Raw genomic sequence first — 72089 nt, 5'->3', positions numbered from 1 at the left:
CATCAGTGGGGATAGGGAGAAGGAAGCTATATACACAGCTTGCTATCAGTATCTGTCACTGTTTACTCATAGGCCTATGCCTATATACAATAATGTATAGCAGTGACCTATCATTTCAAGAAAAGGACTTTGAATTTATTTCTTCAAGTATTAAAATAAAAGATTAAAGCATCTCATATCATCTATTAGTTCAATATTTTAGTTTACAGTGTAACTTTCTTGAGCCAGCATATCTATTACTAACCTCTTCCAACCTGACTCTTGATGTCCACATTATGCAACTAACGTTAAAGGTCTATAGCACTGGTAGTAACACCGATTTACTTTATAAATATTATCATAAAAATATATTATATAATAAAATTTAACGGTGATGATTTTTTTTTTTTTAGTTTCGTGAGACAGACCTTGAATTTGACATTTCTAGATCCTTTTGCTAGGCCTTTGCGGATCGATGCATCTATTATTAGGCTATAATGGTATCTCGTATTATGTGCACGCCTTGCAGACTGGTAGTCTAAAACCAACACGGAGGAATGATTTTTATTTCCCATGACAACGAACTTTCAAATGTGTGTCAAATGTGTTCGTCTAAAACTAGGCCTAGAAACCACTTTAAATTACTTCTGGAATCGTAGACTGTCAATTCTTGAATTTTTTTGAAGTTTAAAAGGGATTCTCAAGAAAATTCCTTTGAAATTATTCAATAGTGAAAAGGTGGTGGAAAGAAATATGTCTGGTATGGTTGGGCCTGTCGGACCGGTAACTACGTCCATGTGCAGTAGGCCTTTACATAGCTTAAACTGAATATTGCTGTTAGTGCGTGAAAAGAGCAGTGGACATTGAGAAGTTACACTCAAGATATAATGTTATGGCGGATCTTACAAATCAGATGACATTGTAAAAACATATCTTATTTAGTAGCGCATACTGAAACTCATTCTATTCTTTAAATTCCAATATACTTGGTCTTATATTTCCGTGGTTCTATATCTCATATTATAATCAATTTTCATATGTTATAGCGTATTAGTATTGTCCTTTATCGTAATATTACGCTTTACAATGAGATTGGAACAGACAAGTTTTCTAGACACCCATAGGAATATTCAGTAATCATTTTATGACGTACCTTAACAGCAAGAATGAATTACGTTGGTTGGACTTTGTTGTTATTATTTGAATTTTATGAAAGCTACACACCTGGCTAGCCATCCATAATGCATGAGTGATTGATTAGAACGAAGGCAGCTAGTTAATAGCACCCATTGCCAATTATTGAACTATTGTATTACCAACGAATAATATAATTAACCATCATATTATAACGTCCATGGCTAAAAAATGAAGATTTGAAAACGCTACCCTCAGAATGCGAACCGTAACCACCACATCAACCGTAACCACCACATCAGTTAAAGAGTGGACAACTTTCGTACTTATTATTACGTTGGTAGATACTTTGTCAATGTTTTAGCGAATGGACTGTTTTTAAGCAATGTTTCTACATGCATTTAAGACCAATCTATTTTTAATACATTGAAAGATAAATGTGTCGTTGTTCTGAGCGCATAGCTACACAGTGTGACTATCTGCAGTCTGCCCACCGCGTGGAATCAAACCCAAAATTTTGATGCGTAAATATATATACTTATCGCTGACTCACCGAAAGACAAAAGACAAGAAAAAAAAACGGGACTACCTGTTCTCGAATTTCTGCACGTACGGTTTAATTATCACACATGATTACATTTACTTCAATAAATAAAAACAGATTCAATTCTACTAGTCTTGAATTTGTGGCCCTCGGGTGGGTGAGCGGTTTAGAGACTTACAACGCTATCATCTAGGGTTCAATTCCCCGTGCTGAAAAGAATGCAAACAGCCCATTGTGTTGTTTTGCACTAGAAAACAAAAACTTGATTTTGTGTGATGTTTGTGGTTTAAAATACATTAATAGTTTGTTGTTGTTTTTTAATTTGGGATCTATGATATTATTTTATCATTTTAGATCATTTTTGTCTTTATCATTTCCAGCAACATTCGGTAAAAGTAAAGAAAAAAATCCATATCTTGGACCGTTCAGAAACTCGTTACATGAAGTAAAAGTACTGCAGGTAATTAATTAAAAACAAGGCCTTCAACGGTTGGAAGCTGAAGACACCTCCAAACGATAAAGAAGTGGTTAAGCTCTATCATACTTTAATCAGGATGTAACAACATCTACTAGACTTTATGAAAATTGAAAATTTAATGAATTCTGAATATAATATTTTCTTAATGACGCATAGCTCGTTGTTTTGTAAATCAACCAGTCACAAAATAATTTATGGACTTTGATAGTGAATTTACAGTTCAAGGGATTTCTGATATCAAATACTACTTTGGAAGTAGGTGTTGCGGAATCATGGAAGGTGTGACATCCTCTTCTCTTGGATACACACTTTTTGTACTGAACTTGTAGCAAAAGTTAAACAATGAAGTATGCAGCTCAAGTTCTGATTTGCTCTTCATACGAAAAGTTAAATTAATTTCAAATACTTTCCATAATTCGTGTTTTCCTACTAACAAACTGATCACAAGATTTACAGATACCGCCTCGAACTTCACGAACTGCTTCAAACATTTATGTGAGATTTATTCTGGTCACACATGAATTCTTACAGTATCCGGTTGCGAATGTAGACAACAAAAATTAATCAAAATGTGATAGTGAACTTTAACATTTTCTGTTTATCTTCAATAGATGTGTGATCTGAAACGAACATCAGAAAAATATATATTTCGTGACTGATAGGTGTTATATCTTAGCTGCTGCACTCATAATACTGAAATAAATATAACCAATTTTTGTCAGCGGAAGTTGTGAAACACGCAAATTGAGATAAAGACACGTGAGACAGGTGAGTGCAGTGACGTGAAACAATAAGGTTCTTGTTAATAGCCTGGGAATATATACAGGTGAAGTTTTATGTAAACCAGTAGGTCAGTATGAGAAGGTAAAGGTAACAAAAACTACTAGTGCACACAATATTACCCTCGCACATTATGAACATAGTGTACTATTTTGCTCTATTAGGTTGTCACATAAGTACGGTTAAGTTAGATTAATAAGCACCTCGCTCTTCCGTTCTTTATTAAGGTAAAACATCTTGATGAAGATGAACTGTTTCAGAATTTTTTAAAAGACAATTTTCAACATTCTGTTATGATCATCAGTGAAAGGTCTCAGTTGAAAGCCGTGACTGACAAACAGAATGATGTATAGATAGTTTTAACAGATGTACATCTCGCGCATAGCTCTGTTAATCCATTAGCTTTTCGGACGAGGTTTTAAAATCGTTCTACGAATATCAGAAAATTCCACGCAATACAAATATAATTGATTTATTTAATTTTAAAAGTCATTGTTAAATAACTGCCCAAACTAATTGTCACTCGTTCAGTGTTCTGACGTGCGCAACGGTGGAGACACTCAAAACAAGGTAGATGTGATAATTTTGTTTACCTGTGTATCGAACATTGGCTCACATTCAAAAAAGGACTCCTGACTACGGCGTTGAAACAGAGATTCGTCACTTGTCGACCACAGATTCCACTCAATGTCTGCTTGTCATTCTTTCCAGTCGTAATTGATATGAGAACGTGCAAAAGGTCCTGTTCAGCCCTCAAGCCATAGGGTTTCACGGTGGCGACCGTCTGCACGGGAGTGATTGTTTAGCATTGTGGTGCGCCACGCTGGTTCCTTCAAATGTAGTCTCCAAGTGCTTGACATAGGAAGATTGGACCTTGTGTATGCAAACCGGACGACAAAACACATTCGACCTTTAGGGAGTATTAACAATGGTAATGAAACCAAGTGAAGCATTGGGAATATTTGTTGTTCCTCTAACGGTACAGAATACGGTCGGGATTTCAGTCTCTGTGTCTGAGTTGTAGGAATCCCAAATATACTTACTTCTTCCTTAAATCATATACATCTTAAAACTGAACAAAATAGAATATTCAACTAAAAAGTAAATGTATATTTTAGTAGATATAACGTGACTCTAACAAAACGTATGTTTGTTTAAGAATTGATACATGAAATGATTCCTAGACAACTAAACTTATTTCTTTTGTTGTTATTTTTACTCATACTATTTGTTCACCATACAAATATTACATTCATGATTCATGGTTCAAAGTGTTTGTTTTTTATTTGTCTTTTTCAATTTCGCGCAAATCTACACAAGGGCTATCTGCGCTATCCGTCCCTAATTTATCAGTGTAAGACTAGAGGGAAGGCAGCTAGTCACCATCACCCACTGCCAACTCTTGGGCTACTCTTTTACTAGCACATAGTGGGATTGATTGTAACATTATAACGCTCCCACGGCTGAAAGGGCGACCATGTTTGGTGTAAAAGGAATTCGAACCCGCGACCATCGGATTAGGAGTCGAGTGCCTTATCCACCTGGCCATGTCGGGCCTAGATCCGAAATGTAATCGAATATTTGCTTATTCTGTAACTAATAAACAAACCACACCTACATTAAATACATATTACTTCTGGTTGTCGTAGGGGTACGTAAAGGATAAGGTACTAAATAAATCACCATTCGTCATTTGTACCTTTGTATTAGCAAATCTGGTAAAAATACCACAACCAGTGCAAAATGTTTCAAAACAATTAGTTTCTAACTTACCATTACGGACTTTCAGTATAAAAAAAATGTATGTTAACATTGTAACTAAGGTTAATTTGTTGCAGTCCGCTACAAATCTTATGAATCTAAAATCCGAGTTTCGATACCCCTGATGGGCACAGTATAAGTAGTTCATTGTTTAGTTTTGTGAATAACAACAGATAAAGCTACCAAAGAGACTTTTTTTACTTAATAAAATCTGGCTATGAAACTTAAAATGTTGCTTAAAACATTATTCGCATCAGCCACTGATGAAAATCTCATGTTAAACAGAGTGTAAATGCAACTGATAATTGTATAAGATATTTCTATTCTTAACTACTATTATGAGCTATCTATATGCTTACCCAATTGCTATAAAACCTCAATAACTTTGAATTAATGAGATCTGGTACTACAGAAGTATTAATTGATACCACATGATGCAAGGAAGGTATTATACATGAAAATGACTAATTTTCACAGTTTGCACACTGTACTGTGGGAAAAAGTGAAGACTTTAAAAATAGAGCATATCCTGAACATAAAACACTCAAGGTTCAATTTAGACTTGTATCAGTATGTACTGTCACTAATTTAAAATACAGTTCGGAATGTTTGAAATTATCACACTACGTTCGTGGGTTTACTGTTCTGAACAGAATTTCATATTTATAAGCATGATATCACAGTTCACAGAATAAAACAAAAATGTAACCACGTGAGGAACAGCATAGGAAATAATTATAGAATTAATGAACAAAATATTGATATTATGCGACTGCTTCACCTTTACTGTATGCAAATAAACTGTTTCATAAAACAGTCACGTGCTAACTGCTTATCCTGTAGTTGACCTTATTCCATCTAGCTAGATAATGTCACAACAGCACAAGCGGTCATACTATTCTTGGCACTCAATCCACCCTTCCCCTCAGGTTTCATAAAAAATTAGTTCAAGCAATATACCGGTACGGAGTGAACAAGGTTAAACAGCGAATAGTGTTGTCGGTTCTTCTAGTACTAATCACAAGCAAATAAAAAAAAAATCAATCAGTAGTAACGTTCGCTGTTAATCCAAAGCAGGATAAAAATAAAATGATTAACGTTTGTTTTGAATTTCGCGCAAAGATACACTAGGGCTATTTGTGCTAGTCGACCCTACGTTAGCAGTGTAAGACTAGAAGGGAGGTGGCTAGTTATCACCACCAACCGCCAACTCTTGGTATACTCTTTTTTACTAAGGAACGTGGAAATTGACCGTCGAATCATAATGTCCCCACAACTGAAAGGGCGAACATGTTTTATGTGATAGGAGGATTCAAACTCGCGATCCTCAAACTGTAAGTCGAGTGCTCCTAACCATCTGGTCGTGTTGGGCCTGAAATTATTAATAATGTTATTCTATTATTAACATAATGTAGGGTTAAAATACCACTATGAAAAGTAATGCTTTACTACTACTGCAAGAAAGCAAAATCTCCCATTAACTGACGTGTTCTAAACTTAATCCAGTGCACGTTCAGTAATGGTGATAAAATGGTAGTAAATTGAAACAGGATAGAAATACATAGATAAGTGGTAATGCTTTATCGCTAAAACATTGTAGTGAAAAAACATCAATGTTTATGTTCTAACACTTATCAGATTCGGAATGATGTATTTGATCTCTTCCAATTAACGCTAAAAATGTTCAATAACTGTGATAACATAATTCTAATATAAACTATACTAAAAAAATCCATGGATGAAGATGTTCTGATACTCATTCAATAAAAGGAAAACATAGAACCAGAAGTGATGTCATTTTTCTGTTTATCTTAAACCAACGCAGCTAAAAATATTCATCAATGTTTTAAGTTTCGGTACACAATCAAAGAAAGATGTAATATATATTCACGAGTAGTAATTAAATAGTATTTTGTGCAGTAATATTCTATAAGAGTTCAGTTAACGTTGAATGACATTCATCAATGATGGCACTGTACTAGTAATGCAGAAAATACATTGAGCACAAGTAATGTTTACGTAATTAATGTAGAGTAAAAATAGACTCATCATTTATCTATTTCTACTTTTGATGTATAACAATAAAAACAAAACAATTAACGTTGTTTACAATAACATTCCAGTAAAATATATTCGTGAATTGTGGCAATATAGTACAAAACTAATGTAGAAAAAGAAATATTCTGCACTTGTAATGCTTAGCACCAATTAATTGAAGTGAAAAAAACACATTAATGACGACATAATAATAATAATTTATTAAAAGTATGCATCAGTAGTGATGCACTAGTTGTACTCTAAAGACAGTAGAAATATATTTTTCATTATGTTCTAGTTGTACTCTAAAGACAGTAGAAATATATCCTTCATTATGTTCTAGTTGTACTCTAAAGACAGAAGAAATATATCCTTCATTATGTTCTAGTTGTACTCTAAAGACAGAAGAAATATATCCTTCATTATGTTCTAGTTGTACTCTAAAGACAGTAGAAATATATCCTTCATTATGTTCTAGTTGTACTCTAAAGACAGAAGAAATTTATCCTTCATTATGTTCTAGTTGTACTCTAAAGACAGAAGAAATATATCCTTCATTATGTTCTAGTTGTACTCTAAAGACAGAAGAAATATATTTTTCATTATGTTCTAGTTGTACTCAAAAGACAGTAGAAATATATCCTTCATTATGTTCTAGTTGTACTCTAAAGACAGAAGAAATATATCCTTCATTATGTTCTAGTTGTACTCTAAAGACAGAAGAAATATATCCTTCATTATGTTCTAGTTGTACTCTAAAGACAGAAGAAATATATTTTTCATTATGTTCTAGTTGTACTCTAAAGACAGTAGAAATATATCCTTCATTATGTTCTAGTTGTACTCTAAAGACAGAAGAAATATATCCTTCATTATGTTCTAGTTGTACTCTAAAGACAGAAGAAATATATCCTTCATTATGTTCTAGTTGTACTCTAAAGACAGTAGAAATATATCCTTCATTATGTTCTAGTTGTACTCTAAAGACAGAAGAAATTTATCCTTCATTATGTTCTAGTTGTACTCTAAAGACAGAAGAAATATATCCTTCATTATGTTCTAGTTGTACTCTAAAGACAGTAGAAATATATCCTTCATTATGTTCTAGTTGTACTCTAAAGACAGAAGAAATATATTTTTCATTATGTTCTAGTTGTACTCAAAAGAGAGTAGAAATATATCTTTCAGTAACAATGAAACATTAAAAATTTTCGTCACTGGTGAGATTTTCATCGTAGCCCACTACAGGGAAGGACTACATTCTTTAATGCTGATAAAACGGTTCTAATCAAGTAAACACTAACTTTTAATAATACGTTGTAATTTTCTTGGTCACAATATATGAAGGATAATAACAAGATTTCTACACTATGAGCAATGTGAAATACGAATGCACCATACATTTCTATCTTCTTGTAATACTATCTTATTATATTCTGAGACGTGTCTATGTTATGTATATACGTTCAGGTTTTATATAACACGTGATCGATCATTAAGTTGATTTCATACTAAGGTTCCTTTGTTTTTATCAAAATGTATGATGCCTGTTCCGCTCAAGAAGGATTTTGAACTTTGCTACATGTTATGTAAGGATTTAGACAGTAGTGTCCTTTAGGGAGTTTGTTCATATGATATATGAAGGTTACAGCCCCGGCAAGAAACCAAGGTTGATATTTTTGTGCTTCATAACAACCAAACAAATAGCGCCACCTGTATTGTAGTAAGAATGGCCAGTCACCCGAGTAGACATTATCACACTGGATAAATATTCTTGCACGCTAAAAAACGTTTCTTCTATTTACTACAATCTGGAATGTTATTTGAAGCGATATACTCAGGATGAGAGAAAGCACGCTAAGACACATTAATTTTAGTCAATATAGTTTGGAATGTTATTAAAGTTGTTATAATCAGGATGAGAGAAAGCACTCTAAGAAACATTAACTTTAGTCAATATACTCTGGAATGTTATTAGAGATGTTATAATCAGGATGAGAGAAAGGGTTATTTACTTAAGTTATCCAGTCAAAGTGACAATTCTGTGTTTTTTCAAGCAAGTACACACATTGTCTTTGTGTTGAGTGTCTAGCTCAATATTACAAAATATGTGTTGTGTTTTGTGACTCACTCCGGTAGTGCGATAACAGTAATTCTATGGATTTACTACACTAAAAATCAGGGGTTCAATTCCTATCGATGGATATAGCAGATATTTCCATATCGCTTTACTATAAAACATACGCGCGCACACATACTGAACCAGTTATTAATACATTTAGTACTGTTCTCATATCAATATCCTGAGTGAATCTCCTCTTGTTTAGTGATTCTATTTGATATAATTCTAAAGTTAATTCAGGTTCATTTGTACATACCACAATAATAAAATGGCGTTGATATTTTGGTAGTAATACAATGCAGACGAAAATATATTCATAAATGGTTTTATCCTAGTGCAATGAAGAGTGAAATCCATGAATGTTTTCTAGTAATCCAAAACAGTGTTGTACGGGGATGCACAATATGTTATGTCATCCCATTTTGGTAAAGGAACTTTTTTTTTAATTTTTGCTGCAAGGTTATGAATTCGGTCTACAAATAGGAATATTTTGTTGTTTTTCAGAAACCAAGAATTTTCTATTATTATTTGAGGAGTAAAGTGTTGTTGTTTTTTCTTCTAATTATTACAAAATGTCGTAACGTCTATAATATGCGTAACAAATTTTGAAAACAACAATTAACTGCTCCATCATATTACTTCAGCAACGTACCTAGAAGGCTGAAATAGTTTTTTATTGTTATGTGGACACTAATGGTAAGTTTTGTATAGTTTTATTTATAAAATATTTTGTTTATACGCTATTGCTTTTAGATAAAGTGAAGTGTTCCAGTGAGTTCATAACTTTCTCTTTCTTTAAGTAGCCAAATGAAGATTGTGCGTCAATAGCAGGATGCTTAATCTACTTACGTGTATTGTGGAGCTAAGCTGTTCTTGTCTGAAAATTAGAAGATAGCCATTAGCAGTTATGTCGTTTGTTTTTGATGACGAGAAACCCACTTGAAGTAAAACTGGGTTTTAGCACTTTAATTAAAATAAAGTACAGAACAGCGTTTCGACCTTCTTAAATCATCTTCAGGTTAACAAAGAGAGAGTTTGCAAGTGACCATTGCATTTTCTACATCATAAATGGCCTACAATTAGGAAGATGATGAGTTACTGGATGAGACAACATAGATGGTCATTGAATAAAGTAATCGGTTTAGAGAATTATCTCCTGGATCTGAAACTCTTAAGAATGTTGTCACGAACTCAGGGGACTACAGAGCTTGGAGATCTGGAGTACCTAAAAGACAACAAGAAATTCGTCCCCTTAAACTAAGCTTCAGATTTTTGCGAGGAAAGCATCTGGTGGGACAGCGAATCTGAGACCCAGACAACTGATACCCAAAAAAAGTTCTTAAAACAACTTCTAACCAGATAAATAAGAGTTCTACGCTTGGTCAATACCTCCCTTTGGAATGACACAGAATACATTAGTTATGATTACTCCACAAGCACGAGCTGTTTCACCTGAGACAAGACAGTAATCCTTTGCTACCAATAAGTTCATTGTTCAGGCTGGAGAACAATTTCACAGGAAAAGGTGACAATCGAGCTAAAGTACAACATACGACATTTGTGTTGGATAATGTTCCACTAACAAATAAATACTTTTATTCAATTGGTGGGATGACGACCTCTCATGTGGTAAATTATCAGTTAAAGGATATACAGAAGTTTCCCGACAAATGGAAGTATCCAGCCCTGAAAGGGTTGACTGCCAAGTGTTGTTGATGGATAATGAACAACCAACTTGAACCACCTTACAAATTCATAAGATCAAGTATGAGTGGGTAAGAGGAGTGGGTTATCTTCAACAAGAAAGAAGACTGGCAACTGAATCTAAAGTAGAAGGTAGAACAGGAAGTCTGATACCCAGAGGGTGATGTGTATAGAACCCTTGGAGAAAGTCTAGTCAGAGAACTAGAGCTCTAAGCTTAATCGGTCGATCCCTTTGTAATGAAAAAGAACACATCATTTAATGTTTTTCTTGTACTTAGTTTACAGGACAAGAATATTACAAGTAAAAAAAAGAAAGCAGCTAGATTATCAAAGTAGTCATTGTAGCTATTACTAGTCCCAAATATTTGTATTCTTACATATACAAATTCTTACCCAGTGTTTATTGTAGTATGTAAATAAAGTTAATGTAAATCACTTGAGTTAAAATATACTGCCTAATTTGTGTAATCCAAGTATTGTTTATGTTAAATCGTAGTTACACGTTCCCTCAAAAATGAAAACCTCTGACTTTATAAAAGAAAATGAAAAGTGTAAGCTACACGTTTGATATTTGTGTGACCTGAGAATTATCTTTTTTTCTTGTGCTCAGTTGCAACACAAAGGTAAGTAAATACACGTTAAAGCCCAAATTTTGAAAACCTTATCTTATTAGTTGATTTAACTCTCAGCTCTACTGGAAATTTGTGTATATCATAGAGTGGTAAAGAAAGAAAAAATATTTTGTGCTGTGTCCAAAAATATCCATGATTGCCTGGTATAAAGCACCATCGAGATAAGCTCAGTGCTCTGCTGGCTGGTGATTCATTCCACGAGAAAAGGATGACAGTCGAGCTGAAATATATCATGGGACACATGTAATAGACTATTTTCACTAGCAAGAGTTGTTTCATCTGTTGGTGAGATGATACATTTTAATATGATAAATTATCAGTCAGAGAATTCAGTGAAGCTTCTCTGCAAAGGGATGCACCCAAACTTAAAAATAGCTAAACGGTGTTTGAGGTGAATGAAAGCCATATGAGTTGTCTAGCCTAAGGTTATGGCCACCATTTAAGTCAATCTAAGCAGAGAAAGTGTTCACAAATGGTGATGAAATCTGAACCAGCTAGTATCCAACTATCAAGTAGGATTATCAGAAGAAGAAGTTAATGTCTTTCCTAACATTGCTTTGATTGAGGGAACTCTATAACTTGCTACGATAGTGAGTTGCAAAGGAATGTTCATGCAATAGGCCCAATATTTTCCTTGGGTACTTCATCAAGACTGTTTGTTTGTGTGTTTGTTTTTCAATTTCGCGCAAAGCTAAACGAGGGCTATCTGCATTAGTCGTCCCTAACTTAGCAGTGTAAGACTATAGGGAAGGCAGCTAGTCATCACCACCCACCGCCAACTCTTGGGTTACTCTTTTACCGACGAATAGTGTGATTGACCGTCGCACTATAACACCCCCACTGCTGAAAGGGCAAGCACGTTTGGTGCGACGGGGATACGAACCCTCATCAAGACTGAATGCATTGTAAGTGCAAAAGGGCCATCAGCAGGATGTTGATGATACTTGTGAAACTCGGGATACTAAAGAAGTTCAACTTAGGCCTGACCACTAACTCAGAGAAGCCCAACATTCCGTAAGTTTGTACTAAGAAAGGTGGTTGTCAGCCGAAAACTGTTTTGGTTGGACTGTGCTTGTTGTGTACCTGTGCGTATGCCTGGTAGTACAATGTAGTTCCTGGTGAAAACATAAGCATCATGAACTTTGGAGCTACGATCATGCATCAACTACTATGAATGTTGCCACAACTTCAAACAGTGAATATACGCATTATTCTGGTTAGTGGTGGAAGACTGAATGCAGAAGAAAAGATACGTCCTTGTCAGTGTTTAATATTTGTGACTAAGATTGTGGTAATAAACCTATTAATTAGAATTGGCATACAAGGGATGGACTTAGTGCAGAAGCTTTCTGTTGAGTTTTCCTGTGCAGATGGTGAACTTAAGTTCATTAGGAAGCTGTTCAATATTGATCCAAACCTAGTAAGGGATAATTGGTTGTAGTTGTGTATTTAGTGGAAAGGATCATAGTTTCTTGCAATATGTAGTTGAAATGGCATGGTTTACTGTGGACACACTTGAGTGTGGCGATGCCATAAAATGTGACTGTCAAATCAACATAGAAAACCAAGTTTTCTGTCCAAAAAACATGGTTAGTAACATGCTTATTAGGAGGTAATGTTCACGTTGTTTTGCAACTAAATTCTCCTGAGACTTCAGTTTTCTACTGAAATGCTCAACTCCACAGTAAAGTCGCATTATCTGTGAAATTAAAAATAGCTCAAACACTTCATGTTTGAAAACAAATGATTTACGTGCCTTATTAATTAAATAACCGTTGGCATTCCAGTAGATGGATTACAAACAATAAAATAACACAAACGTGTACAGGATGTGATCATGAGACCTTTCGTCATCTCTAGTTGTGGCTGTAGGGAGGAAATGATAGCCAGAGGTTCTGTATTTATTTATGTCGCAGTACAGCAGATAAGTACTTAATATTGTCTGGATAATTAAATTGTGTGGAAAGACTGGTAATTAACATATATGTAGATGAATGTAAAGATTCATATAAAGGTATGATCCATCACCCATCTCAATCGAACCAGTTATTACTTTGATTTTGTATGGTCATCGTGAAAAATTAGTATTACTCGATTATGTGTTTTAGATACATTTAAAAATGTCATTTAAAAATTTAAATTTGGTATACATGTGACATTTCACAAGAACACTTATGTAAAAATAAGATCCATAATAGATCTTGTTTTAAACAGCTGCCGTATTGGAGTCCAAAGTGGTCATCATCAATAACTAGCATTATCAACTATATAAATCAAATTTATATGACAATGTTACGTAAATAGTTAATAACTTATCACTCATGTTTGCTCTTACGTGATGATATGTCTGACATATAGACTATGTAGGCATAAGCTGTAGGGCTCTATTGATCCAATGCATCAAGTATGATGTGTCAATATAAATCAAATTCACATTAAAAACGAATACATTATATTGTTAATCCATTCAATGGTATAAATATATCTTGTAGTGTACACGTAATAATTTAATAAAAGCTGGAAAATGTCAATCAATGGCTATTTCTATTAGTAGTGTTCATTTAAAACAGGGTATAATATCTGTCAGCGGTGTTTCAGTATAATTATCTAATAAGTATAAATAATATATTCATCAACATTGATTTTTAGTACTAAATAACTGCAGAGAAAATATAACCTGCTTACACCGATACTTATATAATGAGGAAAAAAAGTCATTACTGATAATTACGTGGTAAATAATACAGTTCTTGAGGAAAAGGTATCCATAGTATTGATTCCTTACGGGGTTGAACAAAACAGTAAGAGCTCATATATATACCCGTAATATTCCAAAAAAATATTAAAACAATTCAAGAAAACTAATATCCATCAGTGGAACTATTCTAATATTAATTTAATGGATGGTAGAAAATTTAATGGATGGTAGAAATAGATCCATCAGTACTATTTTTCTAATGTTATTCAATGAAAGGTAAAATACTTCCATCAGTGATACTATTCCAGTATTGATTCAATGGAGAGTAAAAAACAAACAAACATCTATTTATTGGGGATATTATTGTACTAATTCACTGCAGAGCAGAAATATCAGTAAATAACGATATTATGATACAAGAGCAATTAGTGTAAGCTATTTTCATCAAAGTAATGTTTTAGTACTATTTATTTAAACAAGGAAAAACGGAAAATACCCATTACTTCTGACCTTTTAGAAGTGATGTAGTTCAACGTAAAATTATTCATTCAAAAGCGATGAATTGGTACTAATCAAATTTAGGTTATTAATGTGTATACTCATGTATGATAATGTTTGGGGCCTATTCTAATGTGCATAAAAACGAAATTGTGTTATTAATACTCCTGAGCTTTAATGATGCTGTTTTAGCACTTAACGCATTTCAGGACAAAACGAATGTTGAAGTTCAAGTGATAACCTAATACAAAATAAAAGCAGACATATCAGTGATGTCATTTTAATAGTTATTCAAAACAAGATAAATATATCAACAAGTAGTGAGGTTGTTCTACTAATTCAAAGCAGGCAATGTCCTAATTCAATACTGTAACAAATATACTTGTACATAGATAAGCTATGTTATTATGGCGATTGATGTTAAAAAGTATGTATTAGTGGTACAGTTCTTCTATGAGCCAGTGAAGGACAACCATATCCATGTTGCAGAGCTAATCCAATTCTAGTTCTTCTATGTGTGATTTTCTAGCATTAAATCAACTTAGTGAAACAAAATGTAGTCATCACTGATGATATTCTTATCCTAACCCAATAAGTTGTAAAAACGTATCTAACATAAACAATGTATTTGTGCCAATCGAGTGTAAAGTATATTAATTAGTGATGATTTTTAGTACAAATGTAATACAGGCTGAGTAACTGAAAATTGAACTAATCGGGGAATTTTGAACAATGTCTTTCAGTGTTGATGTTCAAGTACTAATTCATTGCAGAGGAAAACATTTATCAATGGTGGTGTTATTGAAGTAATTAACCTTGGTTTAAATGTTCATCTCTCTTAATCAAATAAACGATAAATAATATTCATTACTTTTGTTTCTATAATATTGTTCCAGCAATAGGTAAAACAAATATCAGTGTTAATGCTATAGTACAATTAATAAGCAGCGTAAAAGTAAATTGATTGTTATGGCATCCTAGTACTGTTTCAACGGAGGACAAAAACATCTGTCAATGGTTATAATCATCTACTGTTGCTATGCAGATACTAAAATGCCCGTTAATGTTGATGATCTAACTAATTCTGTACTGGGTGTAATTTTATCTATCGAAAGTTGTGTTCAGTACTAATTCAATGTAGAGTCAAAATATATCAACCAAAAATACTTTTACAAAGCCACAAAATTTTGGAATAATAATTATGAATATAATGAAATGTAGGCAGAAAATGTAGAGCACACGTGATACTATGCTAATTCAGTGCAACCAAAAATAGTGGTTGTGAATGTTAATATATTAATAGTTATGTAAAGGAAGCTAAGTATATATTGTCCAATGGTAAAGATATATGTATTTTAGTATTCAACTAATGTATGGCAAGTTAAACATACCGTTAATGATGTTCTTATAAATTCAATCCCATTGAGGTTATAAAAGTAATATAATGCAATATAACTTGTGTCTTTTTGTAGTAATCTAATACATACTGCAAAATATAAATGAATTCTGAGGTTATAGTACTAATATTTTGTGAACTCAAATATATACACCAATGGTGAAAACTCACACTAGTGCAACTATAGCCAAATAACATATATGAATGATTTTATTCTAGAACTAATCCTATTCAGAATAAAAACATTTTGTTACTGTTCTAGTAACAATAATACAATGCAGAATATATAGCCATCTATCAATGGAAATACTCCTTAGCTGACCCAAATCAGTAATGGTTCACTGCAGGATAAAACTGTCTCAAACAATAGGAATGATCTAACACAGTTCCAATGCATATGGAAAACGACCCAATGATAGTTTTGTTATAGTATTAATCTAATGTAGAGTCAAGTTATAGCTATCAATGCTGGTGTACCTGTAGTAATAGCAATAAAACTAAAAACATGACCACCAATAACGAGAGTCTATTATAATTTTATGCAGTGTAAAATTATGAATCAGTGATTTTGATGTAGTGCTAAATGAAATGCAGAGTAAAAAAAAAACTACCAAAGGTGATTCTGTGTCACTGTTTCGATGGAGGTTAAAACTATGTTCATCAGTTGTGATATTTCAATAGTGATTAAGTACATTATATATGTACTTAAGGATAGAAAATTCAAGATTCGTGATATTCTGGCATTTACTTAATACAGGGTATAAAACATCCATTAATTATCACGTTCTAGTATTAATCCAGCAAAATTTAAGGAAGGTTCTTAGCGTTAACCCAATGCAATATAAAACTATTCACCAATAACAATGATCTAATCTAAATTGGTTTAAAAATACTCAATAATGGTAATGGTCTAACCCCGAATACAAAGAAGATTAACGTATCTTCATCAAGACTAGAATCAACCAGTAATCCATTGCAGGGTAAAAAATACCATTAGTGACAGTATAATTTTGTAGTAGTAGTTCAAATTTCGGTAAAAAATATCTATCACTGCTGATACAGACAAAATATATGTCCATCTATAATACATTTTAGCAAATAAAATCCAAAAATAGTGATGTTAGAGTACTAGTATAAGATAGAATAACGTATATTCAAAAACGGCAATATTCCAATACTAAACCAGTATAGTCTAAATCATTTTCGTCAGTGATGATGTACTACTATTAATACAGTGGTGGGTAAATATATATATAGCAAGTACAATTCTAATTCATGTAAAAAAAGTGCAACATTAATGACATTGTAATTTAAATCTAGTATAATATAAAATATATCAATATGCGTTAAAAGGTATCTGTCAGTTGCGATATTATACTCTTATTCGGGTACAGTCCAAAAATATACTCCTCAGTAAAGATATTCTAATATTAATTAAGTGAAATCTATGTAACATTCACAAATAACGATTTTCTATTATTATTCCAATACAGCGTAAGCACGACGCCACCAATAAAGAAGTCGCAGTGGTAATATATTTTATGATAAAAATAATGAATAAATGTTTGTGTGATACTGGTAGGATATAGCTATATTGATGTAAATACATATATATTATTATTATAATGCATTGCAGCAAGAACCTTCATGTTCTAGTACTAGCGCAATGCCCTCAACCCGGATAACTCAACAGTAAACCTGAAGGCTTATGACATTAAACCCTGAGGTTCTATACCCACGGTAAGCAAAACACCGATCGCCTATATAGCTTTGAGCTTAATAATAAACAAATTAGTTTAATGGAAAATATAACATATCCATTAATAATGGTGTTCTGCACTCAAATAAAGATTCAAAATATATTTTAAAATATGATAACTTAAAAACAAACATGACTAGTGATGTTTTAGTACACGTACAAACCATAACATCCATCAGTGGTACCACTTTTGTAGTAACCCAATACAAAGTAAAATTATGTCCACCAATGAACATGTACCGGTACGAAACAGACCCAGAGTAAAATATATCTACAAACAGTGATACCCTGATATTTGGATTTTCGAATATCTATATCGATCTCGAATGCAGTATTGAAATTTTATAATTGTATTGTAATACTTGCTGGCAGTGATTAGGCTTAATTGCTGGATTTACATATTATACATATTTCAGTGCAAATACTTTATAAACATCAGTTATAATGTCTACGTAACGCCCAGCTTTTTCATACTTTGCAGTATGGTAATTTATCATTATTTTTATGTTATGCTCTAATAATTTTGCATTTTATAACTCCAGAATTTTAAAACGCTTATTTAATATTTGTATGTACTTCTGGAACTTTGTCGTGTTACACTTCATAATAACGATTTAGTGTTTTTATATGGTGTCATAACGTATATTGCTTAGTTCAAGTATTTTATAATTATAACTTAATCCATTCATATCGTGCTTTCTTTCTTACTTTGTAATGTGACATTATATAATCATAACATAGTTTTCCTAGGTGGTGTCAGTAATGTGTCACATTTTTTTTAGATCTGGTACTTTTCACCACGTGGTAGTGTGTTGGCTCTTTAGTAGAATTCTTAATTTCTGAGCTGACAAATATAGTCTGTACCTTCAAGATTTCACACAATATTCCACTCTCTTTAAGCAGTTGGCGAGTTATAAGAGTGACAGGCGATCCATTCGCATGGATAGTGAGTTGTAAGGTGCTAGTTACTGTTTGGTTTCTCTCTGCTCAGTTGTTCAAAGCTAATGTCATTGATATAAGTACAAAATACAAATGATCACCATTTACGAAGTGTCAAGACCTCGTGAGTTTGCGATTTTCCCATTTGTTAGTGTTTGTATGCACAGCTCGGATTTTTAACGTTTTTAGAGGGTTTTTTTTATAAAATAATTAAGTATTGCATTTAATATTTATACACACACTTTGAACAATCAGTTTATGAAACAGATTGCTATCCTCGGGTCATAACTTGAACTTTTAGCAATAAGAAATTAATATATCTATAACCTATTTCAAACAAGTTTCTTGTTACAAAAACTAATATAAAACAAATTGTAATAACAAATCACTTGGAGAAAAAAAAAGTAGTAAATAAATTGCCAAACCTGGATTTTGTTTGTTTGTAATCAAGCTACACAATGATTTTGTTTGTTTGTTTGTTTGCTTGTAATCAAGCTACACAATGATTTATCGTTGCTCCGCCCACCACAGGTATTGAAACCCGGATTTTAGCGTTGCTACGTCACTGGGGGGAGCATCAAACCTGGAAGGGCATGAACTCATGATTTTTGCTTACTTATAGTAGAAAAATTAAATAGGGTATATTTGCGAAAACATATGTTTAAAATGATAAGTTTCTATATTGTAAAGCACAACGATGCCCAAATGACTGTGCTATGTGCAACGCATAGATGAAACACCGAATTTAAAACGACATGTTAAAACAAATAATCATGCTTCCAGTCTATATATACATTAATTAGGTTGAGATAATCATATTCGTACAATAAAGTATAATGAGTGTTAATATATCAGCTACACATCCATGACTATTTAATGGTAGGGCCCGGCATGGCCTAGCGCGTTAAGGCGTGCGCTTCGTAATCTGAGGGTCGCGGGTTCGCGCCCGAGTCGCGCCAAACATGCTCGCCCTCCCAGCCGTGGGGGCGTTATAATGTTACGGTCAATTCCACTATTCGTTGGTAAAAGAGTAGCCCAAGAGTTGGCGGTGGGTGGTGATGACTAGCTGCCTTCCCTCTAGTCTTACACTGCTAAATTAGGGACGGCTAGCACAGATAGTCCTCGAGTAGCTTTGTGCGAAATTCCAAAACAAACAAAACTAATTTAATGGTAAAACACAGTTAAAATATGATTTCATATAAGTTTTTCCTTCTATAGTAATATTACTATTCCAACATCGTGTTAAAAAATGAAACCTCGTGATATTAAATCATTAGCGTTAAAATTGAATATGGTATTGCATTTTGTTTAGTTTAATAAAGCATCAGTGTATGAGAAAATCAGTGGGTGGATGACACTGTCCAAGGCGCAAGACTCGAAGTCTTGGCGACACACCTTATTTTACACCGCTGACAGAATGGCGAAATTACTGTCTTCAACAGGTTAGCACTTTGGGGCAGGACGCGTAATTTGTCAAAATATCAAAAACACAATCTTGTGGGTGTTCTTTATAAACAGGAACTTTTTCATTACGCCCTGGCATTTGCTGTTAACAGCATACAGATTAAGAACAAAAAGTATGTATTATGTAGTATTAGAATATAAACATTTTTGTGCCATGTTTGCAGTTTTAGATAATACATTCTTAAAATATAGAATTCATATTGAGAGTATTTGTCAAACAAACTATCAGAATTGAACGACTCAAATAATCGCTTGTGGGTTAAGAGAGAATGTACCTAATCAAGAGTTCTTACAAGCTGTTGAAAGTTTGTGAGTTCAAATAAACCTCACTTGTATAAAAAGTTATTCTGTCTATTTTTCCTGCCCAGTTTATAACTCAGTTTAATAATTCGGATGCTTTTATGATGATTACAAGAGACTTTTTAATATGAAGTATTTGTTGAAGAGGTGTTTAAAAAATGTCTTAAAACATTCTTTGTTTTAACCATGAACATCACATTCACTTTACGCATGTACAGACTCTTAAATACGAAACTGATGAACGTTCAATAATTCACTATAAAGTTTTGAACAGGTGTATATTTACAAGCATTTACTGTTTGTGTTTTTGAATTTCGCACAAAGCTACTCAAGGGCTATCTGCGCTAGCCGTCCCTAATTTATCAGTGTAAGACTAGAGGGAAGGCAGCTAGTCATCACCATCCGCCGCCAACTCTTGGGCTACTCTTTTACCAACGAATAGTGGGATTGACAGTCACACATTTTAACGCCCCCACGGCTGAAAGGACGAGTATGCTTGGTCTGATGGGAATTCGAACTCTCAACCCTCAGATTACGAGTCGAGTGTCTTAACCATCTGGCCATGCCGGGTCACAGCATTTAGTGAATTTGTAGGAAAATTAAAAGATCACAAAATGTTCATTTATTTTTGAAATCACGTCCAGAAGTAATCTCTGGAAAAGCTTTATTTAGAAATTGAACAAGTGTAATTCTTAAAGCAGTATAAATTTACCACTAAGATCTGGTAGAATTAAAAATGTATTGTTTTTAAACTGTGAAAACAGTGATGGGGTGATCTTTGTTCATAAACTAGTCAAGATTCTTTTGAATATTCATATTTATGAACAAAAGGTTGTTTTTTTCGAAGAGAGGGGTACTTACCTGATGTTGAAGATCCATTGTTGGGGATAAAATGACAAAGTAAAATGCACTGGTTATTAAAAATATAAGCTTCTCAATGGTACAGTGGTATACCTCCGAACTCACACCACAAGAAACCGGGTTTCGATACCCGTGGTGGGTAGCGCACAGATAGTTCATTATGTAGCTTTGTGCTTAATTTTAAACAAACTAACATATAAGTGGCGTCACTCTTGAAAAGTTAACATATAGTATGAGATAAGCTTTTTTATTGAGGCAACCAATATCAACATTAAATTAATTATGTTGAATGAAAGAGTTCCCACCAAAAAAAAAAAATTACTGAAATTACTTATGATTAACAAAGTATTTTTGTGTTGACGTGCTATTTATCGAAATAGCTAATTAAATAATACAGTTTAGGTTTACATTATAATAACGTTTTTCATGATAGCATACGAACAGAGTAGAATTAATATAATCTGTGTGTTCCTACGTGTCGTTGGTCGGTTTAAAACAAAGCCACATTCTCTTATCTATTGTGTTCATCGCAGGGAACCAAACCCCGTGTTGTAGCATGATAAATTCGTAGACTCACCACTGGTCCATTAGCGAAGTCACAAGAGTTATTATTAAAGATAAAATATAAACTTTTCAATATTTACTTGAAGGCTTTCTTTTTTGCAGGATATATTTGACAACACTACTATTTCCATAAAATAGATTAGGTTTAGCGGAAGAAATATTGGTAAATAAATATTGAGCATCAAAATTTATTAGGAAAAGATACTTGTGAAAATGAAATCATTAATGCAGTTAGGAAATGTGAGAACTATCACAAAAATTGTAAGAGGAACAAGTGTTTTTTGTAAAGGTATTTAGAAACGTAATTAATATGCAACAGAATGTTCCCTTGTTAGAAATAATGGGTCTAATGTAGGTTATTTTCTTTATGTGTTTAGGATAAGCCATATTGTTTGTTTATTTTTAATTTCGCGCAAAGCTACACGAGAGCTTTCTGCGTTAGCTGTCCCTAATTTAGTAGTGTAAGACTAGAGGGAAGGCAGCTGGTCATAGCCACTCTTGGGCTACTCTTTTACTAGCAAATAGTGGGATTGACCGTAACTTTATAATGCCCCCACGGCTACAAGGGCGAGCATGTTTGGTGTGATGGTGAAGATAATCCATATAAATTGCCAAGATGATTAAAATGCCTATCTTTTCTCTTTCTTTATTAAGTGGAGACGAAGTCTGTGAAGTTTTAATTTCTTTGTGGAGCTTGATTGTGGAAATGTTTTGAATTAATGCGACTATTAAAAATGTGATGAATGTCAAGATAATAATAATTTTTGTTGAGAAAAATAACACCATTTCTATTTTCAAGTTTGGGATATCGATATGACATTGTCACATTGTTACCGAAGTTCATTCAGCTAAAGGAAGTAACAGGTTCTTCATTGTGGCTATGAATATAAAAAGAGGTGAGCTCAAAAATGGTAACATACATTATAAAGTTATTGCCCTAACCAGTTTCCTCTAGGAGCTAAGAGGAAAAAAAATGTTTCCAAGGGTGTCAAGAAATTTTTTTTATATTCAGCTTCATAAAGTGCGTTTTAGTTGAAGCTCTCTGTTTGTATGTTTTACTTTATCAATAGTAGGGGCCCGACATTGCCAAGTGGGTTAAGGCGTTCGACTCGTAATCCGAGGGTTGCGTATTTGAACACCGGTCGCATCAAACATCCTCGTCCTTTAAGCTGTGGATTCGTTATAATATTTCGATCAATCCCACTATTCGATGGTAAAAGCGTTGTCCAAGAGTTGGCGGTGGGTGGCGATGACTAGCTGCCTTCCCTCTAGTCTTACACTGCTAAATTAGGGACGGCTAGCGCAGATAGCCCTCGAGTAGCTTTGCGCGAAATTAAAAACAAACAAACAATCAATAGCAGGGCAAGTTGACTATGTAGAAAACTAATTTTGCAATAAATAGATGTAATGTTTTAAGTTTATGATGTTTCTTTCACTAATACACCAAAAGTATTCATAATACGTTCAAAATTAGATTAACGAAACAATTGTTTGAATTCATTTCAATACATTTGAACGCTTATAATTGATCTGAAACTTGGAATATAAATAGTTCCGCAACAAGAGAAGAAAATAATTGGCACCACCAGGGAAAGTTTATAGTGATACAATTGATAGTTCCATTATGCCAATCACGAAAATATTTCTAGTTAATTACATAATTGCTTTTATTTAACTACCGAATAATTTACCCATTCTGCCATCTTGTCTGACAAACAAATAGTACTCTTAATTAATGTTAGATTAACGACCACTAAATACAAGAACATTTTCAGTAGTTGTTACTCGTTTTTAAAACATAATTATACCAGATCACTCCAATAAACACTTAGATGTCTTAAGTTAGTGTGTTTTTTGTTGTTTTTTTTAGAATTTTGATGCAAAGATACACAACAGATACTCGTGTGTGGTAGTATGTACACAATACCAACAAACACAAACATGTTCGTTCAATAGCAAGTAACTTTATATCGCTTGGTCAGTTATAATATTTTCATAGATCTAGTTATGTTTTGTTCATGTAAGGTTAAAATAAATAAATTAATACTTGGCCCATAATATGTTATTACGTGTGCTGATGTATTAAGATAACCAGAGGCCTATGTGTCGTCTATTTTGCGCAGTAGTTCAGTTTTCGTAGTGGCGATAGTGAAAATTCGTGGCCACAAATGTAGCTTAGAACAGAAACTGTTAAGGGGTTATTAAATACATACGTTATGGATTAATAAGGCATAATTAATCCACCCTTGTGAAATATAGCTGGAAGAAAAACAACAACAGCATATGCTTGCTCTAGGCTTATTAACTTTCCCTTAGAATATTGTGTGGTAGTTCTAGGCCTCTCAATTTTTTACAACACTGCAAACCAATAACAGCACCAAGAAACGTTAATAGTAATAAAAACTATTTTACTTTGAAAATTAATATTGTACAACTTTATAAGTTATTATAAATTCGTTTAACTTCAACGAAGGTTTATTTTATTTTTATAAACAACTGGAGAAAATACAGGAACATTGTTTGTTACAACGTTAGGTTTCCACAATGCTGTTGTCGAGCCTATATGCTTGTTGGCTTCCGGAAATGGATCATCAGCTAAAAATATCCCTTTGCTAGTTCACCACCGTATTTATATTGGAAAAGATTGGCAAACCTGGTAACAGTAGCTAAGTGAGCAATGCTTAAGTAACATATTGAAGTCCTGAATTTTGACACAAAACAAAACAAAAAGAACACTAGTTACAAAATAACAAAAAACATAATAAATGCAACAAAGAATAGTAACCAATATTTCATTACATTCATAATACTCATATTTATATCAATAACTATTTCAAAATCGCGTACGTTAATAAACAGAAATAGTGTGCTAATTTGACAGAAATTATTTGAGAAGTTCAAGCTAGCCATTTGTGAAGTATTGCTTTAAAACAAGCACAAACATCTTACGTCATCCTTTTAGTAAGTGCTATTTCCTTTAGAGCAGTTGACTTGCAATCTTAGGGTTACGGGTTTGAATCTCCGCTCCATTAAACATTCTCGCCATTTCAGCCATGAGGGCGTTATAAAGTGACTGTCAATCCCACTCTTCGTTGCTAAAAAAGTAGCCCAAGAGTTGACGGTGGAAGGTAATGACTAGCTGATTTCCATCCAGTCTTTCACTCTTACATGAGAGACGGCTAGCGCCGATAGCCCTCGTGTAGCTTTGGGTGAAATTCAAAAATAAAGAGACAAGCCCGTTCTTTTGGCAAAGACTCCTTTCATTTTAAAGACTTTTAGTAGAATGATATGTTTTTCTTTGGCTTCGATGAAATATTTCTACTGACAAAAGTATCAATCAATGATAGTCTAATTACTGACTTGAACATACTTCAAGAAGGTGTTCAAGATGTCTCTCCATTCATCAAAACAATTGCTTACACTTTGCTGAAAACCGAATTATTTTTGTTGGAACTCTTAAGTTTTAACAAGGTTGATAATACTTCTATTTACTATCCACTCTCACGCCATAACGTGTCAACTCTACTTGGTATATGTAAAATTGACTTCTTAAAGCACAAGTTCTGAGTGTTTGCACGCAAGAAGACTTGGTAGATTTCCATTGACACATGAAATATCAGATATTCTTCGATCAAAGATGGAAAGGTCAGTCAAAGATAACTCATATTCCTTAATGCACCAGGTATTAGAACTAATCAAGTAACTGAAGTTTATAGAAAAAAAAAACACATATAACAAGTGATGTATGCGTTATAATTTCAAATCACTCCATGAATATATATACCTGTTATCAAGGTTCAAGAAGAGGGTATATAATTTAACATTTCAATATCATAAATAGAAATAGCTACGAAACTAGAAAACTGTTAACAGTTTACAGATATCCAATATTACCTTTTAGATAACCTCTTCAAACTAGCCTTTCCCAATTACATTTTACATTAGTGAGTGGGAAGAATGAGATTCCACTTTACATTGCCTTGTAAATATGTACTTTCTTAGTATACATTAAGGCAAGGGATCGAAAAATACGGCACGTATTCTCTAAGCACGACTTTAGAGTGGATTTAGCTCAAAACCAACTTTGTAAAACACCTTACCTAGCATAAAAATAAGTACACCACCGTAACAAAAGAGAGTGTACATCATGTGCAATTATAGCCAAATCTTAGTTATGGTTGATGTTACTATTGTTGTTTGACACAAAGCATTATATTGTGTTATTTGCGCTCTATTCACCACGGGGAACCGAACCTAAGATTTTACTGTTGTAAATCCGTAAGTCTATCGCTGAACCGAAGTAGGGGACACTTCTTTAGCGATGTGGGACGTATTGTAGATACATAAATACGACGTTTAATTTTGAAGTCTGGAAAATTCATTTGTGATGACACTTGCACAAGAAGCTGACCGTAAGATTTTATGTCTGAGATCAGCTTCCTCTTACGTGTAAACAATTACATCACATAAAAATATAAATAGTTTGGTTTGAATTTCGCGCTGAGCTACTCGAAGACTAGCTGTACTAGCCGTTCTTAATTTAGCAGTGACAAGCTAGAGGGAAGGCAACTAGTCATCACCACCCATCTTCACCTCTTGGGCTACTCTTTTACCAACAAATAGTGTGGTTGAATGTACTTTTGTACGCCCACACGGTGACAACTGTAAAGAATATTTGATGATCAGGAAGTTGAAAGAAAAATCAAGTATACACAATGATGAGAGTGGCAAATCCTTTACATTGATTAGAACATAATGATTAGCATACGTGGATTTGTTTTCATGGTTCACTAGTAACGGTGAAGATCATGACAGAATCATGCTCTTGAAACACTTCTTAAAACTCTTCGCCATTTTGGAGGGAGGATTTGACCAAAGAACACGAATTACTTTTTCGAGAACCTTGGAGATTCATTTGCTAATGAAAAAAGGCACAGCGACATATTATTCAAACGTATAGTGAATCATCTAGTTTATGAAGTCCAAACTTTAGCCGAACGGGTAAAATATTCGAATGGTGTTGTGAAAGAAATAGAAATAGAATACGGGAACAGAAAACCTTGGAACAGAGACCACACTATTCAATGAAAAGGCTCGAAGAAATGGTGGAAATGTTGAAGTATAGTGTTAGTGTTACAGCACACGAGAAAGATAAACGTTACTTAAACCGAGTTGAACTGGATGTTATTACTAAAAGAAAGTTGAGAACGTCAGTGTAAACACAGAAAAAAAGCTGTGTCAACTGTAAAACAATAGTAGAGGTAATAGTATTAAAATAATGATTTATATTGCATTACTGGGGTTAAGAAAAATATTAATTTTAATTTAAAACTTATACACAATGATTAATAATATTTGATATAAAGTATGAGTGTTTGATACTGGTCAGCTGATTTTCCTGTTTACTTGTTATTTCTTAATTATGGACAGCGGAATGTTACCTTGCCTGCAGCAACTGGGTTTCACAATTGGAGGAAGAGAGCCCATGTTTGGTCAGTGCTAACTAAACTCTCTAGTGAGTAATTAAATATATATATGATGGTCTAACATAATTTAATAATCTCTGTTAAATCACGTATAATGTTCACTGACCAACATACTATGCTATTAAGTTAAAAAGTAGTCCCCACCCTGGGTAGCTCGGGTTTTAATACTCGCAATGAGTAGAACACAGGCAAACTATTGATCAGTTGTGTGCTTTAAACAAACAAGATATTAATAGTGTTAGATTACATTATTCAAAAACAGAAAGGCTGTTAATAATTTTTTATAGTATTTTTCGATATTTTTGTTGATTTTTTAATTTTTTTTACTTTTATTTAACTGAACTTGTGTAGAAATTGAAATTATACAGCGATTAACATCCCCTAGTAGCTCAACAGGAAGTCTCCAGGGTCACAATGATACAAATATGTGCTTAATAAGAAACACACATATCATCATAATATATCACTTGTATCACTAATGTTATCAGTTAGTATTCTGTTTCAGTGTTGCACCAATATTTGTATTCTAAGCTTGTTCGATGTTCGTTCTTCAGTTCTGTTCATTTCTCTTTTTATAAAAGGTTATTTGAATGTGTATTTAGATTGGACTAATGACAACCACAGTACAATAGCTCAACGCTTATTTTTAATAAATATCAATGTGTAGTAACACCCTGTTTGTCATTTATCTCTTGAATGCCACTTGAGTTGAATATTGTATACTCTTACACTCATTTATAGCCTTTTCATTACTGTTGTCTTTATATATAAAACACATAATATTTGCTATGGTTTGAACGCATTTTTCAAACTGACGAAGCGTGATTATAATTATTTAACCTGTCATTAGTGTTATGTGTTACAATTTCAGAAAGCCTAAAATTGAGTTGAATTAGAAATTGAATAAATATCAATAAATGTCCAATTTATTACATCTATCAACAAGATTGATACACACAGTTTCTTTCTCTTTCAATATAAATATATTTTAACATACAAATAATAACATAGTTTAAAATAATAGTTATTACAAATAATGATCTATGTACATAGGTTTTACAAACTTACAAACAATATTGAGTCTTATGTCTAACCCGAAGCCTCTTTGATATCTTATAGAGGGTTCACGATGAGCGAATTTATTTTGAATTTATATAATTACACACTACTTAACGGGAAACTACTTAGCTCTGTGTTGAGTTTTCCACCAATTAAGTTATATAATGTTTTGTAAAAATATTAATATTCAAAGTAAATCCACTGAAGTTAAATGCTTTGTAGTGTTAGAGATTTGTAAAGTTACTGATAAAATATCTGAATTTCTTAATTGCTTAGCGTTAATCACAATTAAAACTTCCAAGGTTTATAGTACACCAACTGTAGCAAACCAACAATATATATTGTCTCTTCTTGTTTTTATAATTGAATTGGGCCAGCAGAGGCTTAATGGTTGGACTGGAGGACTGTGGATCTGAAAATTTATTTTTATATACTGGTTCCATAAGATCGAGATTCACACACATTAGGGCCATAGGTACAAGAATAAAAATCATAGCCAACTATTCCAACAGACAAGAACAGCCTAAGGGTTGGCGATAGGTAGTCTTCGATTTTCTCTGGCATATCAGATCAAAATTAATTTTCTCTTTCTAACTGAAAATTACGGTTTATTAATATTTCACTCAAGACACTTAAGCAAGATGATCCTAGCTGAGGTCTCGCATCTGTTTCGGTGGTTGTTTTAAAACATAAGTAACTTAATTCTTGTACTTCGCTATTTATCTCTAGATTTTAATTTTTCCTTCGTTTTAACATTCAGACATCCGATTCTGGCACATTTATCGGCAAAACGGATGCACCTTCTTTTCAACTTTTGCTAATATCTGCAGTTGATTTTCAGGAAGGTAATAAACCAAACGATGTAACAGCAAAACATTTCTTCATCAACGATAGAACTTTGGTCAATAAGAACCAAAACAACTAATTATCCATTATTTTACAATTGCCAAAAACGACCGGATTAAATTTGTAAGCAAATACATCTGTGTCAGAAACACGGCATGTTAAGAGTTATCGCTTTAGAGAATATTTTGGCAATGGAAACAAACAGACTAATCCAACTGACATGCATGTACCTCACCCATCGTAATACTCCAAACACTTCGTTAGTAGAATTTTTTTTCTTTCTGTGATTCATAAACACGCAACTGCTTATATGTTAACAGCATATTCAGACACTCATTTTACATCCAGTGACATGATTTTATTTACTATTTTATCTGTTTTTAGTTTCCAAAACCAGAAACAAAAGAGAGCTATGTTAGTCTAAACGTATTTTCGTGTCATGTAATCTCAAAAGTCTCTTGATAAATCAGACAGACATAGAATAATTTGTTCTTATTCTAACGTTTACTCTAAATGTAAAGCCCTTGATAAATATAGAAAAATACAATAATGTTTTTATTGAGATTTTGGGTTACATAATGTAATGTTTCAAAGTTTTAACTTGTAAATTTTTATTGTTGACAGAGATCAAAATAAAATCACAAAAAAGAACTATTTTTATGTGCATGTCTAATTAGATGTTTCAGGAAACACGAGAACATTATTAAGAAGCGTAGCCTCTTTACTCTACCACATTTATTCAGATCAGTATTTTCAAATGTTTACAGTTCTAATTCCACTCATCTAACTCTCATTGAACTTACTGGATAATGCTGGCTTTCTTTATGTACGAAACATACAAATACATTAAAGTGTTAAAGTATTTCACGCAAATGTCAAAAGTTATTCTGCACGCTTGCTATTTATATAATAACATTTTCAACTAAAACAAATCTGCGTCCGTTTAACAGCAGGTAGTATAGGAAACAAATAGTAACTGTATCAAGGTATTTTCAAATACATCATAGGGACACAGTTGTAATGGAAACTGAAACTAAAAGTATTCATGAAATGAGATGCTACTTCAGTCCGTGTGACTTAAACATCAAAGTATGATTTCAGTTTTTGTAACTGCTTTCCTTTAATATAGATGGAGATGTAAATTCAGTGTGCGTGACTAACATGCATGCCTTAAAAACATGAATTGAGGGATAATATCAGTCTGTGTGACCAGACTAACATGCATGCGTTAAACGTGAATTAAGATGCAATTTTAGTATGTGTGACTAATAGTGCATGTTTCTAACATGAATTAAAGTGTAAATGTTAGACTTTGTGGCTTGATTTAAACACGTAAACAGGTTAATAAACACAGTAGCAAGACAAATACACATTAATATCATAGTGTTATTGTTAAATCAGTAAGGCCAATACTTCTTATAAGCAAATAGCATGTAACAGAGAAAACTGAGATTTAAAGTTTATTTTGTTGTAAAAACTGAAAGGAAACCTAATTTTCTAAACAAAAAACAACTGGGAAAACTTCACGGGAAATAACTGTTGGCTCATCACTCAATAAAGATACGGTAACCATCTGTTTCTTCTGTCACAAACATAGATACAGAGTATTTATTCACTAATTGACGTTAAAAACAACTAACAAGAAAACATAAAATACGAAATATATTTCTAACAACTAAATAATAAATTATCCATTCCAGCCCATTAAGCTCGATAATTAAGAAAAAAATTTCATCAGCACAATGAAATTGTTTCACAGACAATAGAAGCAAAGAATCAAGAGGTTTCAAGTGGTTAATCTGTCATGAATTTGTATTTATTTTGCTTTATAAATCTTCAAAAAAACCAGCTTGTTCATGTACAAAAATGAAAAGCAAACTATCGAATACAAGAAAGTAAAACGATAGGAGTTTAAAAAACTTTCAAGGTTTGTTTGAACTTTGTCTTGCAGTTAAACGAGCACTAATAATTCACGCACAAGTTTGCAAATAACAAATTGAGATTAAAATATCAATACTCTTATTTCTTTCCTTCATAGAACATTTAGGTGGCAACAAAAGAGGTAAAATGTGAATTAAAACGTGAAATCACCTTTGAAATGATTTCAGTGTCCGAATAATCTCACATGAAATTCAAAATATCTTACTTTAGGTTGCGTAGACTACAAAGGTTTTGAGAAGATTAATGCACTACAACTGTCTGCTGGATGAAAATGAACAACAGTTAGGCTTCTTATGCTGAAACCTAAATATAGAAATTAAAGTATCTAACTGACAAATGTGGTACATCAAAGTTCTCAAACTTACAATCACAATCAACCGAAAATATTTTCTAGTATGTAGTACTGAGTCTATTAGTTAAACTATTTTGTGCGCTTATGAAAGTCTTCATTGTAATGGGTCATAATTTTTAAAAAAACCTTAAAAAAAGATGAATAATTAAGGTTACGATTGGGTGGATATAAATAATTGTGCGTTAAAAGAAATATTGAGATAAAAAGGTGTAAAAAAATAAAACAATTTTTTAAACCAAAATAAACTTCCAGAGTATTAACATGTATATAAAACAACAGATCCGATCATCCCAACGTGTAAAGTAGTTTTCTTACTGTTGGTAAAACTTTAAAATTTACAGTGAAGAATATGAATGCATTTAGTTTCATTCTTTTATATTTATACTGTGTTGGAATACATATCTAGAAATTTACATGCATAGAAATATATTTATGACAGTGGTGAAATATATAACAAATAAGTCCGATTTGAACGTTTATGGTGAAGGAGACAGTTTTACGTGATTAGACATTTTTTTTAAATTTCAACCACGATTTTGGTTTAAACATTATGCACAATATGAAAGAAATATTTCATGGTCCTCGAATATTGTCTATGCATGTCCTTAAAACATTAGCATTGACCACACCCGAAAATCTCTCGTAAGAAATAGTGTTCGTGAGGATTTTAAAGGTTCTGATAATAGAGTGTGTGTGTTTACTTTTAGCAAACTCACATCAGGCTATCTGCTGAGCCCACCGAGGGGAATTGAATCCTTGATTATAGCGTTGCAAATCCGTACACTTACCGCTGTACTAGCAGAGGACTCGGTAATAGAGGTCTCCTAGCTAGTTCAGCACTTTTGTTTTTCATAAAAAACGTGACGCAGAATTTCATAATTCAGTACAAAACTCCCCATTTCCAATCAGTAGTGCATTTTTCAGCAATTCTTTTAACGCCGGCTGAGTAAAGTAATCCATTTGTTGACAGTTGACGCTATTCAATTTATTATTTATCAAGCATATCGTAGTTACAGAAGGCAAATATTTTCCCTATTTAACAAAATAAACTAGTGTATGAAATAAAATTGTGAGTTAAATATATGAAACTAGGTTAACGTTAATTATTAGCAACTGTAGCTTTGCTACATCTTTAGATGTTGTGAAGCACTGAGCTACATAATGGAATATTCTCGTTCTGCCAACCATAGGTATTAAAATCTAAATTTTACTTCCAACATGCCTGCAGACTTACTTCTCAGCCATGAATAAAATCACTAGCAAATAAATTTAACTTACAAGTTTAAGCAAATTAATCTATTAATTGTTGTTTTACATAAAAACTATTTTATGGTCAATATCTAAATGTATAAAATAAGGTAATGGTTTGTTATTTGCATTGAGAATACTTAATCAGAATCTGAAAACTTCGAGGTTATAATACACTACCATGGACTGAATAAGGAATAATTAAACTGCACTCTTTTAACTCTGTACGCGTTGCAGTTTTAACAATTTATAAATATTTCTTTATGTAAGGTATGGACTCCTACAAAATCATTCTTACTACAGTATACGTGTTATTCTAATTATTTTTTCTTAAGTAAGGTATAAGGTGTTAAAGGCGAATAACCTGTCTTAAAAATAAGATAAAAATTCTGAATAAATGGTTAATTACGTTAAAGTATGCCACACAATCTGAGGAGTAATCAATTATTCTAGTGTTGTTTTTTTAGGAGCATATGCAGCACTGATTACCAACAATTATTCTGAAGTGGAGTATGCAGTCCTGAGAACTAATCAATTATTCTATTCCAAGAAAACAAGAAGTTGTTTTTCGGTAGGATATAATACTGTCCTAAAGTAAATTCTGCAATCATAAGAAATAATGTATTATTCTGGAAGTAGGTTACGATGTCTTGAGAAATAATAAATATCCTTCTGTGGCACATGCAACCCTAAGAACTAATAAACTCTCTTAAAGTGGAATATACAGAGTGGAAAAATAATTAATTATTCTTTAGTAGAATATAAGCACTCGACACCTTTCCATATAAACACCTCTCTATCCTTTAAGAAGTTTATCATATTGTATTTGAGGTTAAGAAAAAATTAAAAGCTATAGAGAAACTTTAAATCTCAGAACTATTTTGCAAAACACCTACTTTAAATAATTGTTTTTGAATGTCTACAAGAGATCAATGTCTTCGTTTCAATTTTAAAATTTTCCTATCTTACTGCTCATAAAAGTCTTTTCTGTAACTCAGCAAAATACTACCACTCATGGTATTCAACTCGTAATAAGAGGGTCGCAGGTTCGAATCCCCGTCGCACCAAACATGCTTGCCCTTTCGTTATTGCCCTAACGCCTTGGGGGCGTTATAATGTTATGTTCAATCCCACTATTTGTTAGTAAAAGAGTACCCCAAGATTTGGCGGTGGGTAATGATAACTAGTTGCCTTTCCTCTAGTCTTAAACTCCTAAATTAGGGACGACTAGCGTAGATATCCCTCGTGTAGGTTTGCGCGAAAGTTTTTACTGTATTTAACATCGTAAAGATGTTATCTATAAAATGTTGGGAAATATCTCAATCTTATCAGTTGTACTAAAATCATTCAAAGTACTAAAATGATAATTTTGGACTTCAATTAAATTATTATCTGGATATGAACTTTTGATGAACAGAATTTGTTTAAAGAAAAGGCAAAGAAAATGTACATATATATATATATATATATTTATTTATGTATAGTCACTTTATTAGAAGAGTTTTTACCCTGAATTAAAAATTCATTAAAGACCTAAAATCAGGGTTCGATTCCCCTCGGTGAGTTTAGCAGATAGCCCGATATGGCTTCGCTGTAAGACAAAAAGCACACACACACATTAAAGACACGAACGTTTTTTTGTCCAATGTTTTGTTTTTATCTGGGCAGTTTTAACTAGATAAATAACACAAAATAAATAGGTGGTATTTTTACCACGTAATAAATGTTTACTGTAAATTTTCAAGTTATTTGTTTCCATGTTACAAAAACATTTTTAAAGTCTAGCCTCTCACCTCTTGAAGTAAATATATAAGCGTGTAGCTCGAATATATATATATATAAATCTTATTATTTTATTACAGAGTAAAAAAAAGCCTGTTAACTATATCAATATGTAACACAAAACTTGCTGTTTTGTAATTTCCTTTTTTTTGAAAACATTTTTTGTTACTTCATAATTGTACACTGCCAGTACAGCGGTAAATCCGTAGTACCGATTTACAACGCTAAAATCAGGAACTCGATTCCCCTCGGTGGGCTCAGCAGATAGCCCGATGTGGCTTTGCTAATGGAAAACACGTACATTCCATAATTAGGGTAAAGATGTCTATTTTATGTCAATTTAGACCGAATACTAAAGCCTGAGGATAAATGTGAATTTAAACTTTATTTTTGTTACATTATATTCTTGATTCTATATTTCAAAGAAATCTTTTTTTATTATTTTGATACCTCCGAACAATATATTTTTTTGCGAGATGCTGAAGTTTCTTCTACGAAAAGAATTCTAAGCACAGATACGCAATATTATTATTTCACATCACGATCAGGCCTAGCAATTTTTGGACGTAGGATTTCCAGTCTGATGATAGTTGCTCATAGTGCATGGATGTCTTTAATTCGAAGTTTTCTATAAGAAAAACACGCACACACACACGAGAAGGATAACAAGAAAAGCAGTGTTGTTGATTTCGCATTGAATACGATTAGCATTATACTGCTGTTTTGTTTTAAAGTCAAAATCTTTGAGATCTGTAATTATGTGATTTATTTTTTGACTACCCGCGAAAAAATAGAAACCCCCTTTTCTCGTCCAAATCAACGAACCGTCGATTTTCATTCCATCCATAAGAAACAGTTAGTTCATTATATGACTGTGTTGAAAATGTTTAAGAAAACTAAACAAAGAAATAAGGCGTTTTATAACGCAATAAAATATTCAGAAGTTGTTTATGGGGTACTTTAGTCATGTTCTGATTAATAAATCATGTTTATGTTCCTTATTTTACTTTTTATACCATGTGATATTTTGTCGACTGTAAGTAGTATAAACAGTTTATGTCTTATGGCAGAAAAACGTTTGCATAACCTATACATTGATATGTGTAAACATCATACACACAGATGCATGAATGTAAACAAGGTTGCTTTCATTTTTCTTTTTACTTGAGAGAGGGTTTACTTGTTCATTAGGTCTCACAGTCTCTATATGACACCTAAATAAATTGTATATTTTATAAAAAGGGCAAATTAGATGTAAACAGAATTAGCCTGCAACGCTGAATAAACACTTATTTCTTATTAAGAATCTACCGTATGGTGTATGGTTACTGTTTCATAGGGTGACTGTAGCCCCATGTTTGTTAGTTCGCACAGTTTATTATGGCATAAGTGAAACATTAATTTGACTTAATATATGAGAACAACTTTCAGTTGATTTTAGTTCTTATAGGCCAGGCATAGCCAGGTGGTTAAGGTATTCGACTCATAATCTGAGGGTCACGGGTCCGAATCCCCGTCGCACCAAACATGCTTGCTCTTTCAGCCGTGGGGGCGTTATAATGTGACGGTCGATCTCACTATTTGTTGGTAAAAGAGTAGCCCAAGAGTTGGCGGTGGGTGGTGATAACTAGTTGCCTTTCCTCTAGTCTTACACTGCTAAATTAGGGACGACTAGCGCAGACATCCCTCGTGTAGGTTTGCGAGAAATTAAAAACAAACAAACAAAAAACGAACAGTACTTAAAATCTATGACATGAAACTATATTAATGCCAAAGTAATGCATATTCAAACATACTACTTTTTTAGGTTCATTTAGGAAACTGTGGCAGAGAAAGAATTAAATATACATTTCTCCTGAAAATCTCAAAAGCTTAAAATAACGTAAATAATATTTAACTTTACACGTCACGGCACTCTTTGTTTCTGAATTTCAAACATGTTATGTGCTTACCACCAGATTGTATTACACGCCACCTGAGTTGGTAAGTAAAACGAACTATCAGCAGTAAATAATCCTTCGTGGTTGAGCTATTTTTCCTCAGGTGTGTAACAAAAGACCCTTAAGTCCCATTAGAAGATGTCTCTTCCTTCCATCTTGTAGAATATTGTTTTTGAAGTTTCACAAAACTATTGAAAGGTAACTGTGCCAAACCTCTTTAATTTAAAAGTATGTAATTGAGGGAAGTCAGATAGTCAACACCACTCACCGTCAATTCTTGGACTACTCTTTACCAACAAAAAATGGGATTAACCATCCCATTACAGCTTAAAAGGCGAGGAGTGCGTTCAGTGATGTGATTCGAACTAGCGACCCGCATGGTACAAATCGAGCGCCAAGTTGTGCCAGTCCAAGTTAGGTAAGAAAATAATAATCTGGGTGTAAGTGAAGAAAACACTTCATAAAACACGTCTTGAAACAATCACAATTAACAATCAAGGTCCTCAAAGCTGTCGTATTAATCTTCTGGGAGGTTCCTAGTTCAACTGAATGAAGTACATCAAGGTTACAATAAGTATACTTTTATGTAACAACTATTGCTACGTCAGTACGTATAAGCTGTTCTTACCACTGGTTAAAACAATGAAACAAATAGACCCAAGGCTGATATCCTTAAAAGGGAAGTTGAAGTCACATATGTTTTGGCGGGGAAAGAAGGCGGTCACTTTAATTCCAAACTTTGTTTTTAGAATGCACCTCCTACTAAAATATATTGGTATTCATAATAATGGTATTTATCATGGGTGGGCAACTTATTTTTCATAGTGGCCATAACTGTGGCTAATAAAAACAACGTTGGCTACGCTATTCAAAAAAATAAAATAAAAAAAATGTTAGTTTAATCAAAATAATTGCATTTAAACTAATCTTCAATATGAAAATTGATAGGGTTTTATTAACAACTTTCGGGAAATTTGGCTTAATATCTATGCTAAATGAGCATCTTAGCTCTGCCACTAAATTTATGTCAGTAAGCCTAGATCTGTATCTAGACTTGAGAAAATCTAGAGTAGAAAATGTTGACTCGCACACCCGTGTGAATCCAAACATTGAAAAAAATTTGAAATTGTTATCTTTCAATTTGGAAGACTTTCATTTATCAGAGTAGTGAGCCACATCTCTCTGACAGAACATTTTTGTTTACCTTTCATGTGATCTTCACTTTGCAGGGTAAGTATCTCGTCTTCAAATCCACACTTATCCAAAGACAAAAAATCCTTTTTTGAAATTTCATTAATCAAATTGGAATAATTTGCAAAAAAAAAAAAACAGTTTCAAATTTTGAATTCGGAGAAACGTGATTCAAATTTTGAGATTGATTTTTTATCCAGTTTACACAGGGATCATCTTTAGCATCAGATAAATCATAGTCCTTATTATTTTCCAGAAAACTATTCAACTTTGCAAAGTGTGTCAAATCATTTTTTTGTTATTGCTCCTCAAGGAGGTTTAACTTTAATTGAAATTCATGAATAGACTGTGATTACTCTCTTATTATTTTACCTCTTCCCTGAAACTTCGTGTTCAAATTACTCAAGTGAGCCATCATGTTGTACAGAAAGTACAAATCACACTACCATGACAAAGTTTCAAATTCAGGGAAATTTTTAATTTTACCTTTTTCAACACGATACACTTTTATTTTAGAAAATTAGGAAGTAAATAGTTCTAAGACGTTTCCTCTACTTAACCATCTTACATTTGCAAACTCAGTAAAATCATTAAAAGTACAGTCACTGCTTTTCTTCAAAGACTCAACAAACTGTCGATGGATGAGAGAGTTTTTACTTCTAATGTAATCCACAATTTTTACATCAATGTCCATCAAGTTTTTCAATTCATCACTTTTAGACATCTGAGCACATAAATTTTCCTGATGCAAAATACAATGGAAAGATGGCAGCGTAGACTTCACATTATTTTCAATTAAATGTGCTTCAAAAGAGAAAACAAATTCTAATTTCGCTCCAGTCATGGTGGGAGCACCGTCTGTTGTGACAGAAACCAGATTTTTAAAATCCAGATTGAATTTTTTTGACATTTCAACAAATTCTTCAAAGATGTTTTTTCCACATGTTCGATCTCGTAATCCACAAAGGCCAAATATTTCTTCCCTCACTTGAAGATCTGAGTTTACATATCGAATCTAATATATCAACTGTGCAGTGTCACCAACACCTGTTGACTCATCTAGTGCTAAAGAAAAATGCAAACAGTCTTTCAGTTGTTTAAGCAACTAATTTTCTATGTATTTCGCTAACTTTAGCATTTTGTAAACAATTGTTCTTCGACTTAATTGCAAATTATTTACCTTTTGAAGAATATCATATTTTATTTTTGAATCATAATTCTCCAACAGAGTTTCAATGACCACAATCAATATTTCATTTACTAGTTCATCTTCAGAAAATTATTTATTTTTTTAGCTAGAATTCAAGCTACTTTATAACCAGTTAACGTAACTAGTTTTATCGATGATAAAAATCTTTTAGGCCTCCCTTTTGTTTATAAAGTTGTGCTTTCAGACGACTAATTTCATTCATGCAATTTTTGCTATCAACTGGAAATTTTCATCAAATTCGTTGTGAAACTAGTTAAAGTGTTGCTTAAGGTTGTATACTTTATTATTCCTAAAAACTTAAAATTTCAACTCCCAACTTTCATTAAATTCTCGTTTCATGTTTTTCCAGTCACGCGTCATTCTCTTTTCAGCAGTAATACCAGAATCAATTAAACTGTCTTTATTTTCTGAGTGTTCACCATCATCTGGATCCGTTCGGTTTCAAATTATCCACTTGTCCATATTATTGAAATAAAAACAACATATAGTTAAACACTTGAAAGTTGCACAATAAAAATATATTTGCAAGCTCATGTAAAACAACACACACTTGATAACAAACATCTAAACCAGACTGACGGAGTGTGGCAGTGATGAAGCGCGCGACATTAGCGATGACGTGAGGCAGCGCACTTGCTGATTACTAAACTTGCGATAAAAAGTAAATGATGGAAAAAGTTTATTCCTAAACTTGAACTGGCTACAGTTGTGCCATTTACTGGCCACATGTGGCCAGTGGCCATGGAGTTGCCCACTGCTGGTATATATAAATGGTATAGTACGGCTAACTCAGGCAGACGAGCCAAATTTTATTCAGGTTAAAATACAATACTAATAACAAGAAAAACAAGAAAGACTGTCTCTATTACTCTATTATAAAATATGTTTTAACACCTTGTACGCTGTGTCCAATACAGCAGACGTTTTAATCAAAATGTTATTGTTATTTATCTCAAATTTAAGTAAACAAAACTTACCAGGACCTTGGCAATTTGCATTGTTAAACAAAACTTACTGGGTTAATTAGGATCTTTGCACAATGTATTGTTAAACATAACTTACTGGTTTAATTAGGATCTTTGCACAATGTATTGTTAAACATAACTTACTGGTTTAATTAGGATCTTTGCACAATGTATTGTTAAACATAACTTACTGGTTTAATTAGGATCTTTGCACCGTGCATTGTTAAACAAAACTTTCTAGGTTAAATAGGACTTTGGCACTATGCGCTACCAACGATTTATGTTTTTGCCTATACGGCAGGTTGCTACTAGTGTATCAATCAAATAGATTTCTCATATAAATGTCGTACGTGTATCAAGTATCTTTTCTTGTACATAATGCAAAGGGAATGTTTTGTTTTGTAATATTTTTCCAAGTTTTTTTTTCATTAATAAAGGACATCAAGAAATATTTTACATTTGTAAAAGATATTCTTCTGATAAAAAATAGCTAAGTTTATATATAAAATTAATTTTTCTAAAACTTAAATGTAAAAACAAATCATTTACGTTAAATATTTATTTTCGTTTTCTAATAATTATTTAATTGATATTGTTGTTCTGTTAATATTTTATCAAATACATAATTTTCAGAAAAATTGCTTTTCATTTCTTAAAATTATTTTCAGGCAAACATTTTTAAAATGTCTTTGTCTGATAAAAGTGTATTTTATTGAGCTGCCTACTACATATTTTATATGTATTATAATTCACAATATCTTAATTTGCAGCAAGCACGCGACGCAGATGTCTTCAGAAAGGGTTGTGATTATAGTATCCTACTAAATAATATGTATTAAAAGTAATATAGTCAACACTCAAAGCCGATATCAACAACAAACTATATGTAGTACACACCCACTGTATATGCACGACATTCGGACACACGCAAGATTGTGGAATAACCAACATCATTACTGTACACATACGACTTTAATGTAGGATTGTACCGTACCCATCGTTAGATCTATACATGCTCAACTTTAAGACAAACGTAGGACTGGACTGTACCCATCGTTAGATCTATACACTTACCACTTTAAGACAAATGCAATAATGTAAAATACCCATCGTTAGATCTATACGCGTACTACTTTAAGACAAATGTAGGATTGTACCGTACTCATCGTTAGATCTATACACTTACCACTTTAAGACAAATGCAATAATGTAAAATACCCATCGTTAGATCTATACGCGTACTACTTTAAGACAAATGTAGGATTGTACCGTACTCATCGTTAGATCTATACACTTACCACTTTAAGACAAATGTAGGACTGTACTGTACCCATCGTTAGATCTATACATGCTCAACTTTAAGACAAACGTAGGACTGTACTGTACCCATCGTTAGATCTATACACTTACCACTTTAAGACAAATGTAGGACTGTACTGTACCCATCGTTAGATCTATACATGCTCAACTTTAAGACAAACGTAGGACTGTACTGTACCCATCGTTAGATCTATACACTTACCACTTTAAGACAAATGCAATAATGTAAAATACCCATCGTTAGATCTATACGCGTACTACTTTAAGACAAATGTAGGACTGTACTGTACCCATCCTTAGAATAATAAAGGCACCATTTTAAGACAAATCCAGGATTGTAATGCCCATCATTAGATTTATATGCATATAACTTTAGATATTTACAGCATTGTAGCAATTAGGATTTTAACATAATCCATTATCAACGATTTATGATTTTGCCTGTACAGCAAATGTGTTACTAGTATACACACCCAATGTGATAGATGTTTATGCTATAGTGGGTGTTGTTGACTAGTTGCTTTCCTTTTAGTCTCTCACTGCTCAATTAGGAAATGCTAGCGCAGACAGCTCTCGTGTGATTTTGCACGAAATTCCTCAGAAACCAAATCAAAACCTTATTAATGGCCAAGGTGAAAAATCTATGACATATGTTCATCTTTCTTCGGTTAATATGACGTGAGGGTAATGACGAAACTACTGACTGTTTTATGATATCTTTATCCGTTTTCAGTCCCACACAAAAATCGTTAGTAAATATGATAGCATCTGAACTCACCAGCAGTTTTCTTTTATTATTAACTGGAAAACAATAACCAATGTGAAGCTCAAATCACCATTTACTCTGCACGAAATATAAATTTGTATTTTCAAACCTCTAATCAACCGAATTCTTGGTTTTGTAAGCGTCATTGACTTTCGTTATTTATGGAAATTGTACCTATAATTTGTGAGAAAAAAATGAAATCGTTCATTATGAACAAACGCACAATATCCTTTCGTAAGTCTTGCAGGTAAAATGCAACTCAACGCTTTCTGTACTTTTATCACTTCTAACCACTATGTGCGTGTTAAGACATGCGACTCGTAATCTGAGAGTCACGGGTTCGCATCCCCGTCGCACCAAATATGCTCGCCTTTTCAGCCGTGGGTACGTTATAATGTTACAGTCAATCCCACTATTCGTTGGTAAAAGAATAGCCCAAGAGTTGGCGGTGGGTGGTGATGACTAGCTGCCTTCCCTCTAGTTTTACACTGCAAAATTAGGGACGGCTAGCACAGATAGCCCTCGAGTAGCTTTGTACGAAATTCAAAAAACAAAAAACAAACATCTAACCACTATGTATAAACCTGGACGCCCTCTGCTTCCGTGTGTAATTCAACCGAAATCCATATATATATATATAAAGATGAAATATGTGTTTGTTTGCATCCTAACTCCTCTGAGACTATTGGGCCAACTGCACCCAAATATTTTGTCTAAACACTACGAACTATGATAAATGTTCTAACCCTATTTTTATTTTGTAAAGCTGAAGGGTTAATTACTTCCAGCTTATTGAGTCAATCTCAAACAATTTTGATGTATTAGACAATGTTAAACATTCTAAAGAGGTTCAATGTCATTGCATAAAAGTTGTTGGACTGTTTCTCAAACAACGATGATTTTCTCATGGTCAATACAATGTATGGTGTTCAAGAGTGTGATAATCCAAAATCTTTATTTGTTGATACATAGAAAGTAAACAACAAGAAGTTTCGTAATAAATTTTAAAATTTTGAGATAAAATTTGTGTTAAAGTTGTTACTTTGAAATGTATGATTGATGTTAAACTTACAAGTTTGAACATTTCTAATTAGTTGACGGCTATTTCAGCTTATGTTTCATCTTAGCAGATACGAATGTTTAGAAATTCTTATACCTCTAGTGGCAGAAATAAGAACTATAAACAACAACTGTAAATTTAAAACTCAAATAAAGAATTCTTATTCATTAATGTAATAACGTCTACCAAAATAACTGCTAAAAATCTACAATAAAATTCACAATGAATAATGGTTAATCTTAATTTTGAGTTAAAGGCAAATTACAACCACTTTGCTTTAGGTTATGGTCTTTTCGGCCCTCATCCCAAGAACACCCAAGGTTTAATCTACTTATCGAATTACTAAGCACAAAAACAGAATAGTTACATACAAAGCTTTTTGTGTGTACTATACCTATCACATCTGGGCAAGGTGGGTATTGGTTTTCAAGGAATTTAATCTCATGTATTCTATCTATCTAATACTATAAATCATTAAACTTTATATTGAATTAAGTGAACTTTATACCGTAAACTACATAAGCACATATAAACCTATATGTTATTTAGCATGTGGTAAGTTTCAGCTAGACATCCACGGGAAATAAACAGCCCAACTTATGTGTATATATGACCTATCGTGCAACTAGTACATAAGTCATACTTGTTTTAGTTCAACAGCATATTTGTCGTGGCCTTGCTTAAAGAGGGCTAGCGATCAATCCTTAAAAGATAAATCAATAAGTTAGTAAAATTTGAAAAAATTAACGAATAATAAATACAGCCTTAAATCTTTATCGTGTGATAAATGCTTAGACCTATACTGAAGTATCTAAAGTCAAGATAAAGTCATTTATATCCTATAACAACTACGTTAATTATGTAATCAATACAGAGTCAACAACCACACTGTCGTAAACAGTGGACGCATTATAATTTTCAATGGAGCTGAATAAACTTATTACCATTAAAGGTTAAATGTGTTGAAGTATATACGTTTATGATGAAGAAAGTTATTTATTTCATGTGTTGACTATGTTAGTTATTTGATGTGTACAAAGTCAATGACCACACCGTGGAAATGATAATTTTTTAAAGGAGACATATATAGGTTAAGGTTATGTATAATCTATAGTTTTCATGTTAATTTATAAAATAAATGTTCATAATATTATTTTTGAAGATTGTATGAAAAGTAATAAAAGTGTCAGTATTATACAGTTAATTAAAAATAATTTGTACTTGGCACAAAATTTTAAAAAATGTCGTGTGTAAAAACCTCTAGAAAGTTTATTTGTTAATGTTCTAGCTTTCTCAATAAAAGCTGGCCCGGCATAGCCAAGCGTGTTAAGGCGTGCGACTCGTAATCTGAGGGTCGCGGGTTCGCATCCCGGTCGCGCCAAACATGCTCGCCCTTTCAGCCGTGGGGGGGTTATAATGTGACGGTCAATCCCACTATTCGTTGGTAAAAGAGTAACCCAAGAGTTGGCGGTGGGTGGTGATGACTAGTTGCCTTCCCTCTAGTCTTACACTGCTAAATTAGGGACGGCTAGCACAGATAATCCTCGAGTAGCTTTGTGCGAAATTCAAAAACAAACAAACAAACAATAAAAGCTTTCAAATTTAATCAGATGTGATATGTTCAGATACATTATTAGACTTGACTCACATGTAGAAGTTTCACACGGAGGTAGGAAGGTAACAGATATAACTGCTTGTAGTCTGCATAAAGAATAATATCTTTCATTATCAAGATTAAATGCAGATTTCATTATTAATATTAAGACTATTAACTGCACTGGCTCAAAGTAATTTAAACAGGTTTCACTTCTTATAGAATTCATTTCGTATGTTACCCAAAATACTCTCATTGTTACCTTGGAAATGTTTCCACTTCATAATTTTAGAATTTGTATAATAAAAATGTTCGAAACCTAGTTGTAAGTATTCTGATGCTAATTTATGCTCAGAAACCTTGAACAAACTTGGTATTTCACCATAAAATTCTTTCAATACTTCAAGCAGTGTTTTACATATTCAGATACGCAATATCAGTTAAAATACTGTGTTGACTAGAATGGTCACAACAGTATTTCCCACGTTCCAGAATTGTAATTGGTAATGATGTATTTTACTTGAAAACGTTTTTCGAAGTTCGTGAAGTTTTATTTTAAACTATATTTAAAAACCTTCGGTTAGAAATTCTTATCTTTAGATCACTTCCAGACAGAATACAATAGCAGCAAACCCTTAATAAAGAAGTACTGGTCGTAACTTACCATGGAAGACGTGCTAAGCTTGTCTACATTACTTGTAGCAATGCAAAACAGTATGAAACATTTAATAAAGCAGTACTAGTCATAGCTGACCAAGAAGGACATGCTGAGTTGTCTGTATTACTTGTAGAAATATAGAGACTAGAATATTTGCATTTCGTATTATTGGTAGTGCTTTAACACCATATAACTATTAATTGTTGTAGAATGTTCGTTTAATGTTAGGCAAGAGCCATTTACGCATAGCCGTTGCGAATTTTTCAACTGGTAGGTAAAATAAAAGGCAGCGAGACAACAGCTTGGACTACTCTTGCCTAACCAAATAGTAGGATTCCGTCGTCACTTGTAGAAGCTGCAAAATATGAGCTCTCGGATACACTAACTATCAGGTCATACCTAGTTCTTGGCATGTAAATATTTGTTTGTTTGTTTGTTTGTTTTGTGAATTTCGCGCAAAGCTACACGAGAGCTATCTACACTAGCCATCCCAAATTTAGCAGTGTAATACCAGAGGAAAGACAGCTAGTCATCATCACCCACCACCAAATCTTGAGCTACTCTTTTACCAACGAATAATGGGATTGACCATCACTTTATAACGCCCCGACACCTTAAAGGGCTAGCGTGTTTGGTGTGACAGGTATGATATGTAAAGAAACAAGGAACTTCATTTGAAATAATATCTGAAGAATTTTTCATTGAATTCGTTTATCATTACAATGACAACAATGTATGGGCGGGTTTCTTTCAAATCCGGTACGAAGTAGTTAGGGCGTTCAACTCACAATTTGTGGGTCGCGGATTCGACTCCCTGTTTTACAAAACATGCTTGTCCTTTAGCTGTTGGAGCATTGTATGGTGATGGTAGATCCTACTATCCTTTGGTGAAAGAGTAGCCCAAGAGTTGGCGGTGAATGGCTATGACTAGCTGCCTTCTCTTTAGCGTTACATTGCTAAATTAGGGACACCTAGCACAGACAGCTCTGGTAAGGCTTTGCGGGAATTTCAAAGTAAAACAAACTCATACTGTTAAATCAGGATTGCAAAATTGTAACATATGCACTAAAGCTGTAGCAGATTCTGAAGGGTAAAAACAACGATATATGTCTGTGTGTGTCGCCTATATTTTTGTACAGGCTCGACTTTCTAGGAAATCTTTTCACGCTTATAAATGTAACCTACGAGACGCACCAACGGACAGTATAGATTATTCATTACTACATTTGGTATGCTATAAAACTCTGAAGCTAAAATTGTGATTAACACTTATTAATCTGGAAACTCTATATATTTGACTAGGAGTATTTATAGGTTTGAACATTATAAACCATTTAATTTCAGAGGATTCACATCAACATTAATATTTTTACGAAGACATTATATAGCTTCGCTCATCGTATACCCTCGATAAGATATCAAGGAAGTTCCAGATCAGCAAGAAGACTTGGCAGTGTTTGTGAAACGTATGTGCATAGATCAATATTTGTAATAACCGTTGTTGTAAATTATATTATTGTTTGTACATTAAAATATATTTGTATTCAAAAGAAACTGTGTGTATCAATCTTGTTAGCAGCTATCGTAAATTAAATACATAGCAACACTTATTTAACTTCTAAATATAAATTAACTCATTTTAGGTCATTTGAAGTTATAATACACAACAATATGATTTTATATAATACTAAAACTACAGTTGATAGATTAGTTGTACATACCAAAGTTTGTTTTTGAATTTCGCGCAAAGATACACGAGGGCTATCTGCGCTAGCCGTTTCTAATTTAGCAGTGTAAGACTAGAGGGAAGGCAGCTAGTCATAACCACCCACTGTCAACTCTTGGGCTACTCTTTTACGAACGAATAGCGAGTTTGACCGTCATATTATAACGTTCCCACGGCTGAAAGGGCAAGCATGTTTGGTGTGGCGTGGATTACAAGTCGAATGCCTTAACCCATCTGGCCATGCCGGGCCCTTGTACATACCATTAGAATACCTTGTAATAACACTCATCATTAAGTCTAACCACAGTAAGATTCTTTTAGCAATTCAACGTATGGATCTCCAAGTTTCCTTAACTGTAATATTGAGTATATAGTCATTAATCATACAACGGCAGTTACGTCGGAAAACTGTTTTTTATTCTTATTGATGGTTTTCAGTATTAATGATTGTCGATAACAATGACTGTACTATTTCTTAGACGAAATAATGTGAAAAAGGAATTTCGTTAACATGATCAACAAATTAAACATGATGACATTTACACCAATAAAATAATCTGCGCAGCTTATATAATAATAGGTTTTCAACTGACGTGTACAACCTAAAACGTATATAGAACTTTTAAAGCTATTTCACGATAGCTTTTTCGTGTTGAAAATGCCCAGTTCATAACAATGGAACCACACCTTATTTTAGGAGGTTTATATTATTACGATAGTTTTTAACTCAAAGTTCTTATGAGTAATATCAGTGTTGACAGTAGTTAAATTACCATTTGTTTGACATATTCACGTTAATTAAATAAACACTTTTTACAAAAAGTACCTTTGTGCATTACCATAAAAATAAATCAAAACGTCTCACAAATACGTGTTATCATAAAAATATATCATGTCTAAGGAAAAGTTACGAAAATAAAATTGGTCTATTGGTCTATTGGTGTATTGTTTCCACACTTTTATCTTAATCAATCTATTAGAGACTTTAAATCAGATATGTGTATCACTTTGCATCATATTTAGTCTATCACAAAACATTATTCAAGAATGTCTGCTTAGTACTATAACTTATCAGACGATCAGAACTAATGACAGCGAAAAGTTAATTTAAAATATTATTTGTTTACTGTATACGAAAAAAATCAACCGTAATGGAAGAAGTTTTTTCCATTAAAATACTATTATTTGGATTACTACAAAACAGGGGATATCAAATAAAAACCGAGATTAACGTGTAAGTTTGACAAAACACAAAAAATGAACCTATGATTAGATAAAATATCGTGTTAGAATAATGGACTGTACGTTATTATCAATTAAATTAATATTTGGTAAAAAATTAATGAATGCAAAGTTACACACGGAAAAAGCAGCAGATGGTGACCATAAACCATTTTATTGTCCATGTGTTTATCGTCCATTGTTCTAAGATCAGAGTTTTTATTTCTTTTTATCTGACATGTGCATAAATCCACAATAAAAACATCATAATGACTAGCGTTTTATCCTAGTTTGCCAATTAATTAAAGTTAGACTACGTGTATTTGTTTTTGTTTTTTTGGTTTTTCTTTCTTGAGAATTGGTTATGTCCTGGGGTTATTAGTGGTGGAGAATTTCAAATCGAATGATGGTAAAGAGGAAATAGTTTCTTATAATTTCGGTTACTCCTATGATCAAATAGCATTTAATGTTTGTACAAGAGTTTGATTGGAGATTTAATTTTTTATTCACGAAACTGGAACATGTAAATAGTAAGAATGTGAAATAATAGGTTTGTTTTGAATTTCGCGCAAATCTACACGAGGGCTATCTGCGCTAGCCGTCTCTGATTTAGCAATGTAAAACTAGAGGGAAGTAAGCTAGTAATCACTACCCACCGCCAGCTCTTGGGCTACTCTTTTGCCAACGAATAGTGAAATTAATCGTCAAATTATAACGCCTCTACGGCTAAGAAGGCGAGCATGTTTGGTGTGACGATGATTCGAACCTGCGACCCTAAGATTACGAGTCGCGTGCCTTAACCACCTGACCATGTCGAGCCATGTGAAACTGTAGAATAATGTTATTAATATTTTAAGGTAATGATGAATATAATGACAAATTTAGAATAACTTTAAATATCCTCAATAAATTATCTGCATTTCGTACACACAAAAAAGTTTAGAATTTCGCACAACTCTCTTAGCTTGATGTACCTAATTTAGCAGTGACAGATTAGAAAAAAAGAAACCTACCAGTGCCGTTGGGTTACCCTTTTACCAAGAAATAGTGAGATTAACCGTAATATTGTAATGCCCCTACCCGACGGACGAGTATTTTTGGTGAGTATATTCGAGTACACAACTCCCACATTGAGAGTCGAACATTTTAACCACCAGATATTGCAGGAGCTCCACAACAAAAACAGTAGCAGAATAAAATCTACATCAGAAACACAGTTGGAAGAAGGTTAAAATTCTGTTATAATGTTTAACTAGTCATCTTTGTCTTTCAACTGGTCTTTTTTATATACAGCTCGCTGCCCTAAAAATAAGCTCTACACTTTTGAGCTGTGGGTGCGATCGAGAAAAGATGGTAAAATATCACCATCTTGGCAGTTAAAAAGTAACACAAGAATAAGCAACATCTATTGGTTTCCTTCTAGGAAACGGCTACACACAAGAAGTTATTTTCGTTACTTCGCGCGAAACGTCTGAAACAAAAATTTTCGAATAGAATTCAGAAAAAAACAATATAACTGTTTCTTAGAAGAAGTTGCTGTAGATAACTATGAAGTTATCAGGCCTGATTGATGAAAATCAATAAGTGACGTGTACTGGGATATGAAATTATAGTAACAACTAACAGTTAAAAGCTGCAATAACAGCTGAAAACTAGATGTTGTAAAACACTAATTGTGTTTTACAATTAGTGAATTGTAATTGTAATATTGTAATGCCCCTACCCGACGGACGAGTATTTTTGGTGAGTATATTCGAGTACACAACTCCCATATTGAGAGTCGAACATTTTAACCATCAGATATTGCAGGAGCTTTATCGGACACCAAGCGTCCGATATACTGATAGAATCACTATCAGTATACTGTAAAAAGGTGATTGAAGCACACGACTCGTAACCCGTGATATACTCGCCCTATCACCCGTAGGGGCGTTATAATGTGACAGTCAATATTCGTTGGTAAAAGAGTAGCCCAAACGTTGGCGGTGAGTGGTGATGACTAGCTGCCTTTCCTCTAGTTTTATACTGCTAAATTAGGGACGGCTAGCACAGATAGTCCTCGTGTAGCTTTGTGTGAAATTCAAAACTCCCAAACCAAATCGTTTTATGATATCAATTATTATGGAACTTATCGCCCTCTGCCAGTGAAACAATCCTGTATAAAAGATGCTGTTTTATGTTCATCTTACCAGAAACCCTTATTAAGCTGTTGCACATTTGTTAAAAATGTTATGAGACTTACTGTGATGTAATACCACAAAGTCATTTTAGAAAATAAAACAGTGAGGATTCTAAACGATCCGTCGTAGTTTCAGGTTGTCCATATTAAACTCACTTTTATTAATTGTTCTTAATATCTTGTTCTATCCCATTCAGTATATTTTCATCTTTACGAACAGAGCTTCCGGAGTCACATTGTCAGCGGGTCTCGCATGGCTAGGTGGTTAGGGTACTCAACTCTTATTTTAAAAGTTAACGGTTCGAATCTCTGTCACACCAAACATATTCGTCCTTTCAGCCTTGAAGGCATTATAATGTTACGGTCAATCCCACCATTCGTTGCTAAAGAGTAGCCCAAGAGTTGGCGGTGGGTGGTGATAACTAATTGCTTTCCCTCTGGTCTTACACTATAAATTAGGGTTGGATAGCATAGATAGCTTTCATGTAGCTTTACGCGAAATTAAAAGACAACAACTAATAAACAAACATTTTCAGCGATAATTTAGGCCTGACATATAAATAGCACCATGGGAACTTCATAGATAATTCAATACATTGTAACCGTTATAAATTGCAAGGCTCGACATGGCCTGGTGGGTTAATGCGTTCGAAGTTGTTGTAGATAACATGTATGGTAACGATCTGGGCAATCCCTGTCGCATCAAACATGCTCGCCCTTGCAGCCGTGAGTACGTTACAATGTTACGGCCAATCCCACTATTCGTTGATAAAATAGTAGCCAAAGAGTTAGCGGTGGGTGGTGATGACTAGCTAGCTGCCTTCCCTATAGTCTTACACTGTTAAATTAGGGACAGCTAGCGCAGATAGCCCTCTTGTAGCTTTGCGCGAAATTCAAATATAAATAAATAAACCAATTAACTGTTTTTATAATTTCATAGTTGCTCTTCTAGCCATAATATTAAGAAAATATATCATCTCTATTTTCATTCTCTTGAGTAAAATAAAAATGAATATTAGAGCGTAATGAATTTAATGACTATTTATCCAAAATAAAACAAGCAAATGCATCATCAACACGGATGACAAAAAAAAAGCGTAGTCGTAGATTAATCGTAATTTTAACTTTATAATCAAATTTGTTCATAAAGATCTTAGCTAGATCTGAAGTTAATGGACTGTCCACACTTCCTGTCTCAATCTTATCGCAAAATTCCTCATTAAATTGAAAAACAGTGTTTGTTGTTGTAAAGTTTAACATTCGTTTTAAGACTTCTGAAGAAAGTCGTGTTACTGGATTTTCATCTTGTGTAAAACAAGAAAGAGCACAATCAGTAGTTTCATAGGTTGGTACTTGTGTAAATAAAGAAACGTCATTAAAAATAACTAGAAAACTACAGGGAGTGAACGTACTTAAAAACTTACTTAGTAAAATATTCTGTATTTTTAAAAACACACTCTCACTTTAATGTACAAAGTTTCAATAACTTGTCTAAACATTTATTCAGGTTTGTGATTACTAGTAACCCACTTGAAGCATAAATGTATCTGAAGACGACTGGTATGGATATTAAAACTTTTATTAAAATAAAGTACAGAACAATGTTCCACTTGAAGATGACCTTATCGATCGTTCTAGAACCCAAACGTAATAATAAATATGTTTCACTGTGATAAACGAAACAAATAATTTGATATAAGTAAGAGTTTTTTTTTTCTGGAACTGTAAAAATTCTTTACGTGATAGAAAAAAACAACATATTATTTTCTAACTCCACACAGCTGGAAAACATCTTATTAAAACCAAAACAATTTTTATGAAGTTTAAATTCGCAGACGTGTGTTATTAGAATTACAGTTATAATAATTGCTCCTTCTAAGACTTGTTAACTTTTCTCATGACTTACTTTAACCCATCCATCCTGACATGTTACTTTTTTTTTTCAATAACAGAGTTCATTAAAGCATAATCTTAAGGAGAAACCAGTGTAGCCAGAGTCAATCTTGTCACCATTATATAGTTTCATTCTTGGTACTTAAGTTGTATATGTTCCCTGAGGAGATTATTTTGTAACGTAGATATCAACCATTCCGATTTTTTATTGGGTGTAGGAAACTTACGAAAAGAGAAAAATTGGAATAAGTCCTTCATTTTGATAAGTTTTTAAAAGCTATTATCCAAATCAACTAGGATTTCTGTAACTTTAGAAACTATCTTTGGGGTAAACTCCATAGTGACTTAACAGTTTTCCTTCTAACGAACTCGTCGTTGCACATCAAATAAACGGTTACACTTTGCAAGACTAGAAAATATAAAAGCAGATAAAACCTAACTAATTCAATGTTAAACGAAAATTTCACTATAAATATAGATACTAGAGTTATCAAATTTAATTAATATAAAAGAAATTAACTCAACTGAATCAGTAGATCAAAGTATTTCCTCAGGTCTAAGATTAACACAACCTTGTACTCATATCATGCTAATCTTTTGATCTTAAACTAAACTCGATTTCAAAACTTCAACCTGGCATAAGAATGACGTCATAATAAATAGCTGAGCCAATCAGAAGCATACAAACTTGGTTTCCTTCTTTTCACATGTGACTGTCAGATCAGTTACCGAATAAGACCAGCTTTAAATTACCCGCAATCCAACAAACCTATTAATAAACAGATGTATTTGTATTGTTAACAGTTTAAGAGTGAGAACTCCCACGGTCACGTTTATTAAAGATAAATAATAGGCATGCCAGTTCAATCTAAAACCATGGGTAGAGGTACAAAGTTTCTGAACTCACTATACAGGAATGTTTAGTACATCAAACCAACATATTACAACTATCCGTTTTATATCTTTCTCTCTTGTGGCACAGTGATATGTCTGAAAACGGGTTTTGATAGTCATGATGGGTGGAGTACCTTGCGTAGCTTTGTGTTAATTCCAAACAAACAAATCTATCCCCTACCTTATTAATTAAAGCTCATCAGCAAATCAAACTTTAACACAGCTGTTGTAACTCTATTAAAACATTGTCGTACGTTAGCATTTTTTAAAACCAATCTCAAAATCGCGGCAGCTTATTACACAAATTCCATATATTGTGTACATAAATATGCGAAGCTTTTATTATAATGTTAAGATTCAGACGAATACAGTGTAAATAAATGTGTAAGTCAGCCAAAATGGCTTTTGATTAAAAAAACAAAACAAAAATAAATAACCTAACTTTATCAATAGTTCAAGCCAAATTAAAATACAAATAAACAATGACGCTGAATAAAAGATAAGAGCAACATTTAGGTTAAGTAACTTGTCACGTTATAAAATTGGGTTTTGAAACAACCATAGTACAGGAAATTCACACTGTAAATCAGAGAAGAAAGTGAAACAAATCATAATCAGACAAATTTAGACATAAAAGTTATTTTACCTCAGTCAAAACGTAAATATTTATATACATCTTTGGTAACACTGCACTGTTGAAATTCACAGTGATTGATCTGGAGGGGCCTGGCATGGCCAAGCGCGTAAGGCGTGCGACTCGTAATTTGAGGGTCGCGGGTTTGCATCCCGGTCGCGCCAAACATGCTCGCCCTTTCAGCCGTGGGGGCGTTATAATGTGACGGTCAATCCCACTATTCGTTGGTAAAAGAGTAACCCAAGAGTTGGCGGTGGGTGGTGATGACTAGCTGCCTTCCCTCTAGTCTTACACTGCTAAATTAGGGACGGCTAGCACAGATAGCCCTCGAGTAGCTTTGTGCGAAATTCCAAAACAAACAAACAAACCATCTGGAGGTGCAGCCACATTCTGTAAAAATATATCTCAAGACGGCTGGTGTGGGTATTAAAACTTTTATTAAATTAAAGTAAAAAACAACGTTTCGACCTTCTTAGGTGATCATCAGGTTAACAAAGAGAGTTTGCAACTGACTGTTATTGGACACATGTTTTAGGGACGAGAGTGTAAACAGGTACGGGATTGTAGGGGCGCTGTAGTATATGTTAGGTTATTAATTAGAATAGGTATAAAGGTGTTCCTTTATATTGGTTTAATTTTGGTTTTAGTTGTTGTATAAGTAGGGCTTATTTGATCATGCGTTTGTTTCTTTATTTAGTATGTGGGTGTTTTCTATGGTTTTGTTGTGTTTATTTGATTTGCAGTGTTCGAAAACGTGTGCAGGTGTTGTTTTTTGTGTTCTTTGAATCTAGTTTCCATTTTTCTTCTTATTTCTCCAATATAGAAGTCATTGCAGTTGTTGCATTGTGTTTTATAAATAATGTTGGTGTTGTGTTTGTTAATGTAATTTTTACATAGTTTTAACTTTAGTTCTATATCTAGTTTTTGAATAAATTTTGTGTTTTCTGGAATGTTGTGTTTTGTTATAAGTTTTTTTTCCAAATGTTGGTTATTTTTCCACTGATATCGAGAATATATGGTATGCAGCAGTATAAGGTTTTCTAGTTTCTTGTTTCTTGAGATTTATTATTATTAAGAAATAAAAACTGTTCTTTTTAACTTTGTTCCATGCTCAAAAGGTAACGTTATCAGTTTGTACAAAAGAGGTAATTTTAGTATAAATCTTTACAGTGTATACATCAAGTAGATGGAATATTGAAGAAACTTTGTAGAATGGACGCCAACTGCCTCTTGTGGAGACACAAGTGTAGAGGACGACGTTCCGAAAGTCTTCCGCCTTTCGTCTTCAAGTCAGTGTGTGTGTAAACGAACTTGACAGGGGTTTAGTTTACAGAAAGAGAAGTCTGACCAACAGGGGTGGTCAGAAACGTTGCGGTTCCTTTTCGTCCCCTCTCGTGGAAGATTATTTAACTTTAGTTGGTAGTTTGTCTTTCTTTTGTTTTAACTTGTTAAAGGTAAAAAAATTAGGTGGGAAGTATGAAAGTGACGCGTGAGAAGCTGGACATAAAGAAAGTAAGCCAGGCCAGAGCCCTTGGTCAAAATAGCCTGACGGCTGATGATTACAAAACACTAATTCAAACGGCTCCTTTCAGAACCAGGCAAGAATGTTGCCTTGGCTGGGATCTAGAGATCCAATGCTAGGGATCTAGGTGTGGGGGAAAACGGAAGTACACCGAGAAAACTCACTTTCACGGCCAGAATCTTTGTTAAGTGAAGGTTTAGTAGTGTTAATATAAAAAGATTCTTTGATTTTTCTTGTCTTCCAGAATTTGTCTGTGTCGATGATTCTATTTTTCTTCCAGTTTATTCTGTGTACGGTTGACGTGTGCTCTGCAATGGCTGAACTTTGTGTTTTCATGAGTCTTATCCTATCTTTATGTTCTTTTATTCTTGTCACGAGTTTTCTTCCCGTTTCTCCGTTGTATGTATCGTTGCAGGAACACGGAATTTTTACAGATAACGTTTCTGAGATACACTTTGGTAGGTCGCTGTTTGGTTTTTACCAGAATGGACCTGAATGTATTGTAGGATTCCCACCTGACTTCGATGTTGAATTTTTTGGCCATGCGTTTGAGTTTTTCACTATGTTGTAGGTATGGTAGGTAAATGGTGGTAGTGGTGGTAGTTTTCTGATCTTTTCTTTCTGTCATGATCTTCTTCAAGGAGTTTTGGATGAAAGAAGAGGTGTAACCATTCTGTTTAAAGTCTCTATGATCTTTTAGCGTTCTGCTTCGATGATGTCTTATCGCAAATGTTTTCTGCTCTCTTGTTTAAGAACTGTTTTATCGAGGTTGGATGATAGGACTGGAAGTGTAGGTATCTGTCCATGTTGGTGGATTTTCTGTATACAGTTGTGATTTTTTGTCTTGCTTGTTTTCCGATGAGTATGTCAAGAAACGGTAGACTGTTTTGTTCCTCTATTTCCATAGTGAAGTGGATTCTTTTGTCTATGGAATTGAGATGTTCTAAGAAGGCTGGTAAGTTTTTATGACCATGAGGCCAAATAACGAAGGTGTCGTCGATATAACGTCCGTATAAACTTGGTTTTTATTTGTGTGGATGAAAAAGCTCTTTCTTCAAAGTCTTCCATGGAAGTGTCTGCTAGGAGGGGAGAGAGTGGTGATCCCGTAGACCATCTGTTTGTTCGTAGTATTCCTCGTTGTGTTGGAAATAGGTTGATTGTAGATAAATGATTGTTAGTTCCATTATCGCGTCTATTTTCATGCTAAAGAAACAAGGATTAGAGATGAGTAACCTGTGGCTGCTATTGGTTGAATCTACAGGAAATATCTTCAATCAAAAGCAGTGATAATCCAACCAATCACAACACGCACCTCTACAATCCAACAGAACACTATAAAAGACTGTCAGCACCTACACTCACACTGGCTTGAAGACGAAAGGCGGAAGAATTTCGAAACGTTGTCCTCTACACTTGTATCCACAACAGGCAGTTGCTGTCCATTCTACAAAGTTTCATCATGAATACTCTGCCTGAACAATCTATTAAAGAATAGATGGAATATTGTTATAAATTGGCTAATAATTATACAAAATATATTAAATATGTAGAAACACATTCATATCAGGAATTTTTGTTTTAATTATAGTTTTGATAGACAAGGAGTAATGCATGGTCGAGTTCATTATACTGAGTGACAACAACAACTGATATGAGTTGAGGTTGAGAGGAATGTTACAGAACTACACTTTGGCATTGGTTTTGATACATAGATAGTGCGTTGCCATCTAAAATAGATCACATTTTAAAACAGTAGGTTCAAAAAATCTTTCCACATGAAAATTCATAAACTCAAACCACAAAGATTTATTCAAATCTGAGATTTAGAATCTCCAAGACGGGGATGTGTCTTGTACTTAATTATACGGGAAAATAGGAAAAAGTACACTTACTTCAGAAATATAAACTTAATTTTAAAAATGTATTCTCTGATATATTTTACTAAACCTTTACTCAAATATATCTATTTTTCCTCACTTAGTATAACTAAATGTCCCTGGTGGTGTTTCTCACTAACTAACCTCATTTAGGAATAATTCAGTTATTATGAGAATATTATTTCATGCACTTTTCTGACTCTAATGGGACTGTTAAGTGTTATGTTTCTGAATACGTAAGCAGTCTGCTCTTAAGTCTTATTAAGTTTTATAACGTTCGATAATATTTGTTTCATCTAAAGCAAAACGAGAGCACTTTTTAGGTCTCACAGCCTCTAAAGGAAGGTGAGCTGAAAATCGAATACATTTTTACTAAATCGAACGTAACCTGTTCTTTAGCCATTTGTGAAACGATGAATAAGTTAATAGATATGACTTACGTAATCCTGAACAGGAAGTGGCGCATTTGTTGTTTTTTTTCCTTATTACCCACCAAGACCCAATAGGAGTTGGTTGGCTTATTACAGATGTTAGCAAGGCACTTTTCCTAGGAAGCAAGAAAGGTGGAGAGGTACGGTTACTTGGAATTATAAATAATAATTACTTTAGCAGCCAGTGTATTACATCCTTCACCGAAATGCCTGTTCTTTAGAAATTTCGTAATAAGGATTGTTAGTGAGCCATTCAACAAAAATACATCTTAGAATCTGTCTACTAGAATTTATTTGAAATTTTGTACCATCATAATTTTTAGCCGAGGCATAGCGACTCATAGAATGGTTCTAAGGCATTATTTTTCCAAGTAAGAAGCCATCTAGCAGAACAGAAGTATATCTGTTGACTTACAACGCTAGAAAACAGGTTTCGATATCCGTGATGGGCAGAGCACGTATAGCACATTCTGTAACTTTGTGCTTAAGCTACAAACAAACAAACAAACAAACTTTTAGGTCAGAGCTCCATCTTTTCACCGATTTGAGATCTAAATACAGCTTCGGTTGTTGAGGATTCCCTCTTGTTTTTTTCAGAAGAACAATAAGAAAACCAGCTTTCTGTTTTATCTTTTTGGTTGAAAGTATAGATCGTCTTGATATAGTGGCATTGATGTGTTTTTCGAATGGTTACAATTATAAAGTCTTTGACTGTCTGCGTCGACTTTCGAACACCCATAATCATAAAAAATAACTTGACCTAATACAACCTATCCTTTCAGTACTTAATATAAAGTAAATGTCATTATATTCTTCAACCTTGACAAAGCAGTAGTTAACTCACCAATGTGGCTTTCTATAAACAGAATAATAATTGTTCAGTAGGTGATTTTATTAGTACGTCTGGAAAAACAAATAAAAAGAACAATCATAAGTTCTATCAAAATACTTTGTTGAAAAATTGAGTGTAACATTAATTTTTTTGGCGTACAAAGAAATAAACAGATAATAATAATGAAATAGAGTAGCTCAATATATGCTGCATTAAAACAAGAAATGTTACAAAATAATATGCAGTTTAGTGTAAACTCAATATTCAATAATATCCTCTTCACGTAAGAGAGTAAACTATTTGAACACAGCAATACACAGACAAAACCCAGTTAAGTCTAGTATCTATTATTAGCTTCCCTAGTAATGCTTTTTGACATATATGTAGTGCAGCCCTTGTGTAGCTTTGCGCGAAATGTAAACCAAACCAAACTAATATATAAACACACACAAATATATGTGTGTGGCCGTTAAACATACTTTATACTTATAACAATCGTTGGACAAATTTATACACTTGTACTCAATAAATCTTATAATTATCCCAATCGTGGTTATTACATGTTTTCTATAAACGTCAAAAAGTGTCTCCCTTAAGTATGGCCCACTCAGTAGTTAGCGAATCAGGCTGTGAATCGCAAATTTCAATGTCCAATCTCACAATATGCTTCCAAAGAGGCTCAGTTCTTTCAGCCGTGAACGCGTTATAAATGTGACAAGCAATTCAGTTATTTCCATAAGTATGTGTGTGTTTTAATGTAGCAAAGCCATATCGAGCTAACTGCTGAGGCCACGAGGAGAATCGAACCCCTGATTTTAGCGTTGTAAATCCACAGACTTATCGCTGTACCAACGGGGGACTTCGGTAAGGGTAGCCGAGTAGGCGGCCGAAGCTACTGACTTCTTTTTCTTCAACTTGTCTGAACCCTGTGTTTCAGGTGCCGTTCTTTAAACAGGAAATACCAAGTGCCAAGGCAAATGATTTGTGTGTATGTGGTTATATCAGTCTTAATCTATTTTCTAAGTATACGCATCAAGTTTAATCTTTTACCAAGAAATATGAACGAAATATCTGTGTATACTGATTTTAAAACTAGTCTTTTCGTAATCTGCATAACAGACTAGAAATGCTGTCGATATACAATAATGTTGTTAACTGTTGTGAACACGACAAATGGTGGTGGAACTGCGTGCTTTCAACTTAAAACCTGTCTAAGTATTGTGTTGCTTTCGTTTCCCCCATGTATTGGGAAGGCTTCTGATACACCAAACACGTGTGATACCTGTTCATCCATGCCGTCCTGAAATTGGCGAATAGTTGTTACAAATTTCTGCAGGTTGTCAACTTTAGCGATCATTATCAACAACGCTTCTTTCCTTACACTGTCAAACACTTTGGTCAAATTGACAAACACAGCACAAAGCGAAATAAATTTACCTGATTTTACCGCAAGAAGAAGATCATATCAGTCGTGCTTTTGTTCCTCGAAAACCATGTTGGTTTTATGTTATATATATATAGTATACAGCTTGGGACTTTTGTAGCCATCAAATTAGTGTTTTGGCCTGCAACTGATAGGAGCGAAATATCTCAGTAATTTTCAAATTCGTGTCGTTCCTCTATATAGTGGTAGCCCAACCAGGTTGATTTGAGTGTAGTATGTTTGTCCCTCCATTTAGGCGAATATTTTTTCTTCCAGGGCGGGCAGAGCCATCCCTTAATAGGGCTGCCTGGCGGCTTGACCAGGACCCTGGAATAGTACCACTCTGTCGTTAACTTACAACCATCACACTCAAACTACTTACGTGCAAATGACAACTAATGACTTCCAGCTAATGAAGCCTGTAACCACAATTGCCACAGGACTTTACTGTTATTTACTGCAAGTTGTTCACTTCATGGGACAATAACTTTTATTAAGAAATGCCGTTTCGTAAATATCAAGACTGTAAATATTTCTGTATTTGTGTTTGTAGCTAATAGATCATGTTATAAAATGTAATGGCTGAATCAGTTATAAAAAGAACAGGTTTACTAGTATTATATTCATATCACTCGACTACTGAAGCCCTTTTCCTGTTGCTTATTTCTTTCAAAACAACGAAACTTTAGACAGATGCACTTTTATTTGGCGGCAATTATCCAATCTTGTTATGTCTGCTTTTTTTTTTTGCTACACCGAACGGCTATTTGTGCACATGATAGACTAAAGAGTCAGGTTCGACCCCCTTCCTACGGTTCAAGTATATCTATGCCTTATTTTGAGTTTCTAAATAACAGAGCAAACACTCACTCTACAGCTTATGGTGCATAAAGGTGCAACACTTAAGGGAATAGTGAAACTGATTTTTAATCTTATAACTCATCCACCAAGTTTCATATCTCGAAAAAGTAAAAAATTAACTATTTTTCTTCAATGACTATTCTTATGAATATAAAAAAATAGTCTGTTAAATAGGCTCTTATTTAAGTCGATTTTGATATCCTAAATTAATGTACCTTACACTCAGCGGTATATCTGTGGAGTTACAATGCTAAGACCTGAGGTTCGTTATTCGTGATAAGCATAGCATAGATAACCTGTGTGTAGCTTTGTGCTTAATTACAAACGAACATCTATTTCATACGATGAAAATTACGTTTGATTGCCTAATGTTATTTACATAACTTCTCCTACTTAGAGAATATTTTCTTGTGTTGCTCAAACCACTTTATTTAATACCTAAACTCATAAGCAGGCATAGATTTTGATAGAAGAAAATCCACTTAAAAACATTTTCAAAATATACCACAAAAACTCCATTTTATTGTAGGATATCCGTAACAACACGATTAAGCCTAACAAGGCACTTCATTCATAAGGGTTGTAAGGTAAGTCATATGATTAAGACTATTATACCTTTAAAAGTACCTATCCGGCCCGGCATGGCCAGGTGGGTAAAGCACTCCACTCGTAATATGAGGGTTGCGGGTTCGAATCCTCGTCACACCAAACATGCTCGCCCTTTCAGCCGTGGGGGCGTTATAATATGACGGTCAATCCCACTATTCGTTGGTAAAAGAGTTGCCCAAGAGTTAGCGGTGGATGATGATGACTAGCTGCCTTCCCTTTAGTCTTACACTGCTAAATTAGGGACGGCTAGTACAGATAGCCCTCTAGTAGCTTTCCATAAAATTCAAAACAAGCCACCACCCTAGCCAGTAGTGTAAGTTTTCCCCACGATTCCCGCAATTTCGAGAGGCTCGGGCCAAAAGAAACCCAAAGGGCTTGACAAACCTATGAACGGCCGTCAAAAGGAATAAATATCGGGGGCAAGTACATTTTTTGTTTTGCGCCAATGATCACAGAACACCTAAATTTTACCAAAATCACACTGAGAGTTATAAAGTTTTATTCAGGAAACTTTGGACATTGAACAAAGTTTTTTAAAACATGTTCTAGAATGTGTTTTCTGTTATTTTAAATCAACATATTAAGCCCATTATTAATAGAAGCTAGCAAGTATAATTTCTTCTGGGCAGTATCCGTTAATCCATGCAACCTAATATCTTATGGCTGTTTACAGAGATAAAATTTATAAGCTAATCCAATAAACATTCCCTTCAAGAAAACCCCACATTAAAAAAAAACTGTCGACGCAATTTTGGTTCAAAGACCTCGCCGTCTGTTTCTGCTTGAATGAACGACTTATGATTAGATGTATAGTAAAATTTGCTGTTCAGAATGTTTGAAGAAAGCGACACCTATAAAAGATTGAGTACGTTTGATAACTATTTTGAATATTCAAATCACCAAACCACATTACAGCCACAACCAATATAAAGTCAAGGTGAAACAGCATGTATCAAAACTACTATTTAATAGAGTTATGGTATTTCCAGAGAGAATGACGACACCGAAAACTGATCCATTTGGGGAAGAGTATGTAACAGCCCTTTCCGATGTAAAATAAATTATACACTCAGAGTTTAAAGATGTTTACATATCGGGAGAGAATTTCCAAAACTAGAATATCTCTTAAGATGAATAGCAATGTGAAAGACCCTTCAGAAAGTGTCCTTGAAACAAGTCTCACTCTGGACGTGATAAGCAAACTGTGGGTCTTGTAAAATATAAGAATCTACGAAGACGTATATGTATGCGAAGTGACTAAGGTATGCAGTATAAAACAGTTTTAAAACTTTGTGTACTCTTTCCAAACTTTCAAGGATAAATACTACAATTTTCAAGATGTCTTTGGTATTTGTTTGTTTTATAAAATAGTTTTAAGATATACTAATTTATGTTTTATCCTTGTAATCCTGTACAACTTAATATACCTATATAGACATCACTTTCTAATGTTCTGAATACTAAAAAATTCACGTTCTACGTTAAGAAAATTGTATATTACACGCAATGAAGAGAAAAACAGATATTAGAACATCACAAACAATTATTATCTAATTGAAAAATGCATCTACTCTTTTCAGCAGCACATATTTTCTACATTTTTAGGGTTAACTGAAGATGGTTCTATTAAAATGTTTTGCTAAACACCTGCAGATATTCTGAGCACCTAAACTCTTATACTAATCTTGTATAATTCAACTCGTTAATAAACAAACTAAAAGTTGCAATATCCCAATACACATTTCCATGATAACGATAAGAAATACTCAGTTTCTTTTATTCACTCTGATGAAATAACAGTTTCAATTACAAAGTCACTCTAATAGGCTTAGCTGCTGATCTCTTAACAGTAAAGCCATGTTGTACCATCTGCTGTGTCCACAGTGGAAGGGGGATCGAACCACCTTTTTAGCATTATGAGTCCATAAACTTATCTCTGTGCCATCTGAGAACTTTAATCACTAGAAATATTAACACACATACATACATACATATATATATAAAGAGAGAGTTGAACACGTTCCGTTCACTTAACGAACTACTTATGAATTCTTATTTACGAGACCTTCTTGCGGTTAGCATGAAATGAAACTGACGATCTAAATTTAACCAGTTTTCTTAGAATATGACAAATCTCATATTTACTGGTATAAATAATGTCAATAATCGTAGGCTGATTCCTTATAGTGTTTTTATCCACCCACGACCTGTCGAGATTTCAGAAGAGAAGGCATAGTGTGTCAGAGTTACTCTTTGTTCGATAATGTTTTATGTAAATGCATTGTGTATGATTTTTAGTCATGATTACAGGATAATGTGTTTACATTAGTTTTTGCCGTACCAGTTTTAATTAGTGAAATGTGTGAGCTTGTAATTCTTTCAAACGAGAGGTATATTTTGATCATTTTGAAGAAAATATTGTAACAGCACGACTTTTTGTTAAATTGCTTAATAATTTGAGATATTTTGATAAAAGATATTGAAAGTTATCTTTCCTTACAAACACTCTTGTAAGTCACACAACCTTCAAATTAGTCACATTGTAAGTTTTGTAATGTCAGTAAATATCTATATATTTAATCAGCTTGACAACCAATATGATTGGTTGTGCTATGAATAGAATGTTCACTGTTTTGTAAGACTGAAAAAGTTATAGATACATTCATCACAAAAATATGTGATGAACTCTACATTTAACAATACTGAAGACATATTGACTGGTATTCAAGTTAGGCTTTATTATGAGTGATGTCAGTAGAACTGTCAGGATATAGTTTCTAATTGTCATGTACGCGTACAACTATCACCAATAATAAATAATAATGCTGACAGGGTTAACGGCACAATGACTGTGTGGTAGTTTGAGATATTAAACGCTAGAGGCTATCCCTTTAGTTCAGTTGGTACATTAGCATGTAAAAGGTATTAGATTTGAATCTTATCAGAAGAAATAATAATGAAATTATCGCTACTATTAGTCACATAAGTGTGTGATTATTTATCCACTAGTAGGGTTATCGACATGGCGACTAGTGAGCTTATATGATTAATGCAGTAATAAGGCTATAAATATGATGGCTATTGCAATAATAAGATTATAGACATTATGAATAATTGGCTTGTGAGTGTGATTATTAGTGCAGAATAGGGTTAAAAACACCATGACTGGTGAACTGGTGTGGTTATTAGTGTAGTAATAGTGGTTGTAAATATGACTGAGAGGCGATTTTCTATTAAAAGAAAATCATTTATTAGGTAATTGACATCATTGACAGATTACTTATATCATCCTGCAATTAGGTGTGTCTATAGTGTCTTCCTAAAGTATTCGTCCCTACTAATAATTTCACATTGTGACGAAATACAAATAATGTAAATGATTTTTAATTAACCAATTTTTGTTCAAACCTCCAATAATCAAACTTAGCTATGTTAAAATTTGCTGATTGTATAAGCATTCAGCACGTCAATACTTGATGGAAGCAACTTTGGTAGCAATTACTGCTGTAAGTTGTCTTTTTGTACAGGTCTCTACCAGTCTTGCACAATGGGATAATGAACATTTCGCTCATTCTTCCAGAAAAAAAATTACTCTATTTCTGATAAGTTTATTGGGGACCGTTGATGGACAGCAATCGTCAATCCTCACCATAAATTTTCTATTCTATTCAAGACAAAACTTTGGATAGCTCCAGAACATTCACTTTTTTTCTTTTAAAATTACTTCAATGTGACTTTAGCCTCGTACTTCGAGTATTTTCCTGCTAAAAAGTGAATTTTTGACACAGTATTAAATTCTTGGTTGATTTAAGGTTTTCCCTTTCTTCTGTACTATGGACCATTCATCTTCTTCTCAGTCCTGACAAGCTTTCCAGTTCCTGTTGATGAGAAGCGTCCTAATAACATAGTGCTGCTATTACTATACTTCACACTTGGGATAGTAATGATTGGGTGGTGTGCTATATTGGGCTTGCACCAGAATTAACACTTTGAATTTAGACAAAAATGTTAAGTTTTGCATCGTTTGATTACAAAACCTTCTTCCACGTGTTTGCAATATAATTTTCGTGCTTTGCCTCAAACTTCATACGAGATTTAAGAAGGTTTGTTTTTTTTCAGTAATGGCTTCTTTGTTGCCACTTGCCCATACAGGCCAGCTTTGTGTGAGGATCGGGATATTATCAATGTGTGAACATTGATTCCCATCTGAGATATGGAAATTTGCATATATTGCAAAGTAACTGTTGGCTCCACAGTGACATGTGTGGTTATCCAGATTCGTACTTGCAAATGCTAAGTTTGGAAGGGTGGCCTGATCTGGGTGTGACTGGGTGATATGAAGCACATTCAACTTCTTAATGGTGGACTTTACCGCACTTAAAGGGATAATCATTGACTTTGAAATTATTTTCTAGCCTTCTTCTGATCTGTGTTTTTCTACTACCTTATCCCTGGTTTATATGGAAAGCTTCTTGGTTTTCATGATTGATTTGTCGTATCACAATTTGAGTTGTCGTTTGGACAAATTTATTTATTAATTAAGCCAATTTGATGACACAGAGACAGATGCCAAGGAACACATTATTTTGTTTACCTTTCAGACTAATTACTTGCACCTGAACTGATGCATTCTCAGTTTGGAGTAGATTGTGTGGAATATAAATGCAACTTTTCATTTGAAAGTGTAATGATTGCAAGCTCATATTACAACAAAATGTAGAAACTTTGCAGGGGTTGAAGACGTTTGCAAGGTACTGAATGTGATTTTGTTTATGAATGTTCTATTTATTTTTCTACGTTTGCGATACCGCAAATAAATAGACACACTTGTGAGTGTTCTTGTAAAAAACAACATCCTATATGATATCTCTTTTTATAATTTTTTCATTAAACTTATTACAGAGTCAGAAGTAGTTTTTATTACCTTTAAGTTTTTTTTCATTAAACTTATTACAGAGTCAGAGTCAGTTTTTATTAGCTTTACGTTTTTAACGATTATCTCAGATTTTCCGAGTTTGAACTACCGTTAACGTGTAAGGCTGGTCAGACTTTAGTGACATTATACGAGTATTATAATGGGAAGTATTATTGACAGCGAAGCTATCTATCTAACGATTTAATACGTTCTAATGGTTACAGGTTTTAATTTTCTGTCGATTTGATTTATGTCATTAATATATTTCTAGTCTATTTATTATTTGTATTCAGTTGTATTTTATTTTTATTTATATAGTTTAGCTCACGTATGACCCGGAGTTTTTAATAATAGTTAACTGTTAGCAGCTAACTTGTGAAGCAATATGATAGTATCAATGACATTTAAATAATCTGTGAATATAATGACCAGTGGTCATTGATATATCTAGAAATATTTTATCATCAAACAGAGCTTCAAGTTTACGTTTGATCATCGAGAATCTGGATTTGTTTCAAAGCAACCGATTTGATGAGCTACAAAAACACTTTAATATTGTATTATTCCGTGTAAATGGACAGTTGAAATGAGTACTGGAGAACCGTCGTTCCCGGTTTGATGTTTGGTTATTGTTAAACTCAACGCTTCATAATGGGCTGTTTGTGATGTTTCCTTCACAGGTATCCAAACTCCATATTTTGAGTCTTAAATTTGGAAACTGACCTCTGGGCCACTGGTAGGCCAGTCTTCGTTGTGCATTAAATGGACCATGGAAAGCCACAGAAAGTAATGGTGTAATTTTGACATGACATTCATATGCAAGGTACAAAGTAGGCCTATTGTCTCACGTAGGAATGTTTATTCAGAACCTTAAATGTTTTTTTATAGATACATCTTAGAAAATATAATGAATTTACATATGTGGATTACAAAAACAAATTATTATTAGATTTTAAAAACTAGAAAGTAAAACTTAGAAATATAAGAGATGACAATTAACTTTCTCACAAAAGAAGAACATTTTATATTATTAGTATTCAGTCAAAGAATATTTCGAAATAACGATGTTTTACGCAGCAAATAGGGATCTGTTAAGTCATTCACCTCACCTTAAAAACACACTAACAGATTGGCTGGTTGGAAATTTCTAATGAATATTTATGTTTAGAGTATTTACTTATTAGTTAAATTGAATATTTTTCTTAACATCCAGAAATGTTATTTAACGTTTAATTTGGGGGAGGGGCTCAAATTATTTCGGACGTCCGATAAAGTATGACCTGACACTGGATAATATTGTAGCATTACATCACACATAGTAAATCCTGAAGCTTTATCATCAGGTTATTTTCTTCTTTTTGAACAAAGGGAGAGGGCGTTTTTCTCTCTTTGTCTCCTAGAACTGGCTTCCCTGCTATTACCACTGCTTTCTTAACCCTGTTTAATGTTAAAAAATCCAAGTCATTTGTGCATTAGTTAATTTCCGCTCACGTTATTTTTAAGATTTTTCTGACCACTAGAAACACACGCAACTTCCACACAATACAAACGTATGCAATAGAATTGTATAATGTTCATCTTTTAAAGTGCAAAGCATTTAAGAAATATTTAACTGTGACTGAATAATAGGTTCGATAAAAATATAATGCACGAGGAGAAAATGTGTTGTTAAGAGGAATATCTCGTGCTCGAAAGATTACGTCTTTTTACAATTTATGATAAAACAGTGAACATGACGGAATGTCGACATTTGTGTAGATAATTATAATAAAATTTTTATTTTGCCTAGAAGTGGTTTGTTACAAATTTCGCACACAACTACACAAGGGCTATCTGCGCTAGAAGTCTCTATTTCAGCAGTGAAAGCCTTATTGGTAAGGCAGATAGTCATCATCGAATAATGGGACTGACAATCACATTATAATACCCCCACAGCTGAAAGGTCAAGCACATTTATTGAGACAGAGTTTCAAATTCGCGATCTGCAAATTGCGAGTCAAGAGCTTTAACCACCTGGCCATGCGGAGCCAAAGCTGTAATAATACATATAATTAAAATTGGTAATTTACGAAATATGATAAATGAATGACTGTAGTTGAGTATTTACATTTCGGTTTTATTCTAAGACGAAATATTTTACGGGCTTAAAGAACAAACCAAAAATAGCTATACAAAATATTATGCCTGTTTTAAATGTTAAGACGATGAACACAAAAACAGTTAATATGAAAGACTGTCACCATTTGAAACTTTAGGCTCAATATTTTAAAGTGTAGATATTGATTGCAAATTATTTTTGCGTTACTGTAATTTTAAAATGAATTCAGACTTTTAGACTTTGCGTTGATTATTTGCTAACATAAATGTTGTCCAAAATTTATGCAACAACTTTAAAATCATATTAAGCCTAACTGCTATTATAAACAATTACAATTAGTGTAGAAATCATTATATAATCATGATTGAAAGCTATTTAGCTCTAGGTAATTAAAGTAAAAATAACTTACATGGATTTTTTTTTTGCTTTTTACCTTTTGAGAATCGAACAAAATATGATTACTAGACACGATAATTTTTTTTTATGCTTTGTTACTGGAATACCAATACTTCGACTGTTTTCATAAAGGGGTACAGCAGACTTGTTTGTGTGACAGAATTTCGCTACAATACTGTTTTCAAAATGCTGCTGTACCTCAACAGAATGGAAGCTGTTGATATAGGACTATTATTTTGCTTTTGATTTAACAAGCATAAATTCTTCCATTCTTAGCATAATATTATTATTTTTTCCTTAGATAAGTTTCTTTATCCAACTTGTAAATAGTTCATAATATTATCCTCTTAGCTTAGCCATGGTATCTTATATGTCAGAAATCGCTTTTCTTAATGTAATTCCAAAATATTTTGTAGTCGATTCTTACATTCTGTAACAGTAGTAACCATGGCGTTACAGTGCTATTACAGTAGCTCATTTCAACATATACCTAGTTGTTTAAGTTTCGTTATTTCCCTCAAAAGGGGCCGAAGGCCACCTGAAGAGGTCAAGTATTTTAACCATACGCACCACTGTGCAGTAGTGTGTTGTCTGTCAGTTAGTAGATACTAAAATTACGTCACGTCAGGGATGCTTAACATAGCAATATATACTGTCGTGACCCGAGCAAAATGTGCACATGCCATGAATTACAATAACAGTTATTTACATCATAAACTACAACACAGCATGACATATGAAATGCTGAAAGGAAATATCAGAATATTTTTTTACTTTTAATTTTGGTTTTTATTTACTCTTGAAACAAAACACTTTCGGGACCCTGACGTATATATACGTCTATATATATATATATAAGTTATATGTGGCTATGCATTTTTGTAAATTAACTGTACAAAATAACACTAGAAATACATACATAAAAATATATTTTATGCGGATTAAACATTAAAAACTAAGCGAAATACATGCTCAAAAACATATTTCATGTGAATAACAGTTATTTAATGATATGTACTTGTATAACAACATTATAATTGAGACCGAAACAGTTGTTTTTAGTATAAATTTCAATAATATTTAGCGGTGAATTGCGGTGAAGCTAACAAAACCTACCGTGAATTAAAAATAAGGTTCTGAACTTAATTTTAGGGTAAAAAATCTGGCAGATCCAATATCAGTCTTTTATCGTAAACTAACAGAAATTTATTTTCAATACAGTTTGCTATAGCATCTGATTTTCAGTTGTCACTGCAACTGTTAACTGTTACTATAATCTCCTATCTCAGTACACATCACTTATTGATTTCTATCAGTCAGTTCTGCTTGAGATTGGACAAGTACCTTGCTCAAAATTACTGAAATAGACAGTTTTCCATTAAAGAAGTAATCTAAAAACTATGCAGATATAAAGAAACATATGTTATTTCCATTTTTATATGCAAATGGGTGTAGACGAGCATGAATCCTGCAAGTTACGTTTGTGTGAATACCTTTGATCTATTAGTACAAAAACAAATCTGACTTCTTTAAACCTAACTTGTTTTAAAACGTGATTTCTTAAAAGACGAAAACAATATAAAGAATATTACAAAACGATGATGAAAAACGTCGGGAAACGAAAAGCTGTTACTTGTGTTACTTGTAGGACATAACAAAATTAAATAATCGTTGTTTGAGGCCATACAATGTACTGAAAAAGAGTCCATAGTTGATGGCATGTAGTGGTACATGGTAAGCTAACAGAGGTAGTGTAAGAAATAAATAAATTTCTATATTTAACGAAGTAACCAAGTCACGCGCGAATTGTTGTACCTCCCTTCCAAATTTACTGTTTTAGGTCGCTGTAACCGTAAATTTCATTTAAGACTTTTATTAGTCCAAAGCCCTCTCTGCTAGCTATAAACAAAACAAACGTACATGTCTTCCATAACCCAGTACCCTCGTTAACCTCGACTGGTTTACCTGGCCTATATCTTCCGAATGGAAGGGTTATTAAATAAGGGTCAATACATTTATTATGGCTTCTTTGCAGATATAATAAACCAGTTTCTTTCGCCACTAAACTTTGAAATTGTCGTGGACGTTATAACTAATATCCTAGACCGCTTTTTTAATTCTATAAATATATCGACATAAAATAATAATTCCAATTATTACAAGCTTCTTGAAGCTGAATGCTCAATAATATCATGATTAATACGTATAGATACATGTATCTTTAAACAATTATTGTAACTGGAATATTAGGTCCTCCTTTACTAGTATTAACTTCGGAAATGTCATATAGTTTGTCATTAAAAATAAAGCATTTCATTGACTTTACTTATGCAGGACAACTCACTAAAAACCATACAAAACTGACATTCATTGAAGATCCTACTGAGTAATTTAATGATATACAAAACAACTTACTAAAAACCATACAAAACTCACATTCATTGAAGATCCTACTGAGTAATTTAATGATATACAAAACAACTTTTGAGGAGGAGAAGATGTTTCTTATATGAACATTTATCTATACCTCTATATACGTAACAAATTGTCTGTTACCTTTATTCCACTAACAACCTTACATTTCATTGGTAAATAATTAATGTGTTATCCATCGTCTAGGCCAAAGCAAAAAGTTAGCAAATATTTAATTTCAAAGAAATTTAAGTAGGTGATATAAGATAGAAAAATATTTAAAACACAGAACTGTGGGTGCCCTAAACCTGAAAATATATTGTTTTGCAAGTATTAATACACAATATTTCTTTATATTTTAACACTGAAGAATGGAATGATATACTATAAGAATAGAATCATTATCTTTGTCTTATTCTGACACTTTTCCATTTGCTTTGTCACAGTGAAAAGCTACGCAACGGGCTGTTTGCACTCAGTCTATTAAGGGGATCGAACCTTGTGTCTTAGCGTTGTTCATATTTTTAAACAAACTGCTAGTGCACTGAATGACTCTTCTAAAGGTAAGTTGAATATATTTATTTTATTTTATCAACTGGTTTCTTTTCATTCCTATTTTTTTAACAATATATTGTTGGTTTTATATCATTTTCTTCAAAAATTTTGGTTCAATAAACACATTGAATTTTTTTGTTTCATTTTAATAAAGCAAAAAATAATATAGATTTTTATTTTCTTCGAACACAGAAAGTTTGTTGCTTTAGTTTTGTTTGAATTTCGCGCAAAGCTACACGAGAACAACCTGCGCTAACCGTCCCTAATTTAGCAGTGCAAGACTAGAGGGAAGGCAATTAGTCATCACTACCCACCGCCAACTCTTGAGCTATTCTTTTACCAACGAATATTGGGACTGACCGTCCAATTATTACGTCCCCACGGCTGAAAAGGCGAGCATGTTTGGTGTGACAGGGATTCGAACCTGCAAATACCTGTCTAGTGCCATCACCATCTGGCCATGCTGGGCCTTTTAGTTTGGTAAATGTAACAAATGTTTTTATTTAATTTTTACAAAAACAGAAAATATTTATCGGTATGAAT

The sequence above is a fragment of the Tachypleus tridentatus genome, chromosome 5 (assembly GCF_004210375.1).
Source record: "Tachypleus tridentatus isolate NWPU-2018 chromosome 5, ASM421037v1, whole genome shotgun sequence".
NCBI lineage: Eukaryota > Metazoa > Arthropoda > Merostomata > Xiphosura > Limulidae > Tachypleus > Tachypleus tridentatus.
Note: the sequence above shows the minus strand (reverse complement) of the source record.